Here is a 72,089-nt window from a genome sequence, read left to right on the forward strand (position 1 = left end):
GTGTGCAGAAAGGGTCAAAACGTGTTTTTCAGCAGAAATAAACATGTTTCTGCAATTTTGGTCAACCCCATGTAAGTTATGGGGCAGTAACATCACACTTTTCAAAACGTGTTTTTCAGCCCGAAATAAACGCGTTTTTTCAAACAGCTGAATCTACTTGTAACAGCAAGGCTCAGAAGTGCCCACACACTCAGCCTTTAACCCCAGTGTGCAGAAAGGGTCAAAACGTGTTTTTCAGCAGAAATAAACATGTTTCTGCAAGTTTGGTCAACCCCATATAAGTTATGGGGCAGTAACATCACACTTTTCAAAACGTGTTTTTCAGCCCGAAATAAACGCGTTTTTTCAGACAACTGAATCTCCTTGTAACAGCAAGGCTCAGAAGAGCCCACACACTAAGCCCTTAACCCCAGTGTGCAGAAAGGGTCAAAACGTGTTTTTCAGCAGAAATAAACATGTTTCTGCAAGTTTGGTCAACCCCATGTAAGTTATGGGGCAGTAACATCACACTTTTCAAAACGTGTTTTTCAGCCCGAAATAAACTCGTTTTTTCAGACAGCTGAATCTACTTGTAACAGCAAGGCTCAGAAGTGCCCACACACTCAGCCCTTAACCCCAGTGTGCAGAAAGGGTCAAAACGTGTTTTTCAGCAGAAATAAACATGTTTCTGCAAGTTTGGTCAACCCCATGTAAGTTATGGGGCAGTAACATCACACTTTTCAAAACGTGTTTTTCAGCCCGAAATAAACGCGTTTTTTCAGACAACTGAATCTCCTTGTAACAGCAAGGCTCAGAAGTGCCCACACACTCAGCCCTTAACCCCAGTGTGCAGAAAGGGTCAAAACGTGTTTTTCAGCAGAAATAAACATGTTTCTGCAAGTTTGGTCAACCCCATGTAAGTTATGGGGCAGTAACATCACACTTTTCAAAACGTGTTTTTCAGCCCGAAATAAACGCGTTTTTTCAGACAGCTGAATCTACTTGTAACAGCAAGGCTCAGAAGTGCCCACACACTCAGCCCTTAACCCCAGTGTGCAGAAAGGGTCAAAACGTGTTTTTCAGCAGAAATAAACATGTTTCTGCAAGTTTGGTCAACCCCATGTAAGTTATGGGGCAGTAACATCACACTTTTCAAAACGTGTTTTTCAGCCCGAAATAAACGCGTTTTTTGAAACAGCTGAATCTACTTGTAACAGCAAGGCTCAGAAGTGCCCACACACTCAGCCTTTAACCCCAGTGTGCAGAAAGGGTCAAAACGTGTTTTTCAGCAGAAATAAACATGTTTCTGCAAGTTTGGTCAACCCCATATAAGTTATGGGGCAGTAACATCACACTTTTCAAAACGTGTTTTTCAGCCCGAAATAAACGCGTTTTTTCAGACAACTGAATCTCCTTGTAACAGCAAGGCTCAGAAGTGCCCACACACTCAGCCCTTAACCCCAATGTGCAGAAAGGGTCAAAACGTGTTTTTCAGCAGAAATAAACATGTTTCTGCAAGTTTGGTCAACACCATGTAAGTTATGGGGCAGTAACATCACACTTTTCAAAACGTGTTTTTCAGCCCGAAATAAACGCGTTTTTTCAGACTACTGAATCTCCTTGTAACAGCAAGGCTCAGAAGAGCCCACACACTCAGCCCTTAACCCCAGTGTGCAGAAAGGGTCAAAACGTGTTTTTCAGCAGAAATAAACATGTTTCTGCAAGTTTGGTCAACCCCATGTAAGTTATGGGGCAGTAACATCACACTTTTCAAAACGTGTTTTTCAGCCCGACATAAAAGCGTTTTTTCAGACAACTGAATCTCCTTGTAACAGCAAGGCTCAGAAGTGCCCACACACTCAGCCCTTAACCCCAGTGTGCAGAAAGGGTCAAAACGTGTTTTTCAGCAGAAATAAACATGTTTCTGCAAGTTTGGTCAACCCCATGTAAGTTATGGGGCAGTAACATCACACTTTTCAAAACGTGTTTTTCAGCCCGAAATAAACGCGTTTTTTCAGACTACTGAATCTCCTTGTAACAGCAAGGCTCAGAAGAGCCCACACACTCAGCCCTTAACCCCAGTGTGCAGAAAGGGTCAAAACGTGTTTTTCAGCAGAAATAAACATGTTTCTGCAAGTTTGGTCAACCCCATGTAAGTTATGGGGCAGTAACATCACACTTTTCAAAACGTGTTTTTCAGCCCGACATAAAAGCGTTTTTTCAGGCAACTGAATCTCCTTGTAACAGCAAGGCTCAGAAGTGCCCACACACTCAGCCCTTAACCCCAGTGTGCAGAAAGGGTCAAAACGTGTTTTTCAGCAGAAATAAACATGTTTCTGCAAGTTTGGTCAACCCCATGTAAGTTATGGGGCAGTAACATCACACTTTTCAAAACGTGTTTTTCAGCCCGAAATAAACGCGTTTTTTCAGACAACTGAATCTCCTTGTAACAGCAAGGCTCAGAAGTGCCCACACACTCAGCCCTTAACCCCAGTGTGCAGAAAGGGTCAAAACGTGTTTTTCAGCAGAAATAAACATGTTTCTGCAAGTTTGGTCAACCCCATGTAAGTTATGGGGCAGTAACATCACACTTTTCAAAACGTGTTTTTCAGCCCGAAATAAACGCGTTTTTTCAAACAGCTGAATCTACTTGTAACAGCAAGGCTCAGAAGTGCCCACACACTCAGCCTTTAACCCCAGTGTGCAGAAAGGGTCAAAACGTGTTTTTCAGCAGAAATAAACATGTTTCTGCAAGTTTGGTCAACCCCATATAAGTTATGGGGCAGTAACATCACACTTTTCAAAACGTGTTTTTCAGCCCGAAATAAACGCGTTTTTTCAGACAACTGAATCTCCTTGTAACAGCAAGGCTCAGAAGAGCCCACACACTAAGCCCTTAACCCCAGTGTGCAGAAAGGGTCAAAACGTGTTTTTCAGCAGAAATAAACATGTTTCTGCAAGTTTGGTCAACCCCATGTAAGTTATGGGGCAGTAACATCACACTTTTCAAAACGTGTTTTTCAGCCCGAAATAAACTCGTTTTTTCAGACAGCTGAATCTACTTATAACAGCAAGGCTCAGAAGTGCCCACACACTCAGCCCTTAACCCCAGTGTGCAGAAAGGGTCAAAACGTGTTTTTCAGCAGAAATAAACATGTTTCTGCAAGTTTGGTCAACCCCATGTAAGTTATGGGGCAGTAACATCACACTTTTCAAAACGTGTTTTTCAGCCCGAAATAAACGCGTTTTTTCAGACAACTGAATCTCCTTGTAACAGCAAGGCTCAGAAGTGCCCACATACTCAGCCCTTAACCCCAGTGTGCAGAAAGGGTCAAAACGTGTTTTTCAGCCGAAATAAACATGTTTCTGCAAGTTTGGTCAACCCCATGTAAGTTATGGGGCAGTAACATCACACTTTTCAAAACGTGTTTTTCAGCCCGAAATAAACGCGTTTTTTCAGACAGCTGAATCTACTAGTAACAGCAAGGCTCAGAAGTTCCCACACACTCATCCCTTAACCCCAGTGTGCAGAAAGGGTCAAAACGTGTTTTTCAGCAGAAATAAACATGTTTCTGCAAGTTTGGTCAACCCCATGTAAGTTATGGGGCAGTAACAGCACACTTTTCAAAACGTGTTTTTCAGCCCGAAATAAACGCGTTTTTTCAGACAACTGAATCTCCTTGTAACAGCAAGGCTCAGAAGAGCCCACACACTAAGCCCTTAACCCCAGTGTGCAGAAAGGGTCAAAACGTGTTTTTCAGCAGAAATAAACATGTTTCTGCAAGTTTGGTCAACCCCATGTAAGTTATGGGGCAGTAACATCACACTTTTCAAAACGTGTTTTTCAGCCCGAAATAAACGCGTTTTTTCAAACAGCTGAATCTACTTGTAACAGCAAGGCTCAGAAGTGCCCACACACTCAGCCTTTAACCCCAGTGTGCAGAAAGGGTCAAAACGTGTTTTTCAGCAGAAATAAACATGTTTCTGCAAGTTTGGTCAACCCCATATAAGTTATGGGGCAGTAACATCACACTTTTCAAAACGTGTTTTTCAGCCCGAAATAAACGCGTTTTTTCAGACAACTGAATCTCCTTGTAACAGCAAGGCTCAGAAGAGCCCACACACTAAGCCCTTAACCCCAGTGTGCAGAAAGGGTCAAAACGTGTTTTTCAGCAGAAATAAACATGTTTCTGCAAGTTTGGTCAACCCCATGTAAGTTATGGGGCAGTAACATCACACTTTTCAAAACGTGTTTTTCAGCCCGAAATAAACTCGTTTTTTCAGACAGCTGAATCTACTTGTAACAGCAAGGCTCAGAAGTGCCCACACACTCAGCCCTTAACCCCAGTGTGCAGAAAGGGTCAAAACGTGTTTTTCAGCAGAAATAAACATGTTTCTGCAAGTTTGGTCAACCCCATGTAAGTTATGGGGCAGTAACATCACACTTTTCAAAACGTGTTTTTCAGCCCGAAATAAACGCATTTTTTCAGACAACTGAATCTCCTTGTAACAGCAAGGCTCAGAAGTGCCCACACACTCAGCCCTTAACCCCAGTGTGCAGAAAGGGTCAAAACGTGTTTTTCAGCAGAAATAAACATGTTTCTGCAAGTTTGGTCAACCCCATGTAAGTTATGGGGCAGTAACATCACACTTTTCAAAACGTGTTTTTCAGCCCGAAATAAACGCGTTTTTTCAGACTACTGAATCTCCTTGTAACAGCAAGGCTCAGAAGAGCCCACACACTCAGCCCTTAACCCCAGTGTGCAGAAAGGGTCAAAACGTGTTTTTCAGCAGAAATAAACATGTTTCTGCAAGTTTGGTCAACCCCATGTAAGTTATGGGGCAGTAACATCACACTTTTCAAAACGTGTTTTTCAGCCCGAAATAAACGCGTTTTTTCAGACAACTGAATCTCCTTGTAACAGCAAGGCTCAGAAGTGCCCACACACTCAGCCCTTAACCCCAGTGTGCAGAAAGGGTCAAAACATGTTTTTCAGCAGAAATAAACATGTTTCTGCAAGTTTGGTCAACCCCATGTAAGTTATGGGGCAGTAACATCACACTTTTCAAAACGTGTTTTTCAGCCCGAAATAAACTCGTTTTTTCAGACAGCTGAATCTACTTGTAACAGCAAGGCTCAGAAGTGCCCACACACTCAGCCCTTAACCCCAGTGTGCAGAAAGGGTCAAAACGTGTTTTTCAGCAGAAATAAACATGTTTCTGCAAGTTTGGTCAACCCCATGTAAGTTATGGGGCTGTAACATCACACTTTTCAAAACGTGTTTTTCAGCCCGAAATAAACGCGTTTTTTCAGACAACTGAATCTCCTTGTAACAGCAAGGCTCAGAAGTGCCCACACACTCAGCCCTTAACCCCAGTGTGCAGAAAGGGTCAAAACGTGTTTTTCAGCAGAAATAAACATGTTTCTGCAAGTTTGGTCAACCCCATGTAAGTTATGGGGCAGTAACATCACACTTTTCAAAACGTGTTTTTCAGCCCGAAATAAACGCGTTTTTTCAGACAGCTGAATCTACTAGTAACAGCAAGGCTCAGAAGTTCCCACACACTCATCCCTTAACCCCAGTGTGCAGAAAGGGTCAAAACGTGTTTTTCAGCAGAAATAAACATGTTTCTGCAAGTTTGGTCAACCCCATGTAAGTTATGGGGCAGTAACAGCACACTTTTCAAAACGTGTTTTTCAGCCCGAAATAAACGCGTTTTTTCAGACAACTGAATCTCCTTGTAACAGCAAGGCTCAGAAGAGCCCACACACTAAGCCCTTAACCCCAGTGTGCAGAAAGGGTCAAAACGTGTTTTTCAGCAGAAATAAACATGTTTCTGCAAGTTTGGTCAACCCCATGTAAGTTATGGGGCAGTAACATCACACTTTTCAAAACGTGTTTTTCAGCCCGAAATAAACGCGTTTTTTCAAACAGCTGAATCTACTTGTAACAGCAAGGCTCAGAAGTGCCCACACACTCAGCCTTTAACCCCAGTGTGCAGAAAGGGTCAAAACGTGTTTTTCAGCAGAAATAAACATGTTTCTGCAAGTTTGGTCAACCCCATATAAGTTATGGGGCAGTAACATCACACTTTTCAAAACGTGTTTTTCAGCCCGAAATAAACTCGTTTTTTCAGACAGCTGAATCTACTTGTAACAGCAAGGCTCAGAAGTGCCCACACACTCAGCCCTTAACTCCAGTGTGCAGAAAGGGTCAAAACGTGTTTTTCAGCAGAAATAAACATGTTTCTGCAAGTTTGGTCAACCCCATGTAAGTTATGGGGCTGTAACATCACACTTTTCAAAACGTGTTTTTCAGCCCGAAATAAACGCGTTTTTTCAAACAACTGAATCTCCTTGTAACAGCAAGGCTCAGAAGTGCCCACACACTCAGCCTTTAACCCCAGTGTGCAGAAAGGGTCAAAACGTGTTTTTCAGCAGAAATAAACATGTTTCTGCAAGTTTGGTCAACCCCATGTAAGTTATGGGGCAGTAACATCACACTTTTCAAAACGTGTTTTTCAGCCCGAAATAAACGCGTTTTTTCAGACAGCTGAATCTACTAGTAACAGCAAGGCTCAGAAGTTCCCACACACTCATCCCTTAACCCCAGTGTGCAGAAAGGGTCAAAACGTGTTTTTCAGCAGAAATAAACATGTTTCTGCAAGTTTGGTCAACCCCATATAAGTTATGGGGCAGTAACATCACACTTTTCAAAACGTGTTTTTCAGCCCGAAATAAACGCGTTTTTTCAGACAACTGAATCTCCTTGTAACAGCAAGGCTCAGAAGAGCCCACACACTAAGCCCTTAACCCCAGTGTGCAGAAAGGGTCAAAACGTGTTTTTCAGCAGAAATAAACATGTTTCTGCAAGTTTGGTCAACCCCATGTAAGTTATGGGGCAGTAACATCACACTTTTCAAAACGTGTTTTTCAGCCCGAAATAAACTCGTTTTTTCAGACAGCTGAATCTACTTGTAACAGCAAGGCTCAGAAGTGCCCACACACTCAGCCCTTAACCCCAGTGTGCAGAAAGGGTCAAAACGTGTTTTTCAGCAGAAATAAACATGTTTCTGCAAGTTTGGTCAACCCCATGTAAGTTATGGGGCAGTAACATCACACTTTTCAAAACGTGTTTTTCAGCCCGAAATAAACGCATTTTTTCAGACAACTGAATCTCCTTGTAACAGCAAGGCTCAGAAGTGCCCACACACTCAGCCCTTAACCCCAGTGTGCAGAAAGGGTCAAAACGTGTTTTTCAGCAGAAATAAACATGTTTCTGCAAGTTTGGTCAACCCCATGTAAGTTATGGGGCAGTAACATCACACTTTTCAAAACGTGTTTTTCAGCCCGAAATAAACGCGTTTTTTCAGACTACTGAATCTCCTTGTAACAGCAAGGCTCAGAAGAGCCCACACACTCAGCCCTTAACCCCAGTGTGCAGAAAGGGTCAAAACGTGTTTTTCAGCAGAAATAAACATGTTTCTGCAAGTTTGGTCAACCCCATGTAAGTTATGGGGCAGTAACATCACACTTTTCAAAACGTGTTTTTCAGCCCGAAATAAACGCGTTTTTTCAGACAACTGAATCTCCTTGTAACAGCAAGGCTCAGAAGTGCCCACACACTCAGCCCTTAACCCCAGTGTGCAGAAAGGGTCAAAACATGTTTTTCAGCAGAAATAAACATGTTTCTGCAAGTTTGGTCAACCCCATGTAAGTTATGGGGCAGTAACATCACACTTTTCAAAACGTGTTTTTCAGCCCGAAATAAACTCGTTTTTTCAGACAGCTGAATCTACTTGTAACAGCAAGGCTCAGAAGTGCCCACACACTCAGCCCTTAACCCCAGTGTGCAGAAAGGGTCAAAACGTGTTTTTCAGCAGAAATAAACATGTTTCTGCAAGTTTGGTCAACCCCATGTAAGTTATGGGGCTGTAACATCACACTTTTCAAAACGTGTTTTTCAGCCCGAAATAAACGCGTTTTTTCAGACAACTGAATCTCCTTGTAACAGCAAGGCTCAGAAGTGCCCACACACTCAGCCCTTAACCCCAGTGTGCAGAAAGGGTCAAAACGTGTTTTTCAGCAGAAATAAACATGTTTCTGCAAGTTTGGTCAACCCCATGTAAGTTATGGGGCAGTAACATCACACTTTTCAAAACGTGTTTTTCAGCCCGAAATAAACGCGTTTTTTCAGACAGCTGAATCTACTAGTAACAGCAAGGCTCAGAAGTTCCCACACACTCATCCCTTAACCCCAGTGTGCAGAAAGGGTCAAAACGTGTTTTTCAGCAGAAATAAACATGTTTCTGCAAGTTTGGTCAACCCCATGTAAGTTATGGGGCAGTAACAGCACACTTTTCAAAACGTGTTTTTCAGCCCGAAATAAACGCGTTTTTTCAGACAACTGAATCTCCTTGTAACAGCAAGGCTCAGAAGAGCCCACACACTAAGCCCTTAACCCCAGTGTGCAGAAAGGGTCAAAACGTGTTTTTCAGCAGAAATAAACATGTTTCTGCAAGTTTGGTCAACCCCATGTAAGTTATGGGGCAGTAACATCACACTTTTCAAAACGTGTTTTTCAGCCCGAAATAAACGCGTTTTTTCAAACAGCTGAATCTACTTGTAACAGCAAGGCTCAGAAGTGCCCACACACTCAGCCTTTAACCCCAGTGTGCAGAAAGGGTCAAAACGTGTTTTTCAGCAGAAATAAACATGTTTCTGCAAGTTTGGTCAACCCCATATAAGTTATGGGGCAGTAACATCACACTTTTCAAAACGTGTTTTTCAGCCCGAAATAAACTCGTTTTTTCAGACAGCTGAATCTACTTGTAACAGCAAGGCTCAGAAGTGCCCACACACTCAGCCCTTAACTCCAGTGTGCAGAAAGGGTCAAAACGTGTTTTTCAGCAGAAATAAACATGTTTCTGCAAGTTTGGTCAACCCCATGTAAGTTATGGGGCTGTAACATCACACTTTTCAAAACGTGTTTTTCAGCCCGAAATAAACGCGTTTTTTCAGACAACTGAATCTCCTTGTAACAGCAAGGCTCAGAAGTGCCCACACACTCAGCCCTTAACCCCAGTGTGCAGAAAGGGTCAAAACGTGTTTTTCAGCAGAAATAAACATGTTTCTGCAAGTTTGGTCAACCCCATGTAAGTTATGGGGCAGTAACATCACACTTTTCAAAACGTGTTTTTCAGCCCGAAATAAACGCGTTTTTTCAGACAGCTGAATCTACTAGTAACAGCAAGGCTCAGAAGTTCCCACACACTCATCCCTTAACCCCAGTGTGCAGAAAGGGTCAAAACGTGTTTTTCAGCAGAAATAAACATGTTTCTGCAAGTTTGGTCAACCCCATGTAAGTTATGGGGCAGTAACAGCACACTTTTCAAAACGTGTTTTTCAGCCCGAAATAAACGCGTTTTTTCAGACAACTGAATCTCCTTGTAACAGCAAGGCTCAGAAGAGCCCACACACTAAGCCCTTAACCCCAGTGTGCAGAAAGGGTCAAAACGTGTTTTTCAGCAGAAATAAACATGTTTCTGCAAGTTTGGTCAACCCCATGTAAGTTATGGGGCAGTAACATCACACTTTTCAAAACGTGTTTTTCAGCCCGAAATAAACGCGTTTTTTCAAACAGCTGAATCTACTTGTAACAGCAAGGCTCAGAAGTGCCCACACACTCAGCCTTTAACCCCAGTGTGCAGAAAGGGTCAAAACGTGTTTTTCAGCAGAAATAAACATGTTTCTGTAAGTTTGGTCAACCCCATATAAGTTATGGGGCAGTAACATCACACTTTTCAAAACGTGTTTTTCAGCCCGAAATAAACGCGTTTTTTTCAGACAACTGAATCTCCTTGTAACAGCAAGGCTCAGAAGAGCCCACACACTCAGCCCTTAACCCCAGTGTGCAGAAAGGGTCAAAACGTGTTTTTCAGCAGAAATAAACATGTTTCTGCAAGTTTGGTCAACCCCATGTAAGTTATGGGGCAGTAACATCACACTTTTCAAAACGTGTTTTTCAGCCCGAAATAAACTCGTTTTTTCAGACAGCTGAATCTACTTGTAACAGCAAGGCTCAGAAGTGCCCACACACTCAGCCCTTAACTCCAGTGTGCAGAAAGGGTCAAAACGTGTTTTTCAGCAGAAATAAACATGTTTCTGCAAGTTTGGTCAACCCCATGTAAGTTAAGGGGCTGTAACATCACACTTTTCAAAACGTGTTTTTCAGCCCGAAATAAACGCGTTTTTTCAGACAACTGAATCTCCTTGTAACAGCAAGGCTCAGAAGTGCCCACACACTCAGCCCTTAACCCCAGTGTGCAGAAAGGGTCAAAACGTGTTTTTCAGCAGAAATAAACATGTTTCTGCAAGTTTGGTCAACCCCATGTAAGTTATGGGGCAGTAACATCACACTTTTCAAAACGTGTTTTTCAGCCCGAAATAAACGCGTTTTTTCAGACAGCTGAATCTACTAGTAACAGCAAGGCTCAGAAGTTCCCACACACTCATCCCTTAACCCCAGTGTGCAGAAAGGGTCAAAACGTGTTTTTCAGCAGAAATAAACATGTTTCTGCAAGTTTGGTCAACCCCATGTAAGTTATGGGGCAGTAACAGCACACTTTTCAAAACGTGTTTTTCAGCCCGAAATAAACGCGTTTTTTCAGACAACTGAATCTCCTTGTAACAGCAAGGCTCAGAAGAGCCCACACACTAAGCCCTTAACCCCAGTGTGCAGAAAGGGTCAAAACGTGTTTTTCAGCAGAAATAAACATGTTTCTGCAAGTTTGGTCAACCCCATGTAAGTTATGGGGCAGTAACATCACACTTGTCAAAACGTGTTTTTCAGCCCGAAATAAACGCGTTTTTTCAAACAGCTGAATCTACTTGTAACAGCAAGGCTCAGAAGTGCCCACACACTCAGCCTTTAACCCCAGTGTGCAGAAAGGGTCAAAACGTGTTTTTCAGCAGAAATAAACATGTTTCTGCAAGTTTGGTCAACCCCATATAAGTTATGGGGCAGTAACATCACACTTTTCAAAACGTGTTTTTCAGCCCGAAATAAACGCGTTTTTTTCAGACAACTGAATCTCCTTGTAACAGCAAGGCTCAGAAGAGCCCACACACTCAGCCCTTAACCCCAGTGTGCAGAAAGGGTCAAAACGTGTTTTTCAGCAGAAATAAACATGTTTCTGCAAGTTTGGTCAACCCCATGTAAGTTATGGGGCAGTAACATCACACTTTTCAAAACGTGTTTTTCAGCCCGAAATAAACTCGTTTTTTCAGACAGCTGAATCTACTTGTAACAGCAAGGCTCAGAAGTGCCCACACACTCAGCCCTTAACCCCAGTGTGCAGAAAGGGTCAAAACGTGTTTTTCAGCAGAAATAAACATGTTTCTGCAAGTTTGGTCAACCCCATGTAAGTTATGGGGCAGTAACATCACACTTTTCAAAACGTGTTTTTCAGCCCGAAATAAACGCGTTTTTTCAGACAGCTGAATCTACTTGTAACAGCAAGGCTCTTAAGTGCCCACACACTCAGCCCTTAACCCCAGTGTGCAGAAAGGGTCAAAACGTGTTTTTCAGCAGAAATAAACATGTTTCTGCAAGTTTGGTCAACCCCATGTAAGTTATGGGGCAGTAACATCACACTTTTCAAAACGTGTTTTTCAGCCCGAAATAAACGCGTTTTTTCAGACAACTGAATCTCCTTGTAACAGCAAGGCTCAGAAGTGCCCACACACTCAGCCCTTAACCCCAGTGTGCAGAAAGGGTCAAAACGTGTTTTTCAGCAGAAATAAACATGTTTCTGCAAGTTTGGTCAACCCCATGTAAGTTATGGGGCAGTAACATCACACTTTTCAAAACGTGTTTTTCAGCCCGAAATAAACGCGTTTTTTCAGACTACTGAATCTCCTTGTAACAGCAAGGCTCAGAAGAGCCCACACACTCAGCCCTTAACCCCAGTGTGCAGAAAGGGTCAAAACGTGTTTTTCAGCAGAAATAAACATGTTTCTGCAAGTTTGGTCAACCCCATGTAAGTTATGGGGCAGTAACATCACACTTTTCAAAACGTGTTTTTCAGCCCGAAATAAACGCGTTTTTTCAGACAACTGAATCTCCTTGTAACAGCAAGGCTCAGAAGTTCCCACACACTCATCCCTTAACCCCAGTGTGCAGAAAGGGTCAAAACGTGTTTTTCAGCAGAAATAAACATGTTTCTGCAAGTTTGGTCAACCCCATGTAAGTTATGGGGCAGTAACAGCACACTTTTCAAAACGTGTTTTTTAGCCCGAAATAAACGCGTTTTTTCAGACAACTGAATCTCCTTGTAACAGCAAGGCTCAGAAGAGCCCACACACTAAGCCCTTAACCCCAGTGTGCAGAAAGGGTCAAAACGTGTTTTTCAGCAGAAATAAACATGTTTCTGCAAGTTTGGTCAACCCCATGTAAGTTATGGGGCAGTAACATCACACTTTTCAAAACGTGTTTTTCAGCCCGAAATAAACGCGTTTTTTCAAACAGCTGAATCTACTTGTAACAGCAAGGCTCAGAAGTGCCCACACACTCAGCCTTTAACCCCAGTGTGCAGAAAGGGTCAAAACGTGTTTTTCAGCAGAAATAAACATGTTTCTGCAAGTTTGGTCAACCCCATATAAGTTATGGGGCAGTAACATCACACTTTTCAAAACGTGTTTTTCAGCCCGAAATAAACGCGTTTTTTCAGACAACTGAATCTCCTTGTAACAGCAAGGCTCAGAAGAGCCCACACACTAAGCCCTTAACCCCAGTGTGCAGAAAGGGTCAAAACGTGTTTTTCAGCAGAAATAAACATGTTTCTGCAAGTTTGGTCAACCCCATGTAAGTTATGGGGCAGTAACATCACACTTTTCAAAACGTGTTTTTCAGCCCGAAATAAACGCGTTTTTTCAGACAACTGAATCTTCTTGTAACAGCAAGGCTCAGAAGTGCCCACACACTCAGCCCTTAACCCCAGTGTGCAGAAAGGGTCAAAACGTGTTTTGAAGCAGAAATAAACATGTTTCTGCAAGTTTGGTCAACCCCATGTAAGTTATGGGGCAGTAACATCACACTTTTCAAAACGTGTTTTTCAGCCCGAAATAAACTCGTTTTTTCAGACAGCTGAATCTACTTGTAACAGCAAGGCTCAGAAGTGCCCACACACTCAGCCCTTAACCCCCGTGTGCAGAAAGGGTCAAAACGTGTTTTTCAGCAGAAATAAACATGTTTCTGCAAGTTTGGTCAACCCCATGTAAGTTATGGGGCAGTAACATCACACTTTTCAAAACGTGTTTTTCAGCCCGAAATAAACGCATTTTTCAGACAACTGAATCTCCTTGTAACAGCAAGGCTCAGAAGTGCCCACACACTCAGCCCTTAACCCCAGTGTGCAGAAAGGGTCAAAACGTGTTTTTCAGCAGAAATAAACATGTTTCTGCAAGTTTGGTCAACCCCATGTAAGTTATGGGGCAGTAACATCACACTTTTCAAAACGTGTTTTTCAGCCCGAAATAAACGCGTTTTTTCAGACTACTGAATCTCCTTGTAACAGCAAGGCTCAGAAGAGCCCACACACTCAGCCCTTAACCCCAGTGTGCAGAAAGGGTCAAAACGTGTTTTTCAGCAGAAATAAACATGTTTCTGCAAGTTTGGTCAACCCCATGTAAGTTATGGGGCAGTAACATCACACTTTTCAAAACGTGTTTTTCAGCCCGAAATAAACGCGTTTTTTCAGACAACTGAATCTCCTTGTAACAGCAAGGCTCAGAAGTGCCCACACACTCAGCCCTTAACCCCAGTGTGCAGAAAGGGTCAAAACGTGTTTTTCAGCAGAAATAAACATGTTTCTGCAAGTTTGGTCAACCCCATGTAAGTTATGGGGCAGTAACATCACACTTTTCAAAACGTGTTTTTCAGCCCGAAATAAACGCGTTTTTTCAGACAGCTGAATCTACTTGTAACAGCAAGGCTCAGAAGTGCCCACACACTCAGCCCTTAACCCCAGTGTGCAGAAAGGGTCAAAACGTGTTTTTCAGCAGAAATAAACATGTTTCTGCAATTTTGGTCAACCCCATGTAAGTTATGGGGCAGTAACATCACACTTTTCAAAACGTGTTTTTCAGCCCGAAATAAACGCGTTTTTTCAAACAGCTGAATCTACTTGTAACAGCAAGGCTCAGAAGTGCCCACACACTCAGCCTTTAACCCCAGTGTGCAGAAAGGGTCAAAACGTGTTTTTCAGCAGAAATAAACATGTTTCTGCAAGTTTGGTCAACCCCATATAAGTTATGGGGCAGTAACATCACACTTTTCAAAACGTGTTTTTCAGCCCGAAATAAACGCGTTTTTTCAGACAACTGAATCTCCTTGTAACAGCAAGGCTCAGAAGAGCCCACACACTAAGCCCTTAACCCCAGTGTGCAGAAAGGGTCAAAACGTGTTTTTCAGCAGAAATAAACATGTTTCTGCAAGTTTGGTCAACCCCATGTAAGTTATGGGGCAGTAACATCACACTTTTCAAAACGTGTTTTTCAGCCCGAAATAAACGCGTTTTTTCAGACTACTGAATCTCCTTGTAACAGCAAGGCTCAGAAGAGCCCACACACTCAGCCCTTAACCCCAGTGTGCAGAAAGGGTCAAAACGTGTTTTTCAGCAGAAATAAACATGTTTCTGCAAGTTTGGTCAACCCCATGTAAGTTATGGGGCAGTAACATCACACTTTTCAAAACGTGTTTTTCAGCCCGAAATAAACGCGTTTTTTCAGACAACTGAATCTCCTTGTAACAGCAAGGCTCAGAAGTGCCCACACACTCAGCCCTTAACCCCAGTGTGCAGAAAGGGTCAAAACATGTTTTTCAGCAGAAATAAACATGTTTCTGCAAGTTTGGTCAACCCCATGTAAGTTATGGGGCAGTAACATCACACTTTTCAAAACGTGTTTTTCAGCCCGAAATAAACTCGTTTTTTCAGACAGCTGAATCTACTTGTAACAGCAAGGCTCAGAAGTGCCCACACACTCAGCCCTTAACCCCAGTGTGCAGAAAGGGTCAAAACGTGTTTTTCAGCAGAAATAAACATGTTTCTGCAAGTTTGGTCAACCCCATGTAAGTTATGGGGCTGTAACATCACACTTTTCAAAACGTGTTTTTCAGCCCGAAATAAACGCGTTTTTTCAGACAACTGAATCTCCTTGTAACAGCAAGGCTCAGAAGTGCCCACACACTCAGCCCTTAACCCCAGTGTGCAGAAAGGGTCAAAACGTGTTTTTCAGCAGAAATAAACATGTTTCTGCAAGTTTGGTCAACCCCATGTAAGTTATGGGGCAGTAACATCACACTTTTCAAAACGTGTTTTTCAGCCCGAAATAAACGCGTTTTTTCAGACAGCTGAATCTACTAGTAACAGCAAGGCTCAGAAGTTCCCACACACTCATCCCTTAACCCCAGTGTGCAGAAAGGGTCAAAACGTGTTTTTCAGCAGAAATAAACATGTTTCTGCAAGTTTGGTCAACCCCATGTAAGTTATGGGGCAGTAACAGCACACTTTTCAAAACGTGTTTTTCAGCCCGAAATAAACGCGTTTTTTCAGACAACTGAATCTCCTTGTAACAGCAAGGCTCAGAAGAGCCCACACACTAAGCCCTTAACCCCAGTGTGCAGAAAGGGTCAAAACGTGTTTTTCAGCAGAAATAAACATGTTTCTGCAAGTTTGGTCAACCCCATGTAAGTTATGGGGCAGTAACATCACACTTTTCAAAACGTGTTTTTCAGCCCGAAATAAACGCGTTTTTTCAAACAGCTGAATCTACTTGTAACAGCAAGGCTCAGAAGTGCCCACACACTCAGCCTTTAACCCCAGTGTGCAGAAAGGGTCAAAACGTGTTTTTCAGCAGAAATAAACATGTTTCTGCAAGTTTGGTCAACCCCATATAAGTTATGGGGCAGTAACATCACACTTTTCAAAACGTGTTTTTCAGCCCGAAATAAACTCGTTTTTTCAGACAGCTGAATCTACTTGTAACAGCAAGGCTCAGAAGTGCCCACACACTCAGCCCTTAACTCCAGTGTGCAGAAAGGGTCAAAACGTGTTTTTCAGCAGAAATAAACATGTTTCTGCAAGTTTGGTCAACCCCATGTAAGTTATGGGGCTGTAACATCACACTTTTCAAAACGTGTTTTTCAGCCCGAAATAAACGCGTTTTTTCAGACAACTGAATCTCCTTGTAACAGCAAGGCTCAGAAGTGCCCACACACTCAGCCCTTAACCCCAGTGTGCAGAAAGGGTCAAAACGTGTTTTTCAGCAGAAATAAACATGTTTCTGCAAGTTTGGTCAACCCCATGTAAGTTATGGGGCAGTAACATCACACTTTTCAAAACGTGTTTTTCAGCCCGAAATAAACGCGTTTTTTCAGACAGCTGAATCTACTAGTAACAGCAAGGCTCAGAAGTTCCCACACACTCATCCCTTAACCCCAGTGTGCAGAAAGGGTCAAAACGTGTTTTTCAGCAGAAATAAACATGTTTCTGCAAGTTTGGTCAACCCCATGTAAGTTATGGGGCAGTAACAGCACACTTTTCAAAACGTGTTTTTCAGCCCGAAATAAACGCGTTTTTTCAGACAACTGAATCTCCTTGTAACAGCAAGGCTCAGAAGAGCCCACACACTAAGCCCTTAACCCCAGTGTGCAGAAAGGGTCAAAACGTGTTTTTCAGCAGAAATAAACATGTTTCTGCAAGTTTGGTCAACCCCATGTAAGTTATGGGGCAGTAACATCACACTTTTCAAAACGTGTTTTTCAGCCCGAAATAAACGCGTTTTTTCAAACAGCTGAATCTACTTGTAACAGCAAGGCTCAGAAGTGCCCACACACTCAGCCTTTAACCCCAGTGTGCAGAAAGGGTCAAAACGTGTTTTTCAGCAGAAATAAACATGTTTCTGCAAGTTTGGTCAACCCCATATAAGTTATGGGGCAGTAACATCACACTTTTCAAAACGTGTTTTTCAGCCCGAAATAAACGCGTTTTTTTCAGACAACTGAATCTCCTTGTAACAGCAAGGCTCAGAAGAGCCCACACACTCAGCCCTTAACCCCAGTGTGCAGAAAGGGTCAAAACGTGTTTTTCAGCAGAAATAAACATGTTTCTGCAAGTTTGGTCAACCCCATGTAAGTTATGGGGCAGTAACATCACACTTTTCAAAACGTGTTTTTCAGCCCGAAATAAACTCGTTTTTTCAGACAGCTGAATCTACTTGTAACAGCAAGGCTCAGAAGTGCCCACACACTCAGCCCTTAACTCCAGTGTGCAGAAAGGGTCAAAACGTGTTTTTCAGCAGAAATAAACATGTTTCTGCAAGTTTGGTCAACCCCATGTAAGTTATGGGGCTGTAACATCACACTTTTCAAAACGTGTTTTTCAGCCCGAAATAAACGCGTTTTTTCAGACAACTGAATCTCCTTGTAACAGCAAGGCTCAGAAGTGCCCACACACTCAGCCCTTAACCCCAGTGTGCAGAAAGGGTCAAAACGTGTTTTTCAGCAGAAATAAACATGTTTCTGCAAGTTTGGTCAACCCCATGTAAGTTATGGGGCAGTAACATCACACTTTTCAAAACGTGTTTTTCAGCCCGAAATAAACGCGTTTTTTCAGACAGCTGAATCTACTAGTAACAGCAAGGCTCAGAAGTTCCCACACACTCATCCCTTAACCCCAGTGTGCAGAAAGGGTCAAAACGTGTTTTTCAGCAGAAATAAACATGTTTCTGCAAGTTTGGTCAACCCCATGTAAGTTATGGGGCAGTAACAGCACACTTTTCAAAACGTGTTTTTCAGCCCGAAATAAACGCGTTTTTTCAGACAACTGAATCTCCTTGTAACAGCAAGGCTCAGAAGAGCCCACACACTAAGCCCTTAACCCCAGTGTGCAGAAAGGGTCAAAACGTGTTTTTCAGCAGAAATAAACATGTTTCTGCAAGTTTGGTCAACCCCATGTAAGTTATGGGGCAGTAACATCACACTTGTCAAAACGTGTTTTTCAGCCCGAAATAAACGCGTTTTTTCAAACAGCTGAATCTACTTGTAACAGCAAGGCTCAGAAGTGCCCACACACTCAGCCTTTAACCCCAGTGTGCAGAAAGGGTCAAAACGTGTTTTTCAGCAGAAATAAACATGTTTCTGCAAGTTTGGTCAACCCCATATAAGTTATGGGGCAGTAACATCACACTTTTCAAAACGTGTTTTTCAGCCCGAAATAAACGCGTTTTTTTCAGACAACTGAATCTCCTTGTAACAGCAAGGCTCAGAAGAGCCCACACACTCAGCCCTTAACCCCAGTGTGCAGAAAGGGTCAAAACGTGTTTTTCAGCAGAAATAAACATGTTTCTGCAAGTTTGGTCAACCCCATGTAAGTTATGGGGCAGTAACATCACACTTTTCAAAACGTGTTTTTCAGCCCGAAATAAACTCGTTTTTTCAGACAGCTGAATCTACTTGTAACAGCAAGGCTCAGAAGTGCCCACACACTCAGCCCTTAACCCCAGTGTGCAGAAAGGGTCAAAACGTGTTTTTCAGCAGAAATAAACATGTTTCTGCAAGTTTGGTCAACCCCATGTAAGTTATGGGGCAGTAACATCACACTTTTCAAAACGTGTTTTTCAGCCCGAAATAAACGCGTTTTTTCAGACAGCTGAATCTACTTGTAACAGCAAGGCTCAGAAGTGCCCACACACTCAGCCCTTAACCCCAGTGTGCAGAAAGGGTCAAAACGTGTTTTTCAGCAGAAATAAACATGTTTCTGCAAGTTTGGTCAACCCCATGTAAGTTATGGGGCAGTAACATCACACTTTTCAAAACGTGTTTTTCAGCCCGAAATAAACGCGTTTTTTCAGACAACTGAATCTCCTTGTAACAGCAAGGCTCAGAAGTGCCCACACACTCAGCCCTTAACCCCAGTGTGCAGAAAGGGTCAAAACGTGTTTTTCAGCAGAAATAAACATGTTTCTGCAAGTTTGGTCAACCCCATGTAAGTTATGGGGCAGTAACATCACACTTTTCAAAACGTGTTTTTCAGCCCGAAATAAACGCGTTTTTTCAGACTACTGAATCTCCTTGTAACAGCAAGGCTCAGAAGAGCCCACACACTCAGCCCTTAACCCCAGTGTGCAGAAAGGGTCAAAACGTGTTTTTCAGCAGAAATAAACATGTTTCTGCAAGTTTGGTCAACCCCATGTAAGTTATGGGGCAGTAACATCACACTTTTCAAAACGTGTTTTTCAGCCCGAAATAAACGCGTTTTTTCAGACAACTGAATCTCCTTGTAACAGCAAGGCTCAGAAGTTCCCACACACTCATCCCTTAACCCCAGTGTGCAGAAAGGGTCAAAACGTGTTTTTCAGCAGAAATAAACATGTTTCTGCAAGTTTGGTCAACCCCATGTAAGTTATGGGGCAGTAACAGCACACTTTTCAAAACGTGTTTTTTAGCCCGAAATAAACGCGTTTTTTCAGACAACTGAATCTCCTTGTAACAGCAAGGCTCAGAAGAGCCCACACACTAAGCCCTTAACCCCAGTGTGCAGAAAGGGTCAAAACGTGTTTTTCAGCAGAAATAAACATGTTTCTGCAAGTTTGGTCAACCCCATGTAAGTTATGGGGCAGTAACATCACACTTTTCAAAACGTGTTTTTCAGCCCGAAATAAACGCGTTTTTTCAAACAGCTGAATCTACTTGTAACAGCAAGGCTCAGAAGTGCCCACACACTCAGCCTTTAACCCCAGTGTGCAGAAAGGGTCAAAACGTGTTTTTCAGCAGAAATAAACATGTTTCTGCAAGTTTGGTCAACCCCATATAAGTTATGGGGCAGTAACATCACACTTTTCAAAACGTGTTTTTCAGCCCGAAATAAACGCGTTTTTTCAGACAACTGAATCTCCTTGTAACAGCAAGGCTCAGAAGAGCCCACACACTAAGCCCTTAACCCCAGTGTGCAGAAAGGGTCAAAACGTGTTTTTCAGCAGAAATAAACATGTTTCTGCAAGTTTGGTCAACCCCATGTAAGTTATGGGGCAGTAACATCACACTTTTCAAAACGTGTTTTTCAGCCCGAAATAAACGCGTTTTTTCAGACAACTGAATCTCCTTGTAACAGCAAGGCTCAGAAGTGCCCACACACTCAGCCCTTAACCCCAGTGTGCAGAAAGGGTCAAAACGTGTTTTGAAGCAGAAATAAACATGTTTCTGCAAGTTTGGTCAACCCCATGTAAGTTATGGGGCAGTAACATCACACTTTTCAAAACGTGTTTTTCAGCCCGAAATAAACTCGTTTTTTCAGACAGCTGAATCTACTTGTAACAGCAAGGCTCAGAAGTGCCCACACACTCAGCCCTTAACCCCCGTGTGCAGAAAGGGTCAAAACGTGTTTTTCAGCAGAAATAAACATGTTTCTGCAAGTTTGGTCAACCCCATGTAAGTTATGGGGCAGTAACATCACACTTTTCAAAACGTGTTTTTCAGCCCGAAATAAACGCATTTTTCAGACAACTGAATCTCCTTGTAACAGCAAGGCTCAGAAGTGCCCACACACTCAGCCCTTAACCCCAGTGTGCAGAAAGGGTCAAAACGTGTTTTTCAGCAGAAATAAACATGTTTCTGCAAGTTTGGTCAACCCCATGTAAGTTATGGGGCAGTAACATCACACTTTTCAAAACGTGTTTTTCAGCCCGAAATAAACGCGTTTTTTCAGACTACTGAATCTCCTTGTAACAGCAAGGCTCAGAAGAGCCCACACACTCAGCCCTTAACCCCAGTGTGCAGAAAGGGTCAAAACGTGTTTTTCAGCAGAAATAAACATGTTTCTGCAAGTTTGGTCAACCCCATGTAAGTTATGGGGCAGTAACATCACACTTTTCAAAACGTGTTTTTCAGCCCGAAATAAACGCGTTTTTTCAGACAACTGAATCTCCTTGTAACAGCAAGGCTCAGAAGTGCCCACACACTCAGCCCTTAACCCCAGTGTGCAGAAAGGGTCAAAACGTGTTTTTCAGCAGAAATAAACATGTTTCTGCAAGTTTGGTCAACCCCATGTAAGTTATGGGGCAGTAACATCACACTTTTCAAAACGTGTTTTTCAGCCCGAAATAAACGCGTTTTTTCAGACAGCTGAATCTACTTGTAACAGCAAGGCTCAGAAGTGCCCACACACTCAGCCCTTAACCCCAGTGTGCAGAAAGGGTCAAAACGTGTTTTTCAGCAGAAATAAACATGTTTCTGCAATTTTGGTCAACCCCATGTAAGTTATGGGGCAGTAACATCACACTTTTCAAAACGTGTTTTTCAGCCCGAAATAAACGCGTTTTTTCAAACAGCTGAATCTACTTGTAACAGCAAGGCTCAGAAGTGCCCACACACTCAGCCTTTAACCCCAGTGTGCAGAAAGGGTCAAAACGTGTTTTTCAGCAGAAATAAACATGTTTCTGCAAGTTTGGTCAACCCCATATAAGTTATGGGGCAGTAACATCACACTTTTCAAAACGTGTTTTTCAGCCCGAAATAAACGCGTTTTTTCAGACAACTGAATCTCCTTGTAACAGCAAGGCTCAGAAGAGCCCACACACTAAGCCCTTAACCCCAGTGTGCAGAAAGGGTCAAAACGTGTTTTTCAGCAGAAATAAACATGTTTCTGCAAGTTTGGTCAACCCCATGTAAGTTATGGGGCAGTAACATCACACTTTTCAAAACGTGTTTTTCAGCCCGAAATAAACTCGTTTTTTCAGACAGCTGAATCTACTTGTAACAGCAAGGCTCAGAAGTGCCCACACACTCAGCCCTTAACCCCAGTGTGCAGAAAGGGTCAAAACGTGTTTTTCAGCAGAAATAAACATGTTTCTGCAAGTTTGGTCAACCCCATGTAAGTTATGGGGCAGTAACATCACACTTTTCAAAACGTGTTTTTCAGCCCGAAATAAACGCGTTTTTTCAGACAACTGAATCTCCTTGTAACAGCAAGGCTCAGAAGTGCCCACACACTCAGCCCTTAACCCCAGTGTGCAGAAAGGGTCAAAACGTGTTTTTCAGCAGAAATAAACATGTTTCTGCAAGTTTGGTCAACCCCATGTAAGTTATGGGGCAGTAACATCACACTTTTCAAAACGTGTTTTTCAGCCCGAAATAAACGCGTTTTTTCAGACAGCTGAATCTACTTGTAACAGCAAGGCTCAGAAGTGCCCACACACTCAGCCCTTAACCCCAGTGTGCAGAAAGGGTCAAAACGTGTTTTTCAGCAGAAATAAACATGTTTCTGCAAGTTTGGTCAACCCCATGTAAGTTATGGGGCAGTAACATCACACTTTTCAAAACGTGTTTTTCAGCCCGAAATAAACGCGTTTTTTCAAACAGCTGAATCTACTTGTAACAGCAAGGCTCAGAAGTGCCCACACACTCAGCCTTTAACCCCAGTGTGCAGAAAGGGTCAAAACGTGTTTTTCAGCAGAAATAAACATGTTTCTGCAAGTTTGGTCAACCCCATATAAGTTATGGGGCAGTAACATCACACTTTTCAAAACGTGTTTTTCAGCCCGAAATAAACGCGTTTTTTCAGACAACTGAATCTCCTTGTAACAGCAAGGCTCAGAAGTGCCCACACACTCAGCCCTTAACCCCAGTGTGCAGAAAGGGTCAAAACGTGTTTTTCAGCAGAAATAAACATGTTTCTGCAAGTTTGGTCAACACCATGTAAGTTATGGGGCAGTAACATCACACTTTTCAAAACGTGTTTTTCAGCCCGAAATAAACGCGTTTTTTCAGACTACTGAATCTCCTTGTAACAGCAAGGCTCAGAAGAGCCCACACACTCAGCCCTTAACCCCAGTGTGCAGAAAGGGTCAAAACGTGTTTTTCAGCAGAAATAAACATGTTTCTGCAAGTTTGGTCAACCCCATGTAAGTTATGGGGCAGTAACATCACACTTTTCAAAACGTGTTTTTCAGCCCGACATAAAAGCGTTTTTTCAGACAACTGAATCTCCTTGTAACAGCAAGGCTCAGAAGTGCCCACACACTCAGCCCTTAACCCCAGTGTGCAGAAAGGGTCAAAACGTGTTTTTCAGCAGAAATAAACATGTTTCTGCAAGTTTGGTCAACCCCATGTAAGTTATGGGGCAGTAACATCACACTTTTCAAAACGTGTTTTTCAGCCCGAAATAAACGCGTTTTTTCAAACAGCTGAATCTACTTGTAACAGCAAGGCTCAGAAGTGCCCACACACTCAGCCTTTAACCCCAGTGTGCAGAAAGGGTCAAAACGTGTTTTTCAGCAGAAATAAACATGTTTCTGCAAGTTTGGTCAACCCCATATAAGTTATGGGGCAGTAACATCACACTTTTCAAAACGTGTTTTTCAGCCCGAAATAAACGCGTTTTTTTCAGACAACTGAATCTCCTTGTAACAGCAAGGCTCAGAAGAGCCCACACACTAAGCCCTTAACCCCAGTGTGCAGAAAGGGTCAAAACGTGTTTTTCAGCAGAAATAAACATGTTTCTGCAAGTTTGGTCAACCCCATGTAAGTTATGGGGCAGTAACATCACACTTTTCAAAACGTGTTTTTCAGCCCGAAATAAACTCGTTTTTTCAGACAGCTGAATCTACTTGTAACAGCAAGGCTCAGAAGTGCCCACACACTCAGCCCTTAACCCCAGTGTGCAGAAAGGGTCAAAACGTGTTTTGAAGCAGAAATAAACATGTTTCTGCAAGTTTGGTCAACCCCATGTAAGTTATGGGGCAGTAACATCACACTTTTCAAAACGTGTTTTTCAGCCCGAAATAAACTCGTTTTTTCAGACAGCTGAATCTACTTGTAACAGCAAGGCTCAGAAGTGCCCACACACTCAGCCCTTAACCCCCGTGTGCAGAAAGGGTCAAAACGTGTTTTTCAGCAGAAATAAACATGTTTCTGCAAGTTTGGTCAACCCCATGTAAGTTATGGGGCAGTAACATCACACTTTTCAAAACGTGTTTTTCAGCCCGAAATAAACGCATTTTTCAGACAACTGAATCTCCTTGTAACAGCAAGGCTCAGAAGTGCCCACACACTCAGCCCTTAACCCCAGTGTGCAGAAAGGGTCAAAACGTGTTTTTCAGCAGAAATAAACATGTTTCTGCAAGTTTGGTCAACCCCATGTAAGTTATGGGGCAGTAACATCACACTTTTCAAAACGTGTTTTTCAGCCCGAAATAAACGCGTTTTTTCAGACTACTGAATCTCCTTGTAACAGCAAGGCTCAGAAGAGCCCACACACTCAGCCCTTAACCCCAGTGTGCAGAAAGGGTCAAAACGTGTTTTTCAGCAGAAATAAACATGTTTCTGCAAGTTTGGTCAACCCCATGTAAGTTATGGGGCAGTAACATCACACTTTTCAAAACGTGTTTTTCAGCCCGAAATAAACGCGTTTTTTCAGACAACTGAATCTCCTTGTAACAGCAAGGCTCAGAAGTGCCCACACACTCAGCCCTTAACCCCAGTGTGCAGAAAGGGTCAAAACGTGTTTTTCAGCAGAAATAAACATGTTTCTGCAAGTTTGGTCAACCCCATGTAAGTTATGGGGCAGTAACATCACACTTTTCAAAACGTGTTTTTCAGCCCGAAATAAACGCGTTTTTTCAGACAGCTGAATCTACTTGTAACAGCAAGGCTCAGAAGTGCCCACACACTCAGCCCTTAACCCCAGTGTGCAGAAAGGGTCAAAACGTGTTTTTCAGCAGAAATAAACATGCTTCTGCAATTTTGGTCAACCCCATGTAAGTTATGGGGCAGTAACATCACACTTTTCAAAACGTGTTTTTCAGCCCGAAATAAACGCGTTTTTTCAAACAGCTGAATCTACTTGTAACAGCAAGGCTCAGAAGTGCCCACACACTCAGCCTTTAACCCCAGTGTGCAGAAAGGGTCAAAACGTGTTTTTCAGCAGAAATAAACATGTTTCTGCAAGTTTGGTCAACCCCATATAAGTTATGGGGCAGTAACATCACACTTTTCAAAACGTGTTTTTCAGCCCGAAATAAACGCGTTTTTTCAGACAACTGAATCTCCTTGTAACAGCAAGGCTCAGAAGAGCCCACACACTAAGCCCTTAACCCCAGTGTGCAGAAAGGGTCAAAACGTGTTTTTCAGCAGAAATAAACATGTTTCTGCAAGTTTGGTCAACCCCATGTAAGTTATGGGGCAGTAACATCACACTTTTCAAAACGTGTTTTTCAGCCCGAAATAAACTCGTTTTTTCAGACAGCTGAATCTACTTGTAACAGCAAGGCTCAGAAGTGCCCACACACTCAGCCCTTAACCCCAGTGTGCAGAAAGGGTCAAAACGTGTTTTTCAGCAGAAATAAACATGTTTCTGCAAGTTTGGTCAACCCCATGTAAGTTATGGGGCAGTAACATCACACTTTTCAAAACGTGTTTTTCAGCCCGAAATAAACGCGTTTTTTCAGACAACTGAATCTCCTTGTAACAGCAAGGCTCAGAAGTGCCCACACACTCAGCCCTTAACCCCAGTGTGCAGAAAGGGTCAAAACGTGTTTTTCAGCAGAAATAAACATGTTTCTGCAAGTTTGGTCAACCCCATGTAAGTTATGGGGCAGTAACATCACACTTTTCAAAACGTGTTTTTCAGCCCGAAATAAACGCGTTTTTTCAGACAGCTGAATCTACTTGTAACAGCAAGGCTCAGAAGTGCCCACACACTCAGCCCTTAACCCCAGTGTGCAGAAAGGGTCAAAACGTGTTTTTCAGCAGAAATAAACATGTTTCTGCAAGTTTGGTCAACCCCATGTAAGTTATGGGGCAGTAACATCACACTTTTCAAAACGTGTTTTTCAGCCCGAAATAAACGCGTTTTTTCAAACAGCTGAATCTACTTGTAACAGCAAGGCTCAGAAGTGCCCACACACTCAGCCTTTAACCCCAGTGTGCAGAAAGGGTCAAAACGTGTTTTTCAGCAGAAATAAACATGTTTCTGCAAGTTTGGTCAACCCCATATAAGTTATGGGGCAGTAACATCACACTTTTCAAAACGTGTTTTTCAGCCCGAAATAAACGCGTTTTTTCAGACAACTGAATCTCCTTGTAACAGCAAGGCTCAGAAGTGCCCACACACTCAGCCCTTAACCCCAGTGTGCAGAAAGGGTCAAAACGTGTTTTTCAGCAGAAATAAACATGTTTCTGCAAGTTTGGTCAACCCCATGTAAGTTATGGGGCAGTAACATCACACTTTTCAAAACGTGTTTTTCAGCCCGAAATAAACGCGTTTTTTCAGACTACTGAATCTCCTTGTAACAGCAAGGCTCAGAAGAGCCCACACACTCAGCCCTTAACCCCAGTGTGCAGAAAGGGTCAAAACGTGTTTTTCAGCAGAAATAAACATGTTTCTGCAAGTTTGGTCAACCCCATGTAAGTTATGGGGCAGTAACATCACACTTTTCAAAACGTGTTTTTCAGCCCGACATAAAAGCGTTTTTTCAGACAACTGAATCTCCTTGTAACAGCAAGGCTCAGAAGTGCCCACACACTCAGCCCTTAACCCCAGTGTGCAGAAAGGGTCAAAACGTGTTTTTCAGCAGAAATAAACATGTTTCTGCAAGTTTGGTCAACCCCATGTAAGTTATGGGGCAGTAACATCACACTTTTCAAAACGTGTTTTTCAGCCCGAAATAAACGCGTTTTTTCAGACAACTGAATCTCCTTGTAACAGCAAGGCTCAGAAGTGCCCACACACTCAGCCCTTAACCCCAGTGTGCAGAAAGGGTCAAAACGTGTTTTTCAGCAGAAATAAACATGTTTCTGCAAGTTTGGTCAACCCCATGTAAGTTATGGGGCAGTAACATCACACTTTTCAAAACGTGTTTTTCAGCCCGAAATAAACGCGTTTTTTCAGACAACTGAATCTCCTTGTAACAGCAAGGCTCAGAAGAGCCCACACACTCAGCCCTTAACCCCAGTGTGCAGAAAGGGTCAAAACGTGTTTTTCAGCAGAAATAAACATGTTTCTGCAAGTTTGGTCAACCCCATGTAAGTTATGGGGCAGTAACATCACACTTTTCAAAACGTGTTTTTCAGCCCGAAATAAACGCGTTTTTTCAGACAACTGAATCTCCTTGTAACAGCAAGGCTCAGAAGTGCCCACACACTCAGCCCTTAACCCCAGTGTGCAGAAAGGGTCAAAACGTGTTTTTCAGCAGAAATAAACATGTTTCTGCAAGTTTGGTCAACCCCATGTAAGTTATGGGGCAGTAACATCACACTTTTCAAAACGTGTTTTTCAGCCCGAAATAAACGCGTTTTTTCAGACAGCTGAATCTACTTGTAACAGCAAGGCTCAGAAGTGCCCACACACTCAGCCCTTAACCCCAGTGTGCAGAAAGGGTCAAAACGTGTTTTTCAGCAGAAATAAACATGTTTCTGCAAGTTTGGTCAACCCCATGTAAGTTATGGGGCAGTAACATCACACTTTTCAAAACGTGTTTTTCAGCCCGAAATAAACGCGTTTTTTCAAACAGCTGAATCTACTTGTAACAGCAAGGCTCAGAAGTGCCCACACACTCAGCCTTTAACCCCAGTGTGCAGAAAGGGTCAAAACGTGTTTTTCAGCAGAAATAAACATGTTTCTGCAAGTTTGGTCAACCCCATATAAGTTATGGGGCAGTAACATCACACTTTTCAAAACGTGTTTTTCAGCCCGAAATAAACGCGTTTTTTCAGACAACTGAATCTCCTTGTAACAGCAAGGCTCAGAAGAGCCCACACACTAAGCCCTTAACCCCAGTGTGCAGAAAGGGTCAAAACGTGTTTTTCAGCAGAAATAAACATGTTTCTGCAAGTTTGGTCAACCCCATGTAAGTTATGGGGCAGTAACATCACACTTTTCAAAACGTGTTTTTCAGCCCGAAATAAACTCGTTTTTTCAGACAGCTGAATCTACTTATAACAGCAAGGCTCAGAAGTGCCCACACACTCAGCCCTTAACCCCAGTGTGCAGAAAGGGTCAAAACGTGTTTTTCAGCAGAAATAAACATGTTTCTGCAAGTTTGGTCAACCCCATGTAAGTTATGGGGCAGTAACATCACACTTTTCAAAACGTGTTTTTCAGCCCGAAATAAACGCGTTTTTTCAGACAACTGAATCTCCTTGTAACAGCAAGGCTCAGAAGTGCCCACATACTCAGCCCTTAACCCCAGTGTGCAGAAAGGGTCAAAACGTGTTTTTCAGCCGAAATAAACATGTTTCTGCAAGTTTGGTCAACCCCATGTAAGTTATGGGGCAGTAACATCACACTTTTCAAAACGTGTTTTTCAGCCCGAAATAAACGCGTTTTTTCAGACAGCTGAATCTACTAGTAACAGCAAGGCTCAGAAGTTCCCACACACTCATCCCTTAACCCCAGTGTGCAGAAAGGGTCAAAACGTGTTTTTCAGCAGAAATAAACATGTTTCTGCAAGTTTGGTCAACCCCATGTAAGTTATGGGGCAGTAACAGCACACTTTTCAAAACGTGTTTTTCAGCCCGAAATAAACGCGTTTTTTCAGACAACTGAATCTCCTTGTAACAGCAAGGCTCAGAAGAGCCCACACACTAAGCCCTTAACCCCAGTGTGCAGAAAGGGTCAAAACGTGTTTTTCAGCAGAAATAAACATGTTTCTGCAAGTTTGGTCAACCCCATGTAAGTTATGGGGCAGTAACATCACACTTTTCAAAACGTGTTTTTCAGCCCGAAATAAACGCGTTTTTTCAAACAGCTGAATCTACTTGTAACAGCAAGGCTCAGAAGTGCCCACACACTCAGCCTTTAACCCCAGTGTGCAGAAAGGGTCAAAACGTGTTTTTCAGCAGAAATAAACATGTTTCTGCAAGTCTGGTCAACCCCATATAAGTTATGGGGCAGTAACATCACACTTTTCAAAACGTGTTTTTCAGCCCGAAATAAACGCGTTTTTTCAGACAACTGAATCTCCTTGTAACAGCAAGGCTCAGAAGAGCCCACACACTAAGCCCTTAACCCCAGTGTGCAGAAAGGGTCAAAACGTGTTTTTCAGCAGAAATAAACATGTTTCTGCAAGTTTGGTCAACCCCATGTAAGTTATGGGGCAGTAACATCACACTTTTCAAAACGTGTTTTTCAGCCCGAAATAAACTCGTTTTTTCAGACAGCTGAATCTACTTGTAACAGCAAGGCTCAGAAGTGCCCACACACTCAGCCCTTAACCCCAGTGTGCAGAAAGGGTCAAAACGTGTTTTTCAGAAGAAATAAACATGTTTCTGCAAGTTTGGTCAACCCCATGTAAGTTATGGGGCAGTAACATCACACTTTTCAAAACGTGTTTTTCAGCCCGAAATAAACGCATTTTTTCAGACAACTGAATCTCCTTGTAACAGCAAGGCTCAGAAGTGCCCACACACTCAGCCCTTAACCCCAGTGTGCAGAAAGGGTCAAAACGTGTTTTTCAGCAGAAATAAACATGTTTCTGCAAGTTTGGTCAACCCCATGTAAGTTATGGGGCAGTAACATCACACTTTTCAAAACGTGTTTTTCAGCCCGAAATAAACGCGTTTTTTCAGACTACTGAATCTCCTTGTAACAGCAAGGCTCAGAAGAGCCCACACACTCAGCCCTTAACCCCAGTGTGCAGAAAGGGTCAAAACGTGTTTTTCAGCAGAAATAAACATGTTTCTGCAAGTTTGGTCAACCCCATGTAAGTTATGGGGCAGTAACATCACACTTTTCAAAACGTGTTTTTCAGCCCGAAATAAACGCGTTTTTTCAGACAACTGAATCTCCTTGTAACAGCAAGGCTCAGAAGTGCCCACACACTCAGCCCTTAACCCCAGTGTGCAGAAAGGGTCAAAACATGTTTTTCAGCAGAAATAAACATGTTTCTGCAAGTTTGGTCAACCCCATGTAAGTTATGGGGCAGTAACATCACACTTTTCAAAACGTGTTTTTCAGCCCGAAATAAACTCGTTTTTTCAGACAGCTGAATCTACTTGTAACAGCAAGGCTCAGAAGTGCCCACACACTCAGCCCTTAACCCCAGTGTGCAGAAAGGGTCAAAACGTGTTTTTCAGCAGAAATAAACATGTTTCTGCAAGTTTGGTCAACCCCATGTAAGTTATGGGGCTGTAACATCACACTTTTCAAAACGTGTTTTTCAGCCCGAAATAAACGCGTTTTTTCAGACAACTGAATCTCCTTGTAACAGCAAGGCTCAGAAGTGCCCACACACTCAGCCCTTAACCCCAGTGTGCAGAAAGGGTCAAAACGTGTTTTTCAGCAGAAATAAACATGTTTCTGCAAGTTTGGTCAACCCCATGTAAGTTATGGGGCAGTAACATCACACTTTTCAAAACGTGTTTTTCAGCCCGAAATAAACGCGTTTTTTCAGACTACTGAATCTCCTTGTAACAGCAAGGCTCAGAAGAGCCCACACACTCAGCCCTTAACCCCAGTGTGCAGAAAGGGTCAAAACGTGTTTTTCAGCAGAAATAAACATGTTTCTGCAAGTTTGGTCAACCCCATGTAAGTTATGGGGCAGTAACATCACACTTTTCAAAACGTGTTTTTCAGCCCGACATAAAAGCGTTTTTTCAGACAACTGAATCTCCTTGTAACAGCAAGGCTCAGAAGTGCCCACACACTCAGCCCTTAACCCCAGTGTGCAGAAAGGGTCAAAACGTGTTTTTCAGCAGAAATAAACATGTTTCTGCAAGTTTGGTCAACCCCATGTAAGTTATGGGGCAGTAACATCACACTTTTCAAAACGTGTTTTTCAGCCCGAAATAAACGCGTTTTTTCAGACAACTGAATCTCCTTGTAACAGCAAGGCTCAGAAGAGCCCACACACTCAGCCCTTAACCCCAGTGTGCAGAAAGGGTCAAAACGTGTTTTTCAGCAGAAATAAACATGTTTCTGCAAGTTTGGTCAACCCCATGTAAGTTATGGGGCAGTAACATCACACTTTTCAAAACGTGTTTTTCAGCCCGAAATAAACGCGTTTTTTCAGACAACTGAATCTCCTTGTAACAGCAAGGCTCAGAAGTGCCCACACACTCAGCCCTTAACCCCAGTGTGCAGAAAGGGTCAAAACGTGTTTTTCAGCAGAAATAAACATGTTTCTGCAAGTTTGGTCAACCCCATGTAAGTTATGGGGCAGTAACATCACACTTTTCAAAACGTGTTTTTCAGCCCGAAATAAACGCGTTTTTTCAGACAACTGAATCTCCTTGTAACAGCAAGGCTCAGAAGAGCCCACACACTCAGCCCTTAACCCCAGTGTGCAGAAAGGGTCAAAACGTGTTTTTCAGCAGAAATAAACATGTTTCTGCAAGTTTGGTCAACCCCATGTAAGTTATGGGGCAGTAACATCACACTTTTCAAAACGTGTTTTTCAGCCCGAAATAAACGCGTTTTTTCAGACAACTGAATCTCCTTGTAACAGCAAGGCTCAGAAGTGCCCACACACTCAGCCCTTAACCCCAGTGTGCAGAAAGGGTCAAAACGTGTTTTTCAGCAGAAATAAACATGTTTCTGCAAGTTTGGTCAACCCCATGTAAGTTATGGGGCAGTAACATCACACTTTTCAAAACGTGTTTTTCAGCCCGACATAAAAGCGTTTTTTCAGACAACTGAATCTCCTTGTAACAGCAAGGCTCAGAAGTGCCCACACACTCAGCCCTTAACCCCAGTGTGCAGAAAGGGTCAAAACGTGTTTTTCAGCAGAAATAAACATGTTTCTGCAAGTTTGGTCAACCCCATGTAAGTTATGGGGCAGTAACATCACACTTTTCAAAACGTGTTTTTCAGCCCGAAATAAACGCGTTTTTTCAGACAACTGAATCTCCTTGTAACAGCAAGGCTCAGAAGTGCCCACACACTCAGCCCTTAACCCCAGTGTGCAGAAAGGGTCAAAACGTGTTTTTCAGCAGAAATAAACATGTTTCTGCAAGTTTGGTCAACCCCATGTAAGTTATGGGGCAGTAACATCACACTTTTCAAAACGTGTTTTTCAGCCCGAAATAAACGCGTTTTTTCAATCAGCTGAATCTACTTGTAACAGCAAGGCTCAGAAGTGCCCACACACTCAGCCTTTAACCCCAGTGTGCAGAAAGGGTCAAAACGTGTTTTTCAGCAGAAATAAACATGTTTCTGCAAGTTTGGTCAACCCCATATAAGTTATGGGGCAGTAACATCACACTTTTCAAAACGTGTTTTTCAGCCCGAAATAAACGCGTTTTTTCAGACAACTGAATCTCCTTGTAACAGCAAGGCTCAGAAGAGCCCACACACTAAGCCCTTAACCCCAGTGTGCAGAAAGGGTCAAAACGTGTTTTTCAGCAGAAATAAACATGTTTCTGCAAGTTTGGTCAACCCCATGTAAGTTATGGGGCAGTAACATCACACTTTTCAAAACGTGTTTTTCAGCCCGAAATAAACTCGTTTTTTCAGACAGCTGAATCTACTTATAACAGCAAGGCTCAGAAGTGCCCACACACTCAGCCCTTAACCCCAGTGTGCAGAAAGGGTCAAAACGTGTTTTTCAGCAGAAATAAACATGTTTCTGCAAGTTTGGTCAACCCCATGTAAGTTATGGGGCAGTAACATCACACTTTTCAAAACGTGTTTTTCAGCCCGAAATAAACGCGTTTTTTCAGACAACTGAATCTCCTTGTAACAGCAAGGCTCAGAAGTGCCCACATACTCAGCCCTTAACCCCAGTGTGCAGAACGGGTCAAAACGTGTTTTTCAGCCGAAATAAACATGTTTCTGCAAGTTTGGTCAACCCCATGTAAGTTATGGGGCAGTAACATCACACTTTTCAAAACGTGTTTTTCAGCCCGAAATAAACGCGTTTTTTCAGACAGCTGAATCTACTAGTAACAGCAAGGCTCAGAAGTTCCCACACACTCATCCCTTAACCCCAGTGTGCAGAAAGGGTCAAAACGTGTTTTTCAGCAGAAATAAACATGTTTCTGCAAGTTTGGTCAACCCCATGTAAGTTATGGGGCAGTAACAGCACACTTTTCAAAACGTGTTTTTCAGCCCGAAATAAACGCGTTTTTTCAGACAACTGAATCTCCTTGTAACAGCAAGGCTCAGAAGAGCCCACACACTAAGCCCTTAACCCCAGTGTGCAGAAAGGGTCAAAACGTGTTTTTCAGCAGAAATAAACATGTTTCTGCAAGTTTGGTCAACCCCATGTAAGTTATGGGGCAGTAACATCACACTTTTCAAAACGTGTTTTTCAGCCCGAAATAAACGCGTTTTTTCAAACAGCTGAATCTACTTGTAACAGCAAGGCTCAGAAGTGCCCACACACTCAGCCTTTAACCCCAGTGTGCAGAAAGGGTCAAAACGTGTTTTTCAGCAGAAATAAACATGTTTCTGCAAGTTTGGTCAACCCCATATAAGTTATGGGGCAGTAACATCACACTTTTCAAAACGTGTTTTTCAGACCGAAATAAACGCGTTTTTTCAGACAACTGAATCTCCTTGTAACAGCAAGGCTCAGAAGAGCCCACACACTAAGCCCTTAACCCCAGTGTGCAGAAAGGGTCAAAACGTGTTTTTCAGCAGAAATAAACATGTTTCTGCAAGTTTGGTCAACCCCATGTAAGTTATGGGGCAGTAACATCACACTTTTCAAAACGTGTTTTTCAGCCCGAAATAAACTCGTTTTTTCAGACAGCTGAATCTACTTGTAACAGCAAGGCTCAGAAGTGCCCACACACTCAGCCCTTAACCCCAGTGTGCAGAAAGGGTCAAAACGTGTTTTTCAGCAGAAATAAACATGTTTCTGCAAGTTTGGTCAACCCCATGTAAGTTATGGGGCAGTAACATCACACTTTTCAAAACGTGTTTTTCAGCCCGAAATAAACGCATTTTTTCAGACAACTGAATCTCCTTGTAACAGCAAGGCTCAGAAGTGCCCACACACTCAGCCCTTAACCCCAGTGTGCAGAAAGGGTCAAAACGTGTTTTTCAGCAGAAATAAACATGTTTCTGCAAGTTTGGTCAACCCCATGTAAGTTATGGGGCAGTAACATCACACTTTTCAAAACGTGTTTTTCAGCCCGACATAAAAGCGTTTTTTCAGACAACTGAATCTCCTTGTAACAGCAAGGCTCAGAAGTGCCCACACACTCAGCCCTTAACCCCAGTGTGCAGAAAGGGTCAAAACGTGTTTTTCAGCAGAAATAAACATGTTTCTGCAAGTTTGGTCAACCCCATGTAAGTTATGGGGCAGTAACATCACACTTTTCAAAACGTGTTTTTCAGCCCGAAATAAACGCGTTTTTTCAGACAACTGAATCTCCTTGTAACAGCAAGGCTCAGAAGTGCCCACACACTCAGCCCTTAACCCCAGTGTGCAGAAAGGGTCAAAACGTGTTTTTCAGCAGAAATAAACATGTTTCTGCAAGTTTGGTCAACCCCATGTAAGTTATGGGGCAGTAACATCACACTTTTCAAAACGTGTTTTTCAGCCCGAAATAAACGCGTTTTTTCAAACAGCTGAATCTACTTGTAACAGCAAGGCTCAGAAGTGCCCACACACTCAGCCTTTAACCCCAGTGTGCAGAAAGGGTCAAAACGTGTTTTTCAGCAGAAATAAACATGTTTCTGCAAGTTTGGTCAACCCCATATAAGTTATGGGGCAGTAACATCACACTTTTCAAAACGTGTTTTTCAGCCCGAAATAAACGCGTTTTTTCAGACAACTGAATCTCCTTGTAACAGCAAGGCTCAGAAGAGCCCACACACTAAGCCCTTAACCCCAGTGTGCAGAAAGGGTCAAAACGTGTTTTTCAGCAGAAATAAACATGTTTCTGCAAGTTTGGTCAACCCCATGTAAGTTATGGGGCAGTAACATCACACTTTTCAAAACGTGTTTTTCAGCCCGAAATAAACGCGTTTTTTCAGACAGCTGAATCTACTAGTAACAGCAAGGCTCAGAAGTTCCCACACACTCATCCCTTAACCCCAGTGTGCAGAAAGGGTCAAAACGTGTTTTTCAGCAGAAATAAACATGTTTCTGCAAGTTTGGTCAACCCCATGTAAGTTATGGGGCAGTAACAGCACACTTTTCAAAACGTGTTTTTCAGCCCGAAATAAACGCGTTTTTTCAGACAACTGAATCTCCTTGTAACAGCAAGGCTCAGAAGAGCCCACACACTAAGCCCTTAACCCCAGTGTGCAGAAAGGGTCAAAACGTGTTTTTCAGCAGAAATAAACATGTTTCTGCAAGTTTGGTCAACCCCATGTAAGTTATGGGGCAGTAACATCACACTTTTCAAAACGTGTTTTTCAGCCCGAAATAAACGCGTTTTTTCAGACTACTGAATCTCCTTGTAACAGCAAGGCTCAGAAGAGCCCACACACTAAGCCCTTAACCCCAGTGTGCAGAAAGGGTCAAAACGTGTTTTTCAGCAGAAATAAACATGTTTCTGCAAGTTTGGTCAACCCCATGTAAGTTATGGGGCAGTAACATCACACTTTTCAAAACGTGTTTTTCAGCCCGAAATAAACGCATTTTTTCAGACAACTGAATCTCCTTGTAACAGCAAGGCTCAGAAGTGCCCACACACTCAGCCCTTAACCCCAGTGTGCAGAAAGGGTCAAAACGTGTTTTTCAGCAGAAATAAACATGTTTCTGCAAGTTTGGTCAACCCCATGTAAGTTATGGGGCAGTAACATCACACTTTTCAAAACGTGTTTTTCAGCCCGAAATAAACGCGTTTTTTCAGACAACTGAATCTCCTTGTAACAGCAAGGCTCAGAAGTGCCCACATACTCAGCCCTTAACCCCAGTGTGCAGAACGGGTCAAAACGTGTTTTTCAGCCGAAATAAACATGTTTCTGCAAGTTTGGTCAACCCCATGTAAGTTATGGGGCAGTAACATCACACTTTTCAAAACGTGTTTTTCAGCCCGAAATAAACGCGTTTTTTCAGACAGCTGAATCTACTAGTAACAGCAAGGCTCAGAAGTTCCCACACACTCATCCCTTAACCCCAGTGTGCAGAAAGGGTCAAAACGTGTTTTTCAGCAGAAATAAACATGTTTCTGCAAGTTTGGTCAACCCCATGTAAGTTATGGGGCAGTAACAGCACACTTTTCAAAACGTGTTTTTCAGCCCGAAATAAACGCGTTTTTTCAGACAACTGAATCTCCTTGTAACAGCAAGGCTCAGAAGAGCCCACACACTAAGCCCTTAACCCCAGTGTGCAGAAAGGGTCAAAACGTGTTTTTCAGCAGAAATAAACATGTTTCTGCAAGTTTGGTCAACCCCATGTAAGTTATGGGGCAGTAACATCACACTTTTCAAAACGTGTTTTTCAGCCCGAAATAAACGCGTTTTTTCAAACAGCTGAATCTACTTGTAACAGCAAGGCTCAGAAGTGCCCACACACTCAGCCTTTAACCCCAGTGTGCAGAAAGGGTCAAAACGTGTTTTTCAGCAGAAATAAACATGTTTCTGCAAGTTTGGTCAACCCCATATAAGTTATGGGGCAGTAACATCACACTTTTCAAAACGTGTTTTTCAGACCGAAATAAACGCGTTTTTTCAGACAACTGAATCTCCTTGTAACAGCAAGGCTCAGAAGAGCCCACACACTAAGCCCTTAACCCCAGTGTGCAGAAAGGGTCAAAACGTGTTTTTCAGCAGAAATAAACATGTTTCTGCAAGTTTGGTCAACCCCATGTAAGTTATGGGGCAGTAACATCACACTTTTCAAAACGTGTTTTTCAGCCCGAAATAAACTCGTTTTTTCAGACAGCTGAATCTACTTGTAACAGCAAGGCTCAGAAGTGCCCACACACTCAGCCCTTAACCCCAGTGTGCAGAAAGGGTCAAAACGTGTTTTTCAGCAGAAATAAACATGTTTCTGCAAGTTTGGTCAACCCCATGTAAGTTATGGGGCAGTAACATCACACTTTTCAAAACGTGTTTTTCAGCCCGAAATAAACGCATTTTTTCAGACAACTGAATCTCCTTGTAACAGCAAGGCTCAGAAGTGCCCACACACTCAGCCCTTAACCCCAGTGTGCAGAAAGGGTCAAAACGTGTTTTTCAGCAGAAATAAACATGTTTCTGCAAGTTTGGTCAACCCCATGTAAGTTATGGGGCAGTAACATCACACTTTTCAAAACGTGTTTTTCAGCCCGACATAAAAGCGTTTTTTCAGACAACTGAATCTCCTTGTAACAGCAAGGCTCAGAAGTGCCCACACACTCAGCCCTTAACCCCAGTGTGCAGAAAGGGTCAAAACGTGTTTTTCAGCAGAAATAAACATGTTTCTGCAAGTTTGGTCAACCCCATGTAAGTTATGGGGCAGTAACATCACACTTTTCAAAACGTGTTTTTCAGCCCGAAATAAACGCGTTTTTTCAGACAACTGAATCTCCTTGTAACAGCAAGGCTCAGAAGTGCCCACACACTCAGCCCTTAACCCCAGTGTGCAGAAAGGGTCAAAACGTGTTTTTCAGCAGAAATAAACATGTTTCTGCAAGTTTGGTCAACCCCATGTAAGTTATGGGGCAGTAACATCACACTTTTCAAAACGTGTTTTTCAGCCCGAAATAAACGCGTTTTTTCAAACAGCTGAATCTACTTGTAACAGCAAGGCTCAGAAGTGCCCACACACTCAGCCTTTAACCCCAGTGTGCAGAAAGGGTCAAAACGTGTTTTTCAGCAGAAATAAACATGTTTCTGCAAGTTTGGTCAACCCCATATAAGTTATGGGGCAGTAACATCACACTTTTCAAAACGTGTTTTTCAGCCCGAAATAAACGCGTTTTTTCAGACAACTGAATCTCCTTGTAACAGCAAGGCTCAGAAGAGCCCACACACTAAGCCCTTAACCCCAGTGTGCAGAAAGGGTCAAAACGTGTTTTTCAGCAGAAATAAACATGTTTCTGCAAGTTTGGTCAACCCCATGTAAGTTATGGGGCAGTAACATCACACTTTTCAAAACGTGTTTTTCAGCCCGAAATAAACGCGTTTTTTCAGACAGCTGAATCTACTAGTAACAGCAAGGCTCAGAAGTTCCCACACACTCATCCCTTAACCCCAGTGTGCAGAAAGGGTCAAAACGTGTTTTTCAGCAGAAATAAACATGTTTCTGCAAGTTTGGTCAACCCCATGTAAGTTATGGGGCAGTAACAGCACACTTTTCAAAACGTGTTTTTCAGCCCGAAATAAACGCGTTTTTTCAGACAACTGAATCTCCTTGTAACAGCAAGGCTCAGAAGAGCCCACACACTAAGCCCTTAACCCCAGTGTGCAGAAAGGGTCAAAACGTGTTTTTCAGCAGAAATAAACATGTTTCTGCAAGTTTGGTCAACCCCATGTAAGTTATGGGGCAGTAACATCACACTTTTCAAAACGTGTTTTTCAGCCCGAAATAAACGCGTTTTTTCAGACTACTGAATCTCCTTGTAACAGCAAGGCTCAGAAGAGCCCACACACTAAGCCCTTAACCCCAGTGTGCAGAAAGGGTCAAAACGTGTTTTTCAGCAGAAATAAACATGTTTCTGCAAGTTTGGTCAACCCCATGTAAGTTATGGGGCAGTAACATCACACTTTTCAAAACGTGTTTTTCAGCCCGAAATAAACGCATTTTTTCAGACAACTGAATCTCCTTGTAACAGCAAGGCTCAGAAGTGCCCACACACTCAGCCCTTAACCCCAGTGTGCAGAAAGGGTCAAAACGTGTTTTTCAGCAGAAATAAACATGTTTCTGCAAGTTTGGTCAACCCCATGTAAGTTATGGGGCAGTAACATCACACTTTTCAAAACGTGTTTTTCAGCCCGACATAAAAGCGTTTTTTCAGACAACTGAATCTCCTTGTAACAGCAAGGCTCAGAAGTGCCCACACACTCAGCCCTTAACCCCAGTGTGCAGAAAGGGTCAAAACGTGTTTTTCAGCAGAAATAAACATGTTTCTGCAAGTTTGGTCAACCCCATGTAAGTTATGGGGCAGTAACATCACACTTTTCAAAACGTGTTTTTCAGCCCGAAATAAACGCGTTTTTTCAGACAACTGAATCTCCTTGTAACAGCAAGGCTCAGAAGTGCCCACACACTCAGCCCTTAACCCCAGTGTGCAGAAAGGGTCAAAACGTGTTTTTCAGCAGAAATAAACATGTTTCTGCAAGTTTGGTCAACCCCATGTAAGTTATGGGGCAGTAACATCACACTTTTCAAAACGTGTTTTTCAGCCCGAAATAAACGCGTTTTTTCAAACAGCTGAATCTACTTGTAACAGCAAGGCTCAGAAGTGCCCACACACTCAGCCTTTAACCCCAGTGTGCAGAAAGGGTCAAAACGTGTTTTTCAGCAGAAATAAACATGTTTCTGCAAGTTTGGTCAACCCCATATAAGTTATGGGGCAGTAACATCACACTTTTCAAAACGTGTTTTTCAGCCCGAAATAAACGCGTTTTTTCAGACAACTGAATCTCCTTGTAACAGCAAGGCTCAGAAGAGCCCACACACTAAGCCCTTAACCCCAGTGTGCAGAAAGGGTCAAAACGTGTTTTTCAGCAGAAATAAACATGTTTCTGCAAGTTTGGTCAACCCCATGTAAGTTATGGGGCAGTAACATCACACTTTTCAAAACGTGTTTTTCAGCCCGAAATAAACGCGTTTTTTCAGACAGCTGAATCTACTAGTAACAGCAAGGCTCAGAAGTTCCCACACACTCATCCCTTAACCCCAGTGTGCAGAAAGGGTCAAAACGTGTTTTTCAGCAGAAATAAACATGTTTCTGCAAGTTTGGTCAACCCCATGTAAGTTATGGGGCAGTAACAGCACACTTTTCAAAACGTGTTTTTCAGCCCGAAATAAACGCGTTTTTTCAGACAACTGAATCTCCTTGTAACAGCAAGGCTCAGAAGAGCCCACACACTAAGCCCTTAACCCCAGTGTGCAGAAAGGGTCAAAACGTGTTTTTCAGCAGAAATAAACATGTTTCTGCAAGTTTGGTCAACCCCATGTAAGTTATGGGGCAGTAACATCACACTTTTCAAAACGTGTTTTTCAGCCCGAAATAAATGCGTTTTTTCAAACAGCTGAATCTACTTGTAACAGCAAGGCTCAGAAGTGCCCACACACTCAGCCTTTAACCCCAGTGTGCAGAAAGGGTCAAAACGTGTTTTTCAGCAGAAATAAACATGTTTCTGCAAGTTTGGTCAACCCCATATAAGTTATGGGGCAGTAACATCACACTTTTCAAAACGTGTTTTTCAGCCCGAAATAAACGCGTTTTTTCAGACAACTGAATCTCCTTGTAACAGCAAGGCTCAGAAGAGCCCACACACTAAGCCCTTAACCCCAGTGTGCAGAAAGGGTCAAAACGTGTTTTTCAGCAGAAATAAACATGTTTCTGCAAGTTTGGTCAACCCCATGTAAGTTATGGGGCAGTAACATCACACTTTTCAAAACGTGTTTTTCAGCCCGAAATAAACTCGTTTTTTCAGACAGCTGAATCTACTTGTAACAGCAAGGCTCAGAAGTGCCCACACACTCAGCCCTTAACCCCAGTGTGCAGAAAGGGTCAAAACGTGTTTTTCAGCAGAAATAAACATGTTTCTGCAAGTTTGGTCAACCCCATGTAAGTTATGGGGCAGTAACATCACACTTTTCAAAACGTGTTTTTCAGCCCGAAATAAACGCGTTTTTTCAGACTACTGAATCTCCTTGTAACAGCAAGGCTCAGAAGAGCCCACACACTCAGCCCTTAACCCCAGTGTGCAGAAAGGGTCAAAACGTGTTTTTCAGCAGAAATAAACATGTTTCTGCAAGTTTGGTCAACCCCATGTAAGTTATGGGGCAGTAACATCACACTTTTCAAAACGTGTTTTTCAGCCCGAAATAAACGCGTTTTTTCAGACAACTGAATCTCCTTGTAACAGCAAGGCTCAGAAGTGCCCACACACTCAGCCCTTAACCCCAGTGTGCAGAAAGGGTCAAAACGTGTTTTTCAGCAGAAATAAACATGTTTCTGCAAGTTTGGTCAACCCCATGTAAGTTATGGGGCAGTAACATCACACTTTTCAAAACGTGTTTTTCAGCCCGAAATAAACGCGTTTTTTCAGACAGCTGAATCTACTTGTAACAGCAAGGCTCAGAAGTGCCCACACACTCAGCCCTTAACCCCAGTGTGCAGAAAGGGTCAAAACGTGTTTTTCAGCAGAAATAAACATGTTTCTGCAAGTTTGGTCAACCCCATGTAAGTTATGGGGCAGTAACATCACACTTTTCAAAACGTGTTTTTCAGCCCGAAATAAACGCGTTTTTTCAAACAGCTGAATCTACTTGTAACAGCAAGGCTCAGAAGTGCCCACACACTCAGCCTTTAACCCCAGTGTGCAGAAAGGGTCAAAACGTGTTTTTCAGCAGAAATAAACATGTTTCTGCAAGTTTGGTCAACCCCATATAAGTTATGGGGCAGTAACATCACACTTTTCAAAACGTGTTTTTCAGCCCGAAATAAACGCGTTTTTTCAGACAACTGAATCTCCTTGTAACAGCAAGGCTCAGAAGTGCCCACACACTCAGCCCTTAACCCCAGTGTGCAGAAAGGGTCAAAACGTGTTTTTCAGCAGAAATAAACATGTTTCTGCAAGTTTGGTCAACCCCATGTAAGTTATGGGGCAGTAACATCACACTTTTCAAAACGTGTTTTTCAGCCCGAAATAAACGCGTTTTTTCAGACTACTGAATCTCCTTGTAACAGCAAGGCTCAGAAGAGCCCACACACTCAGCCCTTAACCCCAGTGTGCAGAAAGGGTCAAAACGTGTTTTTCAGCAGAAATAAACATGTTTCTGCAAGTTTGGTCAACCCCATGTAAGTTATGGGGCAGTAACATCACACTTTTCAAAACGTGTTTTTCAGCCCGACATAAAAGCGTTTTTTCAGACAACTGAATCTCCTTGTAACAGCAAGGCTCAGAAGTGCCCACACACTCAGCCCTTAACCCCAGTGTGCAGAAAGGGTCAAAACGTGTTTTTCAGCAGAAATAAACATGTTTCTGCAAGTTTGGTCAACCCCATGTAAGTTATGGGGCAGTAACATCACACTTTTCAAAACGTGTTTTTCAGCCCGAAATAAACGCGTTTTTTCAGACAACTGAATCTCCTTGTAACAGCAAGGCTCAGAAGAGCCCACACACTCAGCCCTTAACCCCAGTGTGCAGAAAGGGTCAAAACGTGTTTTTCAGCAGAAATAAACATGTTTCTGCAAGTTTGGTCAACCCCATGTAAGTTATGGGGCAGTAACATCACACTTTTCAAAACGTGTTTTTCAGCCCGAAATAAACGCGTTTTTTCAGACAACTGAATCTCCTTGTAACAGCAAGGCTCAGAAGAGCCCACACACTCAGCCCTTAACCCCAGTGTGCAGAAAGGGTCAAAACGTGTTTTTCAGCAGAAATAAACATGTTTCTCCAAGTTTGGTCAACCCCATGTAAGTTATGGGGCAGTAACATCACACTTTTCAAAACGTGTTTTTCAGCCCGAAATAAACGCGTTTTTTCAGACAACTGAATCTCCTTGTAACAGCAAGGCTCAGAAGTGCCCACACACTCAGCCCTTAACCCCAGTGTGCAGAAAGGGTCAAAACGTGTTTTTCAGCAGAAATAAACATGTTTCTGCAAGTTTGGTCAACCCCATGTAAGTTATGGGGCAGTAACATCACACTTTTCAAAACGTGTTTTTCAGCCCGAAATAAACGCGTTTTTTCAGACAACTGAATCTCCTTGTAACAGCAAGGCTCAGAAGAGCCCACACACTCAGCCCTTAACCCCAGTGTGCAGAAAGGGTCAAAACGTGTTTTTCAGCAGAAATAAACATGTTTCTGCAAGTTTGGTCAACCCCATGTAAGTTATGGGGCAGTAACATCACACTTTTCAAAACGTGTTTTTCAGCCCGAAATAAACGCGTTTTTTCAGACAACTGAATCTCCTTGTAACAGCAAGGCTCAGAAGTGCCCACACACTCAGCCCTTAACCCCAGTGTGCAGAAAGGGTCAAAACGTGTTTTTCAGCAGAAATAAACATGTTTCTGCAAGTTTGGTCAACCCCATGTAAGTTATGGGGCAGTAACATCACACTTTTCAAAACGTGTTTTTCAGCCCGAAATAAACGCGTTTTTTCAGACAGCTGAATCTACTTGTAACAGCAAGGCTCAGAAGTGCCCACACACTCAGCCCTTAACCCCAGTGTGCAGAAAGGGTCAAAACGTGTTTTTCAGCAGAAATAAACATGTTTCTGCAAGTTTGGTCAACCCCATGTAAGTTATGGGGCAGTAACATCACACTTTTCAAAACGTGTTTTTCAGCCCGAAATAAACGCGTTTTTTCAAACAGCTGAATCTACTTGTAACAGCAAGGCTCAGAAGTGCCCACACACTCAGCCTTTAACCCCAGTGTGCAGAAAGGGTCAAAACGTGTTTTTCAGCAGAAATAAACATGTTTCTGCAAGTTTGGTCAACCCCATATAAGTTATGGGGCAGTAACATCACACTTTTCAAAACGTGTTTTTCAGCCCGAAATAAACGCGTTTTTTCAGACAACTGAATCTCCTTGTAACAGCAAGGCTCAGAAGAGCCCACACACTAAGCCCTTAACCCCAGTGTGCAGAAAGGGTCAAAACGTGTTTTTCAGCAGAAATAAACATGTTTCTGCAAGTTTGGTCAACCCCATGTAAGTTATGGGGCAGTAACATCACACTTTTCAAAACGTGTTTTTCAGCCCGAAATAAACTCGTTTTTTCAGACAGCTGAATCTACTTATAACAGCAAGGCTCAGAAGTGCCCACACACTCAGCCCTTAACCCCAGTGTGCAGAAAGGGTCAAAACGTGTTTTTCAGCAGAAATAAACATGTTTCTGCAAGTTTGGTCAACCCCATGTAAGTTATGGGGCAGTAACATCACACTTTTCAAAACGTGTTTTTCAGCCCGAAATAAACGCGTTTTTTCAGACAACTGAATCTCCTTGTAACAGCAAGGCTCAGAAGAGCCCACACACTCAGCCCTTAACCCCAGTGTGCAGAAAGGGTCAAAACGTGTTTTTCAGCCGAAATAAACATGTTTCTGCAAGTTTGGTCAACCCCATGTAAGTTATGGGGCAGTAACATCACACTTTTCAAAACGTGTTTTTCAGCCCGAAATAAACGCGTTTTTTCAGACAGCTGAATCTACTAGTAACAGCAAGGCTCAGAAGTTCCCACACACTCATCCCTTAACCCCAGTGTGCAGAAAGGGTCAAAACGTGTTTTTCAGCAGAAATAAACATGTTTCTGCAAGTTTGGTCAACCCCATGTAAGTTATGGGGCAGTAACAGCACACTTTTCAAAACGTGTTTTTCAGCCCGAAATAAACGCGTTTTTTCAGACAACTGAATCTCCTTGTAACAGCAAGGCTCAGAAGAGCCCACACACTAAGCCCTTAACCCCAGTGTGCAGAAAGGGTCAAAACGTGTTTTTCAGCAGAAATAAACATGTTTCTGCAAGTTTGGTCAACCCCATGTAAGTTATGGGGCAGTAACATCACACTTTTCAAAACGTGTTTTTCAGCCCGAAATAAACGCGTTTTTTCAAACAGCTGAATCTACTTGTAACAGCAAGGCTCAGAAGTGCCCACACACTCAGCCTTTAACCCCAGTGTGCAGAAAGGGTCAAAACGTGTTTTTCAGCAGAAATAAACATGTTTCTGCAAGTCTGGTCAACCCCATATAAGTTATGGGGCAGTAACATCACACTTTTCAAAACGTGTTTTTCAGCCCGAAATAAACGCGTTTTTTCAGACAACTGAATCTCCTTGTAACAGCAAGGCTCAGAAGAGCCCACACACTAAGCCCTTAACCCCAGTGTGCAGAAAGGGTCAAAACGTGTTTTTCAGCAGAAATAAACATGTTTCTGCAAGTTTGGTCAACCCCATGAAAGTTATGGGGCAGTAACATCACACTTTTCAAAACGTGTTTTTCAGCCCGAAATAAACTCGTTTTTTCAGACAGCTGAATCTACTTGTAACAGCAAGGCTCAGAAGTGCCCACACACTCAGCCCTTAACCCCAGTGTGCAGAAAGGGTCAAAACGTGTTTTTCAGCAGAAATAAACATGTTTCTGCAAGTTTGGTCAACCCCATGTAAGTTATGGGGCAGTAACATCACACTTTTCAAAACGTGTTTTTCAGCCCGAAATAAACGCATTTTTTCAGACAACTGAATCTCCTTGTAACAGCAAGGCTCAGAAGTGCCCACACACTCAGCCCTTAACCCCAGTGTGCAGAAAGGGTCAAAACGTGTTTTTCAGCAGAAATAAACATGTTTCTGCAAGTTTGGTCAACCCCATGTAAGTTATGGGGCAGTAACATCACACTTTTCAAAACGTGTTTTTCAGCCCGAAATAAACGCGTTTTTTCAGACTACTGAATCTCCTTGTAACAGCAAGGCTCAGAAGAGCCCACACACTCAGCCCTTAACCCCAGTGTGCAGAAAGGGTCAAAACGTGTTTTTCAGCAGAAATAAACATGTTTCTGCAAGTTTGGTCAACCCCATGTAAGTTATGGGGCAGTAACATCACACTTTTCAAAACGTGTTTTTCAGCCCGAAATAAACGCGTTTTTTCAGACAACTGAATCTCCTTGTAACAGCAAGGCTCAGAAGTGCCCACACACTCAGCCCTTAACCCCAGTGTGCAGAAAGGGTCAAAACATGTTTTTCAGCAGAAATAAACATGTTTCTGCAAGTTTGGTCAACCCCATGTAAGTTATGGGGCAGTAACATCACACTTTTCAAAACGTGTTTTTCAGCCCGAAATAAACTCGTTTTTTCAGACAGCTGAATCTACTTGTAACAGCAAGGCTCAGAAGTGCCCACACACTCAGCCCTTAACCCCAGTGTGCAGAAAGGGTCAAAACGTGTTTTTCAGCAGAAATAAACATGTTTCTGCAAGTTTGGTCAACCCCATGTAAGTTATGGGGCTGTAACATCACACTTTTCAAAACGTGTTTTTCAGCCCGAAATAAACGCGTTTTTTCAGACAACTGAATCTCCTTGTAACAGCAAGGCTCAGAAGTGCCCACACACTCAGCCCTTAACCCCAGTGTGCAGAAAGGGTCAAAACGTGTTTTTCAGCAGAAATAAACATGTTTCTGCAAGTTTGGTCAACCCCATGTAAGTTATGGGGCAGTAACATCACACTTTTCAAAACGTGTTTTTCAGCCCGAAATAAACGCGTTTTTTCAGACTACTGAATCTCCTTGTAACAGCAAGGCTCAGAAGAGCCCACACACTCAGCCCTTAACCCCAGTGTGCAGAAAGGGTCAAAACGTGTTTTTCTGCAGAAATAAACATGTTTCTGCAAGTTTGGTCAACCCCATGTAAGTTATGGGGCAGTAACATCACACTTTTCAAAACGTGTTTTTCAGCCCGACATAAAAGCGTTTTTTCAGACAACTGAATCTCCTTGTAACAGCAAGGCTCAGAAGTGCCCACACACTCAGCCCTTAACCCCAGTGTGCAGAAAGGGTCAAAACATGTTTTTCAGCAGAAATAAACATGTTTCTGCAAGTTTGGTCAACCCCATGTAAGTTATGGGGCAGTAACATCACACTTTTCAAAACGTGTTTTTCAGCCCGAAATAAACTCGTTTTTTCAGACAGCTGAATCTACTTGTAACAGCAAGGCTCAGAAGTGCCCACACACTCAGCCCTTAACCCCAGTGTGCAGAAAGGGTCAAAACGTGTTTTTCAGCAGAAATAAACATGTTTCTGCAAGTTTGGTCAACCCCATGTAAGTTATGGGGCTGTAACATCACACTTTTCAAAACGTGTTTTTCAGCCCGAAATAAACGCGTTTTTTCAGACAACTGAATCTCCTTGTAACAGCAAGGCTCAGAAGTGCCCACACACTCAGCCCTTAACCCCAGTGTGCAGAAAGGGTCAAAACGTGTTTTTCAGCAGAAATAAACATGTTTCTGCAAGTTTGGTCAACCCCATGTAAGTTATGGGGCAGTAACATCACACTTTTCAAAACGTGTTTTTCAGCCCGAAATAAACGCGTTTTTTCAGACTACTGAATCTCCTTGTAACAGCAAGGCTCAGAAGAGCCCACACACTCAGCCCTTAACCCCAGTGTGCAGAAAGGGTCAAAACGTGTTTTTCAGCAGAAATAAACATGTTTCTGCAAGTTTGGTCAACCCCATGTAAGTTATGGGGCAGTAACATCACACTTTTCAAAACGTGTTTTTCAGCCCGACATAAAAGCGTTTTTTCAGACAACTGAATCTCCTTGTAACAGCAAGGCTCAGAAGTGCCCACACACTCAGCCCTTAACCCCAGTGTGCAGAAAGGGTCAAAACGTGTTTTTCAGCAGAAATAAACATGTTTCTGCAAGTTTGGTCAACCCCATGTAAGTTATGGGGCAGTAACATCACACTTTTCAAAACGTGTTTTTCAGCCCGAAATAAACGCGTTTTTTCAGACAACTGAATCTCCTTGTAACAGCAAGGCTCAGAAGAGCCCACACACTCAGCCCTTAACCCCAGTGTGCAGAAAGGGTCAAAACGTGTTTTTCAGCAGAAATAAACATGTTTCTGCAAGTTTGGTCAACCCCATGTAAGTTATGGGGCAGTAACATCACACTTTTCAAAACGTGTTTTTCAGCCCGAAATAAACGCGTTTTTTCAGACAACTGAATCTCCTTGTAACAGCAAGGCTCAGAAGAGCCCACACACTCAGCCCTTAACCCCAGTGTGCAGAAAGGGTCAAAACGTGTTTTTCAGCAGAAATAAACATGTTTCTGCAAGTTTGGTCAACCCCATGTAAGTTATGGGGCAGTAACATCACACTTTTCAAAACGTGTTTTTCAGCCCGAAATAAACGCGTTTTTTCAGACAACTGAATCTCCTTGTAACAGCAAGGCTCAGAAGTGCCCACACACTCAGCCCTTAACCCCAGTGTGCAGAAAGGGTCAAAACGTGTTTTTCAGCAGAAATAAACATGTTTCTGCAAGTTTGGTCAACCCCATGTAAGTTATGGGGCAGTAACATCACACTTTTCAAAACGTGTTTTTCAGCCCGAAATAAACGCGTTTTTTCAGACAACTGAATCTCCTTGTAACAGCAAGGCTCAGAAGAGCCCACACACTCAGCCCTTAACCCCAGTGTGCAGAAAGGGTCAAAACGTGTTTTTCAGCAGAAATAAACATGTTTCTGCAAGTTTGGTCAACCCCATGTAAGTTATGGGGCAGTAACATCACACTTTTCAAAACGTGTTTTTCAGCCCGAAATAAACGCGTTTTTTCAGACAACTGAATCTACTTGTAACAGCAAGGCTCAGAAGTGCCCACACACTCAGCCTTTAACCCCAGTGTGCAGAAAGGGTCAAAACGTGTTTTTCAGCAGAAATAAACATGTTTCTGCAAGTTTGGTCAACCCCATATAAGTTATGGGGCAGTAACATCACACTTTTCAAAACGTGTTTTTCAGCCCGAAATAAACGCGTTTTTTCAGACAACTGAATCTCCTTGTAACAGCAAGGCTCAGAAGAGCCCACACACTAAGCCCTTAACCCCAGTGTGCAGAAAGGGTCAAAACGTGTTTTTCAGCAGAAATAAACATGTTTCTGCAAGTTTGGTCAACCCCATGTAAGTTATGGGGCAGTAACATCACACTTTTCAAAACGTGTTTTTCAGCCCGAAATAAACTCGTTTTTTCAGACAGCTGAATCTACTTGTAACAGCAAGGCTCAGAAGTGCCCACACACTCAGCCCTTAACCCCAGTGTGCAGAAAGGGTCAAAACGTGTTTTTCAGCAGAAATAAACATGTTTCTGCAAGTTTGGTCAACCCCATGTAAGTTATGGGGCAGTAACATCACACTTTTCAAAACGTGTTTTTCAGCCCGAAATAAACGCATTTTTTCAGACAACTGAATCTCCTTGTAACAGCAAGGCTCAGAAGTGCCCACACACTCAGCCCTTAACCCCAGTGTGCAGAAAGGTTCAAAACGTGTTTTTCAGCAGAAATAAACATGTTTCTGCAAGTTTGGTCAACCCCATGTAAGTTATGGGGCAGTAACATCACACTTTTCAAAACGTGTTTTTCAGCCCGAAATAAACGCGTTTTTTCAGACTACTGAATCTCCTTGTAACAGCAAGGCTCAGAAGAGCCCACACACTCAGCCCTTAACCCCAGTGTGCAGAAAGGGTCAAAACGTGTTTTTCAGCAGAAATAAACATGTTTCTGCAAGTTTGGTCAACCCCATGTAAGTTATGGGGCAGTAACATCACACTTTTCAAAACGTGTTTTTCAGCCCGAAATAAACGCGTTTTTTCAGACAACTGAATCTCCTTGTAACAGCAAGGCTCAGAAGTGCCCACACACTCAGCCCTTAACCCCAGTGTGCAGAAAGGGTCAAAACATGTTTTTCAGCAGAAATAAACATGTTTCTGCAAGTTTGGTCAACCCCATGTAAGTTATGGGGCAGTAACATCACACTTTTCAAAACGTGTTTTTCAGCCCGAAATAAACTCGTTTTTTCAGACAGCTGAATCTACTTGTAACAGCAAGGCTCAGAAGTGCCCACACACTCAGCCCTTAACCCCAGTGTGCAGAAAGGGTCAAAACGTGTTTTTCAGCAGAAATAAACATGTTTCTGCAAGTTTGGTCAACCCCATGTAAGTTATGGGGCTGTAACATCACACTTTTCAAAACGTGTTTTTCAGCCCGAAATAAACGCGTTTTTTCAGACAACTGAATCTCCTTGTAACAGCAAGGCTCAGAAGTGCCCACACACTCAGCCCTTAACCCCAGTGTGCAGAAAGGGTCAAAACGTGTTTTTCAGCAGAAATAAACATGTTTCTGCAAGTTTGGTCAACCCCATGTAAGTTATGGGGCAGTAACATCACACTTTTCAAAACGTGTTTTTCAGCCCGAAATAAACGCGTTTTTTCAGACAGCTGAATCTACTAGTAACAGCAAGGCTCAGAAGTTCCCACACACTCATCCCTTAACCCCAGTGTGCAGAAAGGGTCAAAACGTGTTTTTCAGCAGAAATAAACATGTTTCTGCAAGTTTGGTCAACCCCATGTAAGTTATGGGGCAGTAACAGCACACTTTTCAAAACGTGTTTTTCAGCCCGAAATAAACGCGTTTTTTCAGACAACTGAATCTCCTTGTAACAGCAAGGCTCAGAAGAGCCCACACACTAAGCCCTTAACCCCAGTGTGCAGAAAGGGTCAAAACGTGTTTTTCAGCAGAAATAAACATGTTTCTGCAAGTTTGGTCAACCCCATGTAAGTTATGGGGCAGTAACATCACACTTTTCAAAACGTGTTTTTCAGCCCGAAATAAACGCGTTTTTTCAAACAGCTGAATCTACTTGTAACAGCAAGGCTCAGAAGTGCCCACACACTCAGCCTTTAACCCCAGTGTGCAGAAAGGGTCAAAACGTGTTTTTCAGCAGAAATAAACATGTTTCTGCAAGTTTGGTCAACCCCATATAAGTTATGGGGCAGTAACATCACACTTTTCAAAACGTGTTTTTCAGCCCGAAATAAACGCGTTTTTTTCAGACAACTGAATCTCCTTGTAACAGCAAGGCTCAGAAGAGCCCACACACTAAGCCCTTAACCCCAGTGTGCAGAAAGGGTCAAAACGTGTTTTTCAGCAGAAATAAACATGTTTCTGCAAGTTTGGTCAACCCCATGTAAGTTATGGGGCAGTAACATCACACTTTTCAAAACGTGTTTTTCAGCCCGAAATAAACGCGTTTTTTCAGACAGCTGAATCTACTTGTAACAGCAAGGCTCAGAAGTGCCCACACACTCAGCCCTTAACCCCAGTGTGCAGAAAGGGTCAAAACGTGTTTTTCAGCAGAAATAAACATGTTTCTGCAAGTTTGGTCAACCCCATGTAAGTTATGGGGCAGTAACATCACACTTTTCAAAACGTGTTTTTCAGCCCGAAATAAACGCGTTTTTTCAGACTACTGAATCTCCTTGTAACAGCAAGGCTCAGAAGAGCCCACACACTCAGCCCTTAACCCCAGTGTGCAGAAAGGGTCAAAACGTGTTTTTCAGCAGAAATAAACATGTTTCTGCAAGTTTGGTCAACCCCATGTAAGTTATGGGGCAGTAACATCACACTTTTCAAAACGTGTTTTTCAGCCCGAAATAAACGCGTTTTTTCAGACAACTGAATCTCCTTGTAACAGCAAGGCTCAGAAGTGCCCACACACTCAGCCCTTAACCCCAGTGTGCAGAAAGGGTCAAAACATGTTTTTCAGCAGAAATAAACATGTTTCTGCAAGTTTGGTCAACCCCATGTAAGTTATGGGGCAGTAACATCACACTTTTCAAAACGTGTTTTTCAGCCCGAAAAAAACGCGTTTTTTCAGACAGCTGAATCTCCTTGTAACAGCAAGGCTCAGAAGTGCCCACACACTCAGCCCTTAACCCCAGTGTGCAGAAAGGGTCAAAACGTGTTTTTCAGCAGAAATAAACATGTTTCTGCAAGTTTGGTCAACCCCATATAAGTTATGGGGCAGTAACATCACACTTTTCAAAACGTGTTTTTCAGCCCGAAATAAACGCGTTTTTTCAGACAACTGAATCTCCTTGTAACAGCAAGGCTCAGAAGTGCCCACACACTCAGCCCTTAACCCCAGTGTGCAGAAAGGGTCAAAACGTGTTTTTCAGCAGAAATAAACATGTTTCTGCAAGTTTGGTCAACCCCATGTAAGTTATGGGGCAGTAACATCACACTTTTCAAAACGTGTTTTTCAGCCCGAAATAAACGCGTTTTTTCAGACTACTGAATCTCCTTGTAACAGCAAGGCTCAGAAGAGCCCACACACTCAGCCCTTAACCCCAGTGTGCAGAAAGGGTCAAAACGTGTTTTTCAGCAGAAATAAACATGTTTCTGCAAGTTTGGTCAACCCCATGTAAGTTATGGGGCAGTAACATCACACTTTTCAAAACGTGTTTTTCAGCCCGACATAAAAGCGTTTTTTCAGACAACTGAATCTCCTTGTAACAGCAAGGCTCAGAAGTGCCCACACACTCAGCCCTTAACCCCAGTGTGCAGAAAGGGTCAAAACGTGTTTTTCAGCAGAAATAAACATGTTTCTGCAAGTTTGGTCAACCCCATGTAAGTTATGGGGCAGTAACATCACACTTTTCAAAACGTGTTTTTCAGCCCGAAATAAACGCGTTTTTTCAGACAACTGAATCTCCTTGTAACAGCAAGGCTCAGAAGAGCCCACACACTCAGCCCTTAACCCCAGTGTGCAGAAAGGGTCAAAACGTGTTTTTCAGCAGAAATAAACATGTTTCTGCAAGTTTGGTCAACCCCATGTAAGTTATGGGGCAGTAACATCACACTTTTCAAAACGTGTTTTTCAGCCCGAAATAAACGCGTTTTTTCAGACAACTGAATCTCCTTGTAACAGCAAGGCTCAGAAGAGCCCACACACTCAGCCCTTAACCCCAGTGTGCAGAAAGGGTCAAAACGTGTTTTTCAGCAGAAATAAACATGTTTCTCCAAGTTTGGTCAACCCCATGTAAGTTATGGGGCAGTAACATCACACTTTTCAAAACGTGTTTTTCAGCCCGAAATAAACGCGTTTTTTCAGACAACTGAATCTCCTTGTAACAGCAAGGCTCAGAAGTGCCCACACACTCAGCCCTTAACCCCAGTGTGCAGAAAGGGTCAAAACGTGTTTTTCAGCAGAAATAAACATGTTTCTGCAAGTTTGGTCAACCCCATGTAAGTTATGGGGCAGTAACATCACACTTTTCAAAACGTGTTTTTCAGCCCGAAATAAACGCGTTTTTTCAGACAACTGAATCTCCTTGTAACAGCAAGGCTCAGAAGAGCCCACACACTCAGCCCTTAACCCCAGTGTGCAGAAAGGGTCAAAACGTGTTTTTCAGCAGAAATAAACATGTTTCTGCAAGTTTGGTCAACCCCATGTAAGTTATGGGGCAGTAACATCACACTTTTCAAAACGTGTTTTTCAGCCCGAAATAAACGCGTTTTTTCAGACAACTGAATCTCCTTGTAACAGCAAGGCTCAGAAGTGCCCACACACTCAGCCCTTAACCCCAGTGTGCAGAAAGGGTCAAAACGTGTTTTTCAGCAGAAATAAACATGTTTCTGCAAGTTTGGTCAACCCCATGTAAGTTATGGGGCAGTAACATCACACTTTTCAAAACGTGTTTTTCAGCCCGAAATAAACGCGTTTTTTCAGACAGCTGAATCTACTTGTAACAGCAAGGCTCAGAAGTGCCCACACACTCAGCCCTTAACCCCAGTGTGCAGAAAGGGTCAAAACGTGTTTTTCAGCAGAAATAAACATGTTTCTGCAAGTTTGGTCAACCCCATGTAAGTTATGGGGCAGTAACATCACACTTTTCAAAACGTGTTTTTCAGCCCGAAATAAACGCGTTTTTTCAAACAGCTGAATCTACTTGTAACAGCAAGGCTCAGAAGTGCCCACACACTCAGCCTTTAACCCCAGTGTGCAGAAAGGGTCAAAACGTGTTTTTCAGCAGAAATAAACATGTTTCTGCAAGTTTGGTCAACCCCATATAAGTTATGGGGCAGTAACATCACACTTTTCAAAACGTGTTTTTCAGCCCGAAATAAACGCGTTTTTTCAGACAACTGAATCTCCTTGTAACAGCAAGGCTCAGAAGAGCCCACACACTAAGCCCTTAACCCCAGTGTGCAGAAAGGGTCAAAACGTGTTTTTCAGCAGAAATAAACATGTTTCTGCAAGTTTGGTCAACCCCATGTAAGTTATGGGGCAGTAACATCACACTTTTCAAAACGTGTTTTTCAGCCCGAAATAAACTCGTTTTTTCAGACAGCTGAATCTACTTATAACAGCAAGGCTCAGAAGTGCCCACACACTCAGCCCTTAACCCCAGTGTGCAGAAAGGGTCAAAACGTGTTTTTCAGCAGAAATAAACATGTTTCTGCAAGTTTGGTCAACCCCATGTAAGTTATGGGGCAGTAACATCACACTTTTCAAAACGTGTTTTTCAGCCCGAAATAAACGCGTTTTTTCAGACAACTGAATCTCCTTGTAACAGCAAGGCTCAGAAGAGCCCACACACTCAGCCCTTAACCCCAGTGTGCAGAAAGGGTCAAAACGTGTTTTTCAGCCGAAATAAACATGTTTCTGCAAGTTTGGTCAACCCCATGTAAGTTATGGGGCAGTAACATCACACTTTTCAAAACGTGTTTTTCAGCCCGAAATAAACGCGTTTTTTCAGACAGCTGAATCTACTAGTAACAGCAAGGCTCAGAAGTTCCCACACACTCATCCCTTAACCCCAGTGTGCAGAAAGGGTCAAAACGTGTTTTTCAGCAGAAATAAACATGTTTCTGCAAGTTTGGTCAACCCCATGTAAGTTATGGGGCAGTAACAGCACACTTTTCAAAACGTGTTTTTCAGCCCGAAATAAACGCGTTTTTTCAGACAACTGAATCTCCTTGTAACAGCAAGGCTCAGAAGAGCCCACACACTAAGCCCTTAACCCCAGTGTGCAGAAAGGGTCAAAACGTGTTTTTCAGCAGAAATAAACATGTTTCTGCAAGTTTGGTCAACCCCATGTAAGTTATGGGGCAGTAACATCACACTTTTCAAAACGTGTTTTTCAGCCCGAAATAAACGCGTTTTTTCAAACAGCTGAATCTACTTGTAACAGCAAGGCTCAGAAGTGCCCACACACTCAGCCTTTAACCCCAGTGTGCAGAAAGGGTCAAAACGTGTTTTTCAGCAGAAATAAACATGTTTCTGCAAGTCTGGTCAACCCCATATAAGTTATGGGGCAGTAACATCACACTTTTCAAAACGTGTTTTTCAGCCCGAAATAAACGCGTTTTTTCAGACAACTGAATCTCCTTGTAACAGCAAGGCTCAGAAGAGCCCACACACTAAGCCCTTAACCCCAGTGTGCAGAAAGGGTCAAAACGTGTTTTTCAGCAGAAATAAACATGTTTCTGCAAGTCTGGTCAACCCCATATAAGTTATGGGGCAGTAACATCACACTTTTCAAAACGTGTTTTTCAGCCCGAAATAAACGCGTTTTTTCAGACAACTGAATCTCCTTGTAACAGCAAGGCTCAGAAGAGCCCACACACTAAGCCCTTAACCCCAGTGTGCAGAAAGGGTCAAAACGTGTTTTTCAGCAGAAATAAACATGTTTCTGCAAGTTTGGTCAACCCCATGTAAGTTATGGGGCAGTAACATCACACTTTTCAAAACGTGTTTTTCAGCCCGAAATAAACTCGTTTTTTCAGACAGCTGAATCTACTTGTAACAGCAAGGCTCAGAAGTGCCCACACACTCAGCCCTTAACCCCAGTGTGCAGAAAGGGTCAAAACGTGTTTTTCAGCAGAAATAAACATGTTTCTGCAAGTTTGGTCAACCCCATGTAAGTTATGGGGCAGTAACATCACACTTTTCAAAACGTGTTTTTCAGCCCGAAATAAACGCATTTTTTCAGACAACTGAATCTCCTTGTAACAGCAAGGCTCAGAAGTGCCCACACACTCAGCCCTTAACCCCAGTGTGCAGAAAGGGTCAAAACGTGTTTTTCAGCAGAAATAAACATGTTTCTGCAAGTTTGGTCAACCCCATGTAAGTTATGGGGCAGTAACATCACACTTTTCAAAACGTGTTTTTCAGCCCGAAATAAACGCGTTTTTTCAGACTACTGAATCTCCTTGTAACAGCAAGGCTCAGAAGAGCCCACACACTCAGCCCTTAACCCCAGTGTGCAGAAAGGGTCAAAACGTGTTTTTCAGCAGAAATAAACATGTTTCTGCAAGTTTGGTCAACCCCATGTAAGTTATGGGGCAGTAACATCACACTTTTCAAAACGTGTTTTTCAGCCCGAAATAAAAGCGTTTTTTCAGACAACTGAATCTCCTTGTAACAGCAAGGCTCAGAAGTGCCCACACACTCAGCCCTTAACCCCAGTGTGCAGAAAGGGTCAAAACATGTTTTTCAGCAGAAATAAACATGTTTCTGCAAGTTTGGTCAACCCCATGTAAGTTATGGGGCAGTAACATCACACTTTTCAAAACGTGTTTTTCAGCCCGAAATAAACTCGTTTTTTCAGACAGCTGAATCTACTTGTAACAGCAAGGCTCAGAAGTGCCCACACACTCAGCCCTTAACCCCAGTGTGCAGAAAGGGTCAAAACGTGTTTTTCAGCAGAAATAAACATGTTTCTGCAAGTTTGGTCAACCCCATGTAAGTTATGGGGCTGTAACATCACACTTTTCAAAACGTGTTTTTCAGCCCGAAATAAACGCGTTTTTTCAGACAACTGAATCTCCTTGTAACAGCAAGGCTCAGAAGTGCCCACACACTCAGCCCTTAACCCCAGTGTGCAGAAAGGGTCAAAACGTGTTTTTCAGCAGAAATAAACATGTTTCTGCAAGTTTGGTCAACCCCATGTAAGTTATGGGGCAGTAACATCACACTTTTCAAAACGTGTTTTTCAGCCCGAAATAAACGCGTTTTTTCAGACTACTGAATCTCCTTGTAACAGCAAGGCTCAGAAGAGCCCACACACTCAGCCCTTAACCCCAGTGTGCAGAAAGGGTCAAAACGTGTTTTTCAGCAGAAATAAACATGTTTCTGCAAGTTTGGTCAACCCCATGTAAGTTATGGGGCAGTAACATCACACTTTTCAAAACGTGTTTTTCAGCCCGACATAAAAGCGTTTTTTCAGACAACTGAATCTCCTTGTAACAGCAAGGCTCAGAAGTGCCCACACACTCAGCCCTTAACCCCAGTGTGCAGAAAGGGTCAAAACATGTTTTTCAGCAGAAATAAACATGTTTCTGCAAGTTTGGTCAACCCCATGTAAGTTATGGGGCAGTAACATCACACTTTTCAAAACGTGTTTTTCAGCCCGAAATAAACTCGTTTTTTCAGACAGCTGAATCTACTTGTAACAGCAAGGCTCAGAAGTGCCCACACACTCAGCCCTTAACCCCAGTGTGCAGAAAGGGTCAAAACGTGTTTTTCAGCAGAAATAAACATGTTTCTGCAAGTTTGGTCAACCCCATGTAAGTTATGGGGCTGTAACATCACACTTTTCAAAACGTGTTTTTCAGCCCGAAATAAACGCGTTTTTTCAGACAACTGAATCTCCTTGTAACAGCAAGGCTCAGAAGTGCCCACACACTCAGCCCTTAACCCCAGTGTGCAGAAAGGGTCAAAACGTGTTTTTCAGCAGAAATAAACATGTTTCTGCAAGTTTGGTCAACCCCATGTAAGTTATGGGGCAGTAACATCACACTTTTCAAAACGTGTTTTTCAGCCCGAAATAAACGCGTTTTTTCAGACTACTGAATCTCCTTGTAACAGCAAGGCTCAGAAGAGCCCACACACTCAGCCCTTAACCCCAGTGTGCAGAAAGGGTCAAAACGTGTTTTTCAGCAGAAATAAACATGTTTCTGCAAGTTTGGTCAACCCCATGTAAGTTATGGGGCAGTAACATCACACTTTTCAAAACGTGTTTTTCAGCCCGACATAAAAGCGTTTTTTCAGACAACTGAATCTCCTTGTAACAGCAAGGCTCAGAAGTGCCCACACACTCAGCCCTTAACCCCAGTGTGCAGAAAGGGTCAAAACGTGTTTTTCAGCAGAAATAAACATGTTTCTGCAAGTTTGGTCAACCCCATGTAAGTTATGGGGCAGTAACATCACACTTTTCAAAACGTGTTTTTCAGCCCGAAATAAACGCGTTTTTTCAGACAACTGAATCTCCTTGTAACAGCAAGGCTCAGAAGAGCCCACACACTCAGCCCTTAACCCCAGTGTGCAGAAAGGGTCAAAACGTGTTTTTCAGCAGAAATAAACATGTTTCTGCAAGTTTGGTCAACCCCATGTAAGTTATGGGGCAGTAACATCACACTTTTCAAAACGTGTTTTTCAGCCCGAAATAAACGCGTTTTTTCAGACAACTGAATCTCCTTGTAACAGCAAGGCTCAGAAGAGCCCACACACTCAGCCCTTAACCCCAGTGTGCAGAAAGGGTCAAAACGTGTTTTTCAGCAGAAATAAACATGTTTCTGCAAGTTTGGTCAACCCCATGTAAGTTATGGGGCAGTAACATCACACTTTTCAAAACGTGTTTTTCAGCCCGAAATAAACGCGTTTTTTCAGACAACTGAATCTCCTTGTAACAGCAAGGCTCAGAAGTGCCCACACACTCAGCCCTTAACCCCAGTGTGCAGAAAGGGTCAAAACGTGTTTTTCAGCAGAAATAAACATGTTTCTGCAAGTTTGGTCAACCCCATGTAAGTTATGGGGCAGTAACATCACACTTTTCAAAACGTGTTTTTCAGCCCGAAATAAACGCGTTTTTTCAGACAACTGAATCTCCTTGTAACAGCAAGGCTCAGAAGAGCCCACACACTCAGCCCTTAACCCCAGTGTGCAGAAAGGGTCAAAACGTGTTTTTCAGCAGAAATAAACATGTTTCTGCAAGTTTGGTCAACCCCATGTAAGTTATGGGGCAGTAACATCACACTTTTCAAAACGTGTTTTTCAGCCCGAAATAAACGCGTTTTTTCAGACAACTGAATCTACTTGTAACAGCAAGGCTCAGAAGTGCCCACACACTCAGCCTTTAACCCCAGTGTGCAGAAAGGGTCAAAACGTGTTTTTCAGCAGAAATAAACATGTTTCTGCAAGTTTGGTCAACCCCATATAAGTTATGGGGCAGTAACATCACACTTTTCAAAACGTGTTTTTCAGCCCGAAATAAACGCGTTTTTTCAGACAACTGAATCTCCTTGTAACAGCAAGGCTCAGAAGAGCCCACACACTAAGCCCTTAACCCCAGTGTGCAGAAAGGGTCAAAACGTGTTTTTCAGCAGAAATAAACATGTTTCTGCAAGTTTGGTCAACCCCATGTAAGTTATGGGGCAGTAACATCACACTTTTCAAAACGTGTTTTTCAGCCCGAAATAAACTCGTTTTTTCAGACAGCTGAATCTACTTGTAACAGCAAGGCTCAGAAGTGCCCACACACTCAGCCCTTAACCCCAGTGTGCAGAAAGGGTCAAAACGTGTTTTTCAGCAGAAATAAACATGTTTCTGCAAGTTTGGTCAACCCCATGTAAGTTATGGGGCAGTAACATCACACTTTTCAAAACGTGTTTTTCAGCCCGAAATAAACGCATTTTTTCAGACAACTGAATCTCCTTGTAACAGCAAGGCTCAGAAGTGCCCACACACTCAGCCCTTAACCCCAGTGTGCAGAAAGGTTCAAAACGTGTTTTTCAGCAGAAATAAACATGTTTCTGCAAGTTTGGTCAACCCCATGTAAGTTATGGGGCAGTAACATCACACTTTTCAAAACGTGTTTTTCAGCCCGAAATAAACGCGTTTTTTCAGACTACTGAATCTCCTTGTAACAGCAAGGCTCAGAAGAGCCCACACACTCAGCCCTTAACCCCAGTGTGCAGAAAGGGTCAAAACGTGTTTTTCAGCAGAAATAAACATGTTTCTGCAAGTTTGGTCAACCCCATGTAAGTTATGGGGCAGTAACATCACACTTTTCAAAACGTGTTTTTCAGCCCGAAATAAACGCGTTTTTTCAGACAACTGAATCTCCTTGTAACAGCAAGGCTCAGAAGTGCCCACACACTCAGCCCTTAACCCCAGTGTGCAGAAAGGGTCAAAACATGTTTTTCAGCAGAAATAAACATGTTTCTGCAAGTTTGGTCAACCCCATGTAAGTTATGGGGCAGTAACATCACACTTTTCAAAACGTGTTTTTCAGCCCGAAATAAACTCGTTTTTTCAGACAGCTGAATCTACTTGTAACAGCAAGGCTCAGAAGTGCCCACACACTCAGCCCTTAACCCCAGTGTGCAGAAAGGGTCAAAACGTGTTTTTCAGCAGAAATAAACATGTTTCTGCAAGTTTGGTCAACCCCATGTAAGTTATGGGGCTGTAACATCACACTTTTCAAAACGTGTTTTTCAGCCCGAAATAAACGCGTTTTTTCAGACAACTGAATCTCCTTGTAACAGCAAGGCTCAGAAGTGCCCACACACTCAGCCCTTAACCCCAGTGTGCAGAAAGGGTCAAAACGTGTTTTTCAGCAGAAATAAACATGTTTCTGCAAGTTTGGTCAACCCCATGTAAGTTATGGGGCAGTAACATCACACTTTTCAAAACGTGTTTTTCAGCCCGAAATAAACGCGTTTTTTCAGACAGCTGAATCTACTAGTAACAGCAAGGCTCAGAAGTTCCCACACACTCATCCCTTAACCCCAGTGTGCAGAAAGGGTCAAAACGTGTTTTTCAGCAGAAATAAACATGTTTCTGCAAGTTTGGTCAACCCCATGTAAGTTATGGGGCAGTAACAGCACACTTTTCAAAACGTGTTTTTCAGCCCGAAATAAACGCGTTTTTTCAGACAACTGAATCTCCTTGTAACAGCAAGGCTCAGAAGAGCCCACACACTAAGCCCTTAACCCCAGTGTGCAGAAAGGGTCAAAACGTGTTTTTCAGCAGAAATAAACATGTTTCTGCAAGTTTGGTCAACCCCATGTAAGTTATGGGGCAGTAACATCACACTTTTCAAAACGTGTTTTTCAGCCCGAAATAAACGCGTTTTTTCAAACAGCTGAATCTACTTGTAACAGCAAGGCTCAGAAGTGCCCACACACTCAGCCTTTAACCCCAGTGTGCAGAAAGGGTCAAAACGTGTTTTTCAGCAGAAATAAACATGTTTCTGCAAGTTTGGTCAACCCCATATAAGTTATGGGGCAGTAACATCACACTTTTCAAAACGTGTTTTTCAGCCCGAAATAAACGCGTTTTTTTCAGACAACTGAATCTCCTTGTAACAGCAAGGCTCAGAAGAGCCCACACACTAAGCCCTTAACCCCAGTGTGCAGAAAGGGTCAAAACGTGTTTTTCAGCAGAAATAAACATGTTTCTGCAAGTTTGGTCAACCCCATGTAAGTTATGGGGCAGTAACATCACACTTTTCAAAACGTGTTTTTCAGCCCGAAATAAACGCGTTTTTTCAGACAGCTGAATCTACTTGTAACAGCAAGGCTCAGAAGTGCCCACACACTCAGCCCTTAACCCCAGTGTGCAGAAAGGGTCAAAACGTGTTTTTCAGCAGAAATAAACATGTTTCTGCAAGTTTGGTCAACCCCATGTAAGTTATGGGGCAGTAACATCACACTTTTCAAAACGTGTTTTTCAGCCCGAAATAAACGCGTTTTTTCAGACTACTGAATCTCCTTGTAACAGCAAGGCTCAGAAGAGCCCACACACTCAGCCCTTAACCCCAGTGTGCAGAAAGGGTCAAAACGTGTTTTTCAGCAGAAATAAACATGTTTCTGCAAGTTTGGTCAACCCCATGTAAGTTATGGGGCAGTAACATCACACTTTTCAAAACGTGTTTTTCAGCCCGAAATAAACGCGTTTTTTCAGACAACTGAATCTCCTTGTAACAGCAAGGCTCAGAAGTGCCCACACACTCAGCCCTTAACCCCAGTGTGCAGAAAGGGTCAAAACATGTTTTTCAGCAGAAATAAACATGTTTCTGCAAGTTTGGTCAACCCCATGTAAGTTATGGGGCAGTAACATCACACTTTTCAAAACGTGTTTTTCAGCCCGAAAAAAACGCGTTTTTTCAGACAGCTGAATCTCCTTGTAACAGCAAGGCTCAGAAGTGCCCACACACTCAGCCCTTAACCCCAGTGTGCAGAAAGGGTCAAAACGTGTTTTTCAGCAGAAATAAACATGTTTCTGCAAGTTTGGTCAACCCCATGTAAGTTATGGGGCAGTAACATCACACTTTTCAAAACGTGTTTTTCAGCCCGAAATAAACGCGTTTTTTCAGACAACTGAATCTCCTTGTAACAGCAAGGCTCAGAAGAGCCCACACACTAAGCCCTTAACCCCAGTGTGCAGAAAGGGTCAAAACGTGTTTTTCAGCAGAAATAAACATGTTTCTGCAAGTTTGGTCAACCCCATGTAAGTTATGGGGCAGTAACATCACACTTTTCAAAACGTGTTTTTCAGCCCGAAATAAACGCGTTTTTTCAAACAGCTGAATCTACTTGTAACAGTAAGGCTCAGAAGTGCCCACACACTCAGCCTTTAACCCCAGTGTGCAGAAAGGGTCAAAACGTGTTTTTCAGCAGAAATAAACATGTTTCTGCAAGTTTGGTCAACCCCATATAAGTTATGGGGCAGTAACATCACACTTTTCAAAACGTGTTTTTCAGCCCGAAATAAACGCGTTTTTTCAGACAACTGAATCTCCTTGTAACAGCAAGGCTCAGAAGAGCCCACACACTAAGCCCTTAACCCCAGTGTGCAGAAAGGGTCAAAACGTGTTTTTCAGCAGAAATAAACATGTTTCTGCAAGTTTGGTCAACCCCATGTAAGTTATGGGGCAGTAACATCACACTTTTCAAAACGTGTTTTTCAGCCCGAAATAAACGCGTTTTTTCAGACAACTGAATCTCCTTGTAACAGCAAGGCTCAGAAGTGCCCACACACTCAGCCCTTAACCCCAGTGTGCAGAAAGGGTCAATACGTGTTTTGAAGCAGAAATAAACATGTTTCTGCAAGTTTGGTCAACCCCATGTAAGTTATGGGGCAGTAACATCACACTTTTCAAAACGTGTTTTTCAGCCCGAAATAAACTCGTTTTTTCAGACAGCTGAATCTACTTGTAACAGCAAGGCTCAGAAGTGCCCACACACTCAGCCCTTAACCCCCGTGTGCAGAAAGGGTCAAAACGTGTTTTTCAGCAGAAATAAACATGTTTCTGCAAGTTTGGTCAACCCCATGTAAGTTATGGGGCAGTAACATCACACTTTTCAAAACGTGTTTTTCAGCCCGAAATAAACGCATTTTTCAGACAACTGAATCTCCTTGTAACAGCAAGGCTCAGAAGTGCCCACACACTCAGCCCTTAACCCCAGTGTGCAGAAAGGGTCAAAACGTGTTTTTCAGCAGAAATAAACATGTTTCTGCAAGTTTGGTCAACCCCATGTAAGTTATGGGGCAGTAACATCACACTTTTCAAAACGTGTTTTTCAGCCCGAAATAAACGCGTTTTTTCAGACTACTGAATCTCCTTGTAACAGCAAGGCTCAGAAGAGCCCACACACTCAGCCCTTAACCCCAGTGTGCAGAAAGGGTCAAAACGTGTTTTTCAGCAGAAATAAACATGTTTCTGCAAGTTTGGTCAACCCCATGTAAGTTATGGGGCAGTAACATCACACTTTTCAAAACGTGTTTTTCAGCCCGAAATAAACGCGTTTTTTCAGACAACTGAATCTCCTTGTAACAGCAAGGCTCAGAAGTGCCCACACACTCAGCCCTTAACCCCAGTGTGCAGAAAGGGTCAAAACGTGTTTTTCAGCAGAAATAAACATGTTTCTGCAAGTTTGGTCAACCCCATGTAAGTTATGGGGCAGTAACATCACACTTTTCAAAACGTGTTTTTCAGCCCGAAATAAACGCGTTTTTTCAGACAGCTGAATCTACTTGTAACAGCAAGGCTCAGAAGTGCCCACACACTCAGCCCTTAACCCCAGTGTGCAGAAAGGGTCAAAACGTGTTTTTCAGCAGAAATAAACATGTTTCTGCAATTTTGGTCAACCCCATGTAAGTTATGGGGCAGTAACATCACACTTTTCAAAACGTGTTTTTCAGCCCGAAATAAACGCGTTTTTTCAAACAGCTGAATCTACTTGTAACAGCAAGGCTCAGAAGTGCCCACACACTCAGCCTTTAACCCCAGTGTGCAGAAAGGGTCAAAACGTGTTTTTCAGCAGAAATAAACATGTTTCTGCAAGTTTGGTCAACCCCATATAAGTTATGGGGCAGTAACATCACACTTTTCAAAACGTGTTTTTCAGCCCGAAATAAACGCGTTTTTTCAGACAACTGAATCTCCTTGTAACAGCAAGGCTCAGAAGTGCCCACACACTCAGCCCTTAACCCCAGTGTGCAGAAAGGGTCAAAACGTGTTTTTCAGCAGAAATAAACATGTTTCTGCAAGTTTGGTCAACCCCATGTAAGTTATGGGGCAGTAACATCACACTTTTCAAAACGTGTTTTTCAGCCCGAAATAAACGCGTTTTTTCAGACTACTGAATCTACTTGTAACAGCAAGGCTCAGAAGTGCCCACACACTCAGCCCTTAACCCCAGTGTGCAGAAAGGGTCAAAACGTGTTTTTCAGCAGAAATAAACATGTTTCTGCAAGTTTGGTCAACCCCATGTAAGTTATGGGGCTGTAACATCACACTTTTCAAAACGTGTTTTTCAGCCCGAAATAAACGCGTTTTTTCAGACAACTGAATCTCCTTGTAACAGCAAGGCTCAGAAGTGCCCACACACTCAGCCCTTAACCCCAGTGTGCAGAAAGGGTCAAAACGTGTTTTTCAGCAGAAATAAACATGTTTCTGCAAGTTTGGTCAACCCCATGTAAGTTATGGGGCAGTAACATCACACTTTTCAAAACGTGTTTTTCAGCCCGAAATAAACGCGTTTTTTCAGACAGCTGAATCTACTAGTAACAGCAAGGCTCAGAAGTTCCCACACACTCATCCCTTAACCCCAGTGTGCAGAAAGGGTCAAAACGTGTTTTTCAGCAGAAATAAACATGTTTCTGCAAGTTTGGTCAACCCCATGTAAGTTATGGGGCAGTAACAGCACACTTTTCAAAACGTGTTTTTCAGCCCGAAATAAACGCGTTTTTTCAGACAACTGAATCTCCTTGTAACAGCAAGGCTCAGAAGAGCCCACACACTAAGCCCTTAACCCCAGTGTGCAGAAAGGGTCAAAACGTGTTTTTCAGCAGAAATAAACATGTTTCTGCAAGTTTGGTCAACCCCATGTAAGTTATGGGGCAGTAACATCACACTTTTCAAAACGTGTTTTTCAGCCCGAAATAAACGCGTTTTTTCAAACAGCTGAATCTACTTGTAACAGCAAGGCTCAGAAGTGCCCACACACTCAGCCTTTAACCCCAGTGTGCAGAAAGGGTCAAAACGTGTTTTTCAGCAGAAATAAACATGTTTCTGCAAGTTTGGTCAACCCCATATAAGTTATGGGGCAGTAACATCACACTTTTCAAAACGTGTTTTTCAGCCCGAAATAAACGCGTTTTTTTCAGACAACTGAATCTCCTTGTAACAGCAAGGCTCAGAAGAGCCCACACACTAAGCCCTTAACCCCAGTGTGCAGAAAGGGTCAAAACGTGTTTTTCAGCAGAAATAAACATGTTTCTGCAAGTTTGGTCAACCCCATGTAAGTTATGGGGCAGTAACATCACACTTTTCAAAACGTGTTTTTCAGCCCGAAATAAACGCGTTTTTTCAGACAGCTGAATCTACTTGTAACAGCAAGGCTCAGAAGTGCCCACACACTCAGCCCTTAACCCCAGTGTGCAGAAAGGGTCAAAACGTGTTTTTCAGCAGAAATAAACATGTTTCTGCAAGTTTGGTCAACCCCATGTAAGTTATGGGGCAGTAACATCACACTTTTCAAAACGTGTTTTTCAGCCCGAAATAAACGCGTTTTTTCAGACTACTGAATCTCCTTGTAACAGCAAGGCTCAGAAGAGCCCACACACTCAGCCCTTAACCCCAGTGTGCAGAAAGGGTCAAAACGTGTTTTTCAGCAGAAATAAACATGTTTCTGCAAGTTTGGTCAACCCCATGTAAGTTATGGGGCAGTAACATCACACTTTTCAAAACGTGTTTTTCAGCCCGAAATAAACGCGTTTTTTCAGACAACTGAATCTCCTTGTAACAGCAAGGCTCAGAAGTGCCCACACACTCAGCCCTTAACCCCAGTGTGCAGAAAGGGTCAAAACATGTTTTTCAGCAGAAATAAACATGTTTCTGCAAGTTTGGTCAACCCCATGTAAGTTATGGGGCAGTAACATCACACTTTTCAAAACGTGTTTTTCAGCCCGAAAAAAACGCGTTTTTTCAGACAGCTGAATCTCCTTGTAACAGCAAGGCTCAGAAGTGCCCACACACTCAGCCCTTAACCCCAGTGTGCAGAAAGGGTCAAAACGTGTTTTTCAGCAGAAATAAACATGTTTCTGCAAGTTTGGTCAACCCCATGTAAGTTATGGGGCAGTAACATCACACTTTTCAAAACGTGTTTTTCAGCCCGAAATAAACGCGTTTTTTCAGACAACTGAATCTCCTTGTAACAGCAAGGCTCAGAAGAGCCCACACACTAAGCCCTTAACCCCAGTGTGCAGAAAGGGTCAAAACGTGTTTTTCAGCAGAAATAAACATGTTTCTGCAAGTTTGGTCAACCCCATGTAAGTTATGGGGCAGTAACATCACACTTTTCAAAACGTGTTTTTCAGCCCGAAATAAACGCGTTTTTTCAAACAGCTGAATCTACTTGTAACAGTAAGGCTCAGAAGTGCCCACACACTCAGCCTTTAACCCCAGTGTGCAGAAAGGGTCAAAACGTGTTTTTCAGCAGAAATAAACATGTTTCTGCAAGTTTGGTCAACCCCATATAAGTTATGGGGCAGTAACATCACACTTTTCAAAACGTGTTTTTCAGCCCGAAATAAACGCGTTTTTTCAGACAACTGAATCTCCTTGTAACAGCAAGGCTCAGAAGAGCCCACACACTAAGCCCTTAACCCCAGTGTGCAGAAAGGGTCAAAACGTGTTTTTCAGCAGAAATAAACATGTTTCTGCAAGTTTGGTCAACCCCATGTAAGTTATGGGGCAGTAACATCACACTTTTCAAAACGTGTTTTTCAGCCCGAAATAAACGCGTTTTTTCAGACAACTGAATCTCCTTGTAACAGCAAGGCTCAGAAGTGCCCACACACTCAGCCCTTAACCCCAGTGTGCAGAAAGGGTCAATACGTGTTTTGAAGCAGAAATAAACATGTTTCTGCAAGTTTGGTCAACCCCATGTAAGTTATGGGGCAGTAACATCACACTTTTCAAAACGTGTTTTTCAGCCCGAAATAAACTCGTTTTTTCAGACAGCTGAATCTACTTGTAACAGCAAGGCTCAGAAGTGCCCACACACTCAGCCCTTAACCCCCGTGTGCAGAAAGGGTCAAAACGTGTTTTTCAGCAGAAATAAACATGTTTCTGCAAGTTTGGTCAACCCCATGTAAGTTATGGGGCAGTAACATCACACTTTTCAAAACGTGTTTTTCAGCCCGAAATAAACACATTTTTCAGACAACTGAATCTCCTTGTAACAGCAAGGCTCAGAAGTGCCCACACACTCAGCCCTTAACCCCAGTGTGCAGAAAGGGTCAAAACGTGTTTTTCAGCAGAAATAAACATGTTTCTGCAAGTTTGGTCAACCCCATGTAAGTTATGGGGCAGTAACATCACACTTTTCAAAACGTGTTTTTCAGCCCGAAATAAACGCGTTTTTTCAGACTACTGAATCTCCTTGTAACAGCAAGGCTCAGAAGAGCCCACACACTCAGCCCTTAACCCCAGTGTGCAGAAAGGGTCAAAACGTGTTTTTCAGCAGAAATAAACATGTTTCTGCAAGTTTGGTCAACCCCATGTAAGTTATGGGGCAGTAACATCACACTTTTCAAAACGTGTTTTTCAGCCCGAAATAAACGCGTTTTTTCAGACAACTGAATCTCCTTGTAACAGCAAGGCTCAGAAGTGCCCACACACTCAGCCCTTAACCCCAGTGTGCAGAAAGGGTCAAAACGTGTTTTTCAGCAGAAATAAACATGTTTCTGCAAGTTTGGTCAACCCCATGTAAGTTATGGGGCAGTAACATCACACTTTTCAAAACGTGTTTTTCAGCCCGAAATAAACGCGTTTTTTCAGACAGCTGAATCTACTTGTAACAGCAAGGCTCAGAAGTGCCCACACACTCAGCCCTTAACCCCAGTGTGCAGAAAGGGTCAAAACGTGTTTTTCAGCAGAAATAAACATGTTTCTGCAATTTTGGTCAACCCCATGTAAGTTATGGGGCAGTAACATCACACTTTTCAAAACGTGTTTTTCAGCCCGAAATAAACGCGTTTTTTCAAACAGCTGAATCTACTTGTAACAGCAAGGCTCAGAAGTGCCCACACACTCAGCCTTTAACCCCAGTGTGCAGAAAGGGTCAAAACGTGTTTTTCAGCAGAAATAAACATGTTTCTGCAAGTTTGGTCAACCCCATATAAGTTATGGGGCAGTAACATCACACTTTTCAAAACGTGTTTTTCAGCCCGAAATAAACGCGTTTTTTCAGACAACTGAATCTCCTTGTAACAGCAAGGCTCAGAAGAGCCCACACACTAAGCCCTTAACCCCAGTGTGCAGAAAGGGTCAAAACGTGTTTTTCAGCAGAAATAAACATGTTTCTGCAAGTTTGGTCAACCCCATGTAAGTTATGGGGCAGTAACATCACACTTTTCAAAACGTGTTTTTCAGCCCGAAATAAACTCGTTTTTTCAGACAGCTGAATCTACTTGTAACAGCAAGGCTCAGAAGTGCCCACACACTCAGCCCTTAACCCCAGTGTGCAGAAAGGGTCAAAACGTGTTTTTCAGCAGAAATAAACATGTTTCTGCAAGTTTGGTCAACCCCATGTAAGTTATGGGGCAGTAACATCACACTTTTCAAAACGTGTTTTTCAGCCCGAAATAAACGCGTTTTTTCAGACTACTTTATCTCCTTGTAACAGCAAGGCTCAGAAGAGCCCACACACTCAGCCCTTAACCCCAGTGTGCAGAAAGGGTCAAAACGTGTTTTTCAGCAGAAATAAACATGTTTCTGCAAGTTTGGTCAACCCCATGTAAGTTATGGGGCAGTAACATCACACTTTTCAAAACCTGTTTTTCAGCCCGAAATAAACGCGTTTTTTCAGACAACTGAATCTCCTTGTAACAGCGAGGCTCAGAAGTGCCCACACACTCAGCCCTTAACCCCAGTGTGCAGAAAGGGTCAAAACGTGTTTTTCAGCAGAAATAAACATGTTTCTGCAAGTTTGGTCAACCCCATGTAAGTTATGGGGCAGTAACATCACACTTTTCAAAACGTGTTTTTCAGCCCGAAATAAACGCGTTTTTTCAGACAGCTGAATCTACTTGTAACAGCAAGGCTCAGAAGTGCCCACACACTCAGCCCTTAACCCCAGTGTGCAGAAAGGGTCAAAACGTGTTTTTCAGCAGAAATAAACATGTTTCTGCAAGTTTGGTCAACCCCATGTAAGTTATGGGGCAGTAACATCACACTTTTCAAAACGTGTTTTTCAGCCCGAAATAAACGCGTTTTTTCAGACAACTGAATCTCCTTGTAACAGCAAGGCTCAGAAGTGCCCACACACTCAGCCCTTAACCCCAGTGTGCAGAAAGGGTCAAAACGTGTTTTTCAGCAGAAATAAACATGTTTCTGCAAGTTTGGTCAACCCCATGTAAGTTATGGGGCAGTAACATCACACTTTTCAAAACGTGTTTTTCAGCCCGAAATAAACGCGTTTTTTCAGACAGCTGAATCTACTTGTAACAGCAAGGCTCAGAAGTGCCCACACACTCAGCCCTTAACCCCAGTGTGCAGAAAGGGTCAAAACGTGTTTTTCAGCAGAAATAAACATGTTTCTGCAATTTTGGTCAACCCCATGTAAGTTATGGGGCAGTAACATCACACTTTTCAAAACGTGTTTTTCAGCCCGAAATAAACGCGTTTTTTCAAACAGCTGAATCTACTTGTAACAGCAAGGCTCAGAAGTGCCCACACACTCAGCCTTTAACCCCAGTGTGCAGAAAGGGTCAAAACGTGTTTTTCAGCAGAAATAAACATGTTTCTGCAAGTTTGGTCAACCCCATATAAGTTATGGGGCAGTAACATCACACTTTTCAAAACGTGTTTTTCAGCCCGAAATAAACGCGTTTTTTCAGACAACTGAATCTCCTTGTAACAGCAAGGCTCAGAAGAGCCCACACACTAAGCCCTTAACCCCAGTGTGCAGAAAGGGTCAAAACGTGTTTTTCAGCAGAAATAAACATGTTTCTGCAAGTTTGGTCAACCCCATGTAAGTTATGGGGCAGTAACATCACACTTTTCAAAACGTGTTTTTCAGCCCGAAATAAACTCGTTTTTTCAGACAGCTGAATCTACTTGTAACAGCAAGGCTCAGAAGTGCCCACACACTCAGCCCTTAACCCCAGTGTGCAGAAAGGGTCAAAACGTGTTTTTCAGCAGAAATAAACATGTTTCTGCAAGTTTGGTCAACCCCATGTAAGTTATGGGGCTGTAACATCACACTTTTCAAAACGTGTTTTTCAGCCCGAAATAAACGCGTTTTTTCAGACAACTGAATCTCCTTGTAACAGCAAGGCTCAGAAGTGCCCACACACTCATCCCTTAACCCCAGTGTGCAGAAAGGGTCAAAACGTGTTTTTCAGCAGAAATAAACATGTTTCTGCAAGTTTGGTCAACCCCATGTAAGTTATGGGGCAGTAACATCACACTTTTCAAAACGTGTTTTTCAGCGCGAAAAAAACGCGTTTTTTCAGACAGCTGAATCTCCTTGTAACAGCAAGGCTCAGAAGTGCCCACACACTCAGCCCTTAACCCCAGTGTGCAGAAAGGGTCAAAACGTGTTTTTCAGCAGAAATAAACATGTTTCTGCAAGTTTGGTCAACCCCATGTAAGTTATGGGGCAGTAACATCACACTTTTCAAAACGTGTTTTTCAGCCCGAAATAAACGCGTTTTTTCAGACAGCTGAATCTACTTGTAACAGCAAGGCTCAGAAGTGCCCACACACTCAGCCCTTAACCCCAGTGTGCAGAAAGGGTCAAAACGTGTTTTTCAGCAGAAATAAACATGTTTCTGCAAGTTTGGTCAACCCCATGTTGTCACGGACGTCCAAAGGGACAAACCGTGGGGAGCAGGAGAGCGGAAAAAGACCCATATGCGTAGCGGCGATACGGGAAAAAGGCCCGGGCTCATAGTGCAAAGAGTTCAGGAATGCCGTATAGAAACCTATGCCCTCAGGGAGCGGACGTGGGGCGCCCTGGTGCTAGGCGGGTCTCAGGACATCCGAACGTCAATGCTGAGCCAGGACAGAGTGCAAGACCCGGAAATATATAGCCCAAGGGAAAGAGAGGGACAGGAAGGACAGCAGACCGGAAACTAGGGACAGGACAGAGAAGGAGCGCCCTCTGTCTGCAGAGGGCGTGACAGTACCCCCCCCTTCATGGGCGGCTCCCGACGCCCATACAAATAAATAAGCTGCACAGCACTGGGGGGAGGAAAAACCTCATTTAACTGAAAGGAAACCTCCGGGAATCCACGGCTGAGAGCTACCCCTTCCTCCGGGGTATAAACCTTTATTAGGTGGAGGAAGGGGGGGTAGAGAAGAGCTCCGGAGACTAAAAACAAAAAAGTACACAAGCACAAACACAACAGACAAAAACCTGGGAAAGGCCAGGGAGACAAACCACAAAAAACATATAGGAACCAAAAACAGGTAGGAACCACAGTTCCGAGACACAGAGAGCAGGGGGGACCAAAAAGGAGGGGAAACCAGGAAGAAAAAAATCAAAACAAAAAGGCAAAAAACAAGAAAAAAAGAACACAAAAACCCCGGGGAAAAAATACCGCAGACTGGGCAAATGGCACGTTCACATTCTAACGCTAATATCGGAGTGGACAACCTGAGGAAAGCCAGACCGAAGCCCGCTCACAGACACAGATGCCCGGAGTGATATCCAGCGAAAGGCATGGAGGAACGGCAGAAAGCTTACCATTCTATCACTGATATCGGAGAGAGCCAGACCAGGAAGAGCCAGGCACGAGAACCCGCTCCAGACACAGAAGCTCGGAGTGATATCCAGTAATCAGAATAGGCAAGCCAGCTCAACATTCAATCACTGATATCGGAGTGATCTACCCGAGGAAAGCCAGGTACAGGACCCGCTCACAGGCACGGAAGATCGGAGTGATATCCAGTGATTAGAATAGAGGAACTGAAAAAAAAAAAACAGCCCAGAGAACAAGAAA

This window comes from Lepisosteus platostomus, chromosome 24 (genome assembly GCF_059453375.1).
Source record: "Lepisosteus platostomus isolate fLepPlt1 chromosome 24, fLepPlt1.hap1, whole genome shotgun sequence".
NCBI lineage: Eukaryota > Metazoa > Chordata > Actinopteri > Semionotiformes > Lepisosteidae > Lepisosteus > Lepisosteus platostomus.